Below are 72,089 nucleotides of genomic sequence, written 5' to 3' on the forward strand. Positions count from 1 at the left end.
ACCACCGACAGTGCAGCACTCCCTAATTACTGACCCTCCGACAGTGCAGCACTCCCTCCGTACTGGACCAACGACAGTGCAGCACTCCCTCCGTACTGGACCACTGACAGTGCAGCACTCCCTCAGTACTGAACCACCGACAGTGCAGCTCTCCCTCAGTACTGACTCTCCGACAGTGCAGCACTCCCTCAGTACAGAACCACCGACAGTGCAGCACTCCCTCAGTACTGAACCTCCGACAGTGCAGCACTCCTTCAGTACTGAACATCTGACAGTGCAGCACTCCCTCAGTACTGACCCTCCGAAGGTGCCACACTCCCTCAGTACTGAGCCTCCTACAGTGCAGCACTCGCTCAGTACCGAACCTCTGACAGTGCAGCACTCCCTCAGTACTGACCCTCCGACAGTGCAGCACTCCCTCAGTACTGACCCTGCGACAGTGCAGCACTCCTTCAGTACTGAACCTCCAACAGTGCAGCACTCCGTCAGTACTGAACCTCCAACAGTGCAGCACTCCCTCAGTACTGACCCTCCGACAGTGCAGCACTCCCTCAGTACTGACCCTCCGACAGTGCAGCACTCCCTCAGTACTGACCCTCCGACAGTGCAGCAATCCCTCAGTACTGAGACTCCGACAGTGCAGCACTCCCTCAGTACTGACCCTCCGACAGTGCAGCACTTCATCAGGACTGAACCTCCGACAGTGCAGCACTCCCTCAGTACTGAACCACCGACAGTGCAGCACTCCCTCAGTACTGACCCTCCGACAGTGCAGCACTCCCTCAGTACTGACCATCCAACAGTGCAGCACTCGCTCAGTACTGACCCTCCGACAGTGCAGCACTCCCTCAGTACTGAACCACCGACAGTGCAGCACTACCTCAGTACTGAACCTCCGACAGTGCAGCACTCCCTCAGTACTGACCCTCCGACAGTACAGCACTCCCTCAGTACTGAAGCTCCGACAGTGCAGCACTCCCTCAGTACGGACTCTCCGACAGTGCAGCACTCCCTCAGTACTGAACCACCGACAGTGCAGCACTCCCCCAGTACTGAACCACCGACAGTGCAGCACTCCCTCAGTACTGACCCTCCGACAGTGCAGCACTCCCTCAGTACTGACCCTCCGACAGTGCAGCACTCCCTCAGTACTGAACCTCTGACAGTGCAGCACTCCCTCAGAACTGAACCTCCGACAGTGCAGCACTCCCTCAGTACAGACCCTGCGACAGTGCAGCACTCCCTCAGTATTGAACCTGCAACAGTGCAGCACTCCCACAGTACTGACCCTCCGACAGTGCAGCACTCCCTCAGTACAGACCCTGCGACAGTGCAGCACTCCCTCAGTACTGATCCTGCAACAGTGCAGCACTCCCTCAGTACTGAACCTCTGACAGTGCAGCACTCCCTCCGTACTGAACCACCGACAGTGCAGCAGTCCATCAGGACTGAACCTCCGACAGTGCAGCACTCCCTCAGTACTGACCCTCCAACAGTGCAGCACTCCCTCAGTCCTGACCCTCCGACAGTGCAGCACTCCCTCAGTACTGACCCTCCGACAGTGCAGCACTCCCTCAGTACTGGACCACCGACAGTGCAGCACTCCCTCAGTACTGACCCTCCGACAGTGCTGCACTCACTCAGTACTGACCCTCCGACAGTGCAGCACTCCCTCAGTACTGACCCTCCGACAGTGCACCACTTCTTCCGTACTGGACCACCGACAGTGCAGCACTCCCTCCGTAGTGGACCACCAACAGTGCAGCACTCCCTCAGTAATGAACCACCGACATGGCAGCACTCCCTCAGTACTGAACCTCCGACAGTGCAGCACTCCCTCAGTACTGACCCTCCGACAGTGCAGCACTCCCCCAGTACTGAACCTCCGACAGTGCAGCACTCCTTCAGTACAGACCCTGCGACAGTGCAGCACTCCCTCAGTACTGACCCTCCGACAGTGCAGCACTCCTCCAGTACTGAACCACCGACAGTGCAGCCCTCCCTCAATACTGACCCTCCGACAGTGCAGCACTCCCTCAGTACTGACCCTCCGACAGTGCAGCACTCCCTCAGTACTGGACCACCGACAGTGCAGTACTCCCTGAGTACTGAATCATCGACAGTGCAGGACTCCCTCAGTACTGACCCTCCGACAGTGCAGCACTCCCTCAGTACTGGACCACCGACAGTGCAGCACTCCCTAATTACTGACCCTCCGACAGTGCAGCACTCCCTCCGTACTGGACCAACGACAGTGCAGCACTCCCTCCGTACTGGACCACTGACAGTGCAGCACTCCCTCAGTACTGAACCACCGACAGTGCAGCTCTCCCTCAGTACTGACTCTCCGACAGTGCAGCACTCCCTCAGTACAGAACCACCGACAGTGCAGCACTCCCTCAGTACTGAACCTCCGACAGTGCAGCACTCCTTCAGTACTGAACATCTGACAGTGCAGCACTCCCTCAGTACTGACCCTCCGAAGGTGCCACACTCCCTCAGTACTGAGCCTCCTACAGTGCAGCACTCGCTCAGTACCGAACCTCTGACAGTGCAGCACTCCCTCAGTACTGACCCTCCGACAGTGCAGCACTCCCTCAGTACTGACCCTGCGACAGTGCAGCACTCCTTCAGTACTGAACCTCCAACAGTGCAGCACTCCGTCAGTACTGAACCTCCAACAGTGCAGCACTCCCTCAGTACTGACCCTCCGACAGTGCAGCACTCCCTCAGTACTGACCCTCCGACAGTGCAGCACTCCCTCAGTACTGACCCTCCGACAGTGCAGCAATCCCTCAGTACTGAGACTCTGACAGTGCAGCACTCCCTCAGTACTGACCCTCCGACAGTGCAGCACTTCATCAGGACTGAACCTCCGACAGTGCAGCACTCCCTCAGTACTGAACCACCGACAGTGCAGCACTCCCTCAGTACTGACCCTCCGACAGTGCAGCACTCCCTCAGTACTGACCATCCAACAGTGCAGCACTCGCTCAGTACTGACCCTCCGACAGTGCAGCACTCCCTCAGTACTGAACCACCGACAGTGCAGCACTACCTCAGTACTGAACCTCCGACAGTGCAGCACTCCCTCAGTACTGACCCTCCGACAGTACAGCACTCCCTCAGTACTGAAGCTCCGACAGTGCAGCACTCCCTCAGTACGGTCTCTCCGACAGTGCAGCACTCCCTCAGTACTGAACCACCGACAGTGCAGCACTCCCCCAGTACTGAACCACCGACAGTGCAGCACTCCCTCAGTACTGACCCTCCGACAGTGCAGCACTCCCTCAGTACTGACCCTCCGACAGTGCAGCACTCCCTCAGTACTGAACCTCTGACAGTGCAGCACTCCCTCAGAACTGAACCTCCGACAGTGCAGCACTCCCTCAGTACAGACCCTGCGACAGTGCAGCACTCCCTCAGTATTGAACCTGCAACAGTGCAGCACTCCCACAGTACTGACCCTCCGACAGTGCAGCACTCCCTCAGTACAGACCCTGCGACAGTGCAGCACTCCCTCAGTACTGATCCTGCAACAGTGCAGCACTCCCTCAGTACTGAACCTCTGACAGTGCAGCACTCCCTCCGTACTGAACCACCGACAGTGCAGCAGTCCATCAGGACTGAACCTCCGACAGTGCAGCACTCCCTCAGTACTGACCCTCCAACAGTGCAGCACTCCCTCAGTCCTGACCCTCCGACAGTGCAGCACTCCCTCAGTACTGACCCTCCGACAGTGCAGCACTCCCTCAGTACTGGACCACCGACAGTGCAGCACTCCCTCAGTACTGGACCTCTGACAGTGCAGCACTCCCTCAGTACTGACCCTCCGACAGTACAGCACTCCCCCAGTACTGAACCACCAACTGTGCAGCACTCCCTCAGTACTGATCCGCCGACAGTGCAGCACTCCCTCAGTACTGACCCTCCGACAGTGCAGCACTCCCTCAGCACTGAGCCTTCAACAGTGCAGCACTCACTCAGTACTGAACCTCCGACAGTGCAGCACTCACTTAGTTCTGAACCACCGACAGTGCAGCACTCCCTAATTACTGACCCTCCGACAGTGCAGCACTCCTTCCGTACTGGACCACCGACAGTGCAGCACTCCCTCAGTACTGAACCACCGACAGTGCAGCACTCCCTCAGTGCTGAACCTCCGACAGTGCAGCACTCCCTCAGTACTGACTCTCCGACAGTGCAGCACTCCCTCAGTACAGAACCACCGACAGTGCAGCACTCCCTCAGTACTGAACCTCCGACAGTGCAGCACTCCTTCAGTACTGAACATCTGACAGTGCAGCACTCCCTCAGTACTGACCCTCCGAAGGTGCCACACTCCCTCAGTACTGAGCCTCCTACAGTGCAGCACTCCCTCAGTACTGACCCTGCGACAGTGCAGCACTCCCACAGTACTGACCCTGCGACAGTGCAGCACTCCTTCAGTACTGAACCTCCAACAGTGCAGCACTCCGTCAGTACTGAACCTCCAACAGTGCAGCACTCCCTCAGTACTGACCCTCCGACAGTGCAGCACTCCCTCAGTACTGACCCTCCGACAGTGCAGCACTCCCTCAGTACTGATCCTCCGACAGTGCAGCAATCCCTCAGTACTGAGACTCCGACAGTGCAGCACTCCCTCAGTACTGACCCTCCGACAGTGCAGCACTTCATCAGGACTGAACCTCCGACAGTGCAGCACTCCCTCAGTACTGAACCACCGACAGTGCAGCACTCCCTCAGTACTGACCCTCCGACAGTGCAGCACTCCCTCAGTACTGACCATGCAACAGTGCAGCACTCGCTCAGTACTGACCCTCCGACAGTGCAGCACTCCCTCAGTACTGAACCACCGACAGTGCAGCACTACCTCAGTACTGAACCTCCGACAGTGCAGCACTCCCTCAGTACTGACCCTCCGACAGTACAGCACTCCCTCAGTACTGAAGCTCCGACAGTGCAGCACTCCCTCAGTACGGACTCTCCGACAGTGCAGCACTCCCTCAGTACTGACCCTCCGACAGTGCAGCACTCCCTCAGTACTGAACCTCTGACAGTGCAGCACTCCCTCAGAACTGAACCTCCGACAGTGCAGCACTCCCTCAGTACAGACCCTGCGACAGTGCAGCACTCCCTCAGTATTGAACCTGCAACAGTGCAGCACTCCCACAGTACTGACCCTCCGAGAGTGCAGCTCTCCCTCAGTACAGACCCTGCGACAGTGCAGCACTCCCTCAGTACTGATCCTGCAACAGTGCAGCACTCCCTCAGTACTGAACCTCTGACAGTGCAGCACTCCCTCCGTACTGAACCACCGACAGTGCAGCAGTCCATCAGGACTGAACCTCCGACAGTGCAGCACTCCCTCAGTACTGACCCTCCAACAGTGCAGCACTCCCTCAGTCCTGACCCTCCGACAGTGCAGCACTCCCTCAGTACTGACCCTCCGACAGTGCAGCACTCCCTCAGTACTGGACCACCGACAGTGCAGCACTCCCTCAGTACTGGACCTCTGACAGTGCAGCACTCCCTCAGTACTGACCCTCCGACAGTGCAGCACTCCCCCAGTACTGAACCACCGACAGTGCAGCACTCCCTCAGTACTGATCCGCCGACAGTGCAGCACTCCCTCAGTACTGACCCTCCGACAGTGCAGCACTCCCTCAGCACTGAGCCTCCAACAGTGCAGCACTCACTCAGTACTGAACCTCCGACAGTGCAGCACTCACTTAGTTCTGAACCACCGACAGTGCAGCACTCCCTCAGTACTGACCCTCCTACAGTGCAGCACTCCCTCAGTACTGAGACTCCGACAGTGCAGCACACCCTCAGTACTGAACCACCGACAGTGCAGCACTCCCTCAGGACTGACCCTCCGACAGTGCAGCACTCCCTCAGTATGGGACCACGGACAGTGCAGCACTCCCTCAGTACTGGACCACCAACAGTGCAGCACTCCCTCAGTACTGACCCTCCGACAGTGCGGCACTCACTCAGTACTGACCCTCCGACAGTGCAGCACTCCCTCAGTACTGACCCTCCGACAGTGCACCACTCCCTCCGTACTGGACCACCGACAGTGCAGCACTCCCTCCGTAGTGGACCACCGACAGTGCAGCACTCCCTCAGTAATGAACCACTGACATGGCAGCACTCCCTCAGTACTGATCCTCCGACAGTGCAGCACTCCCTCAGTACTGACCCTCCGACAGTGCAGCACTCCTCCAGTACTGAACCACCGACAGTGCAGCCCTCCCTCAGTACTGATCCTCCGACAGTGCAGCACTCCCTCAGTACTGACCCTCCGACAGTGCAGCACTCCCTCAGCACTGAGCCTCCACCAGTGCAGCACTCACTCAGTACTGAACCTCTGACAGTGCAGCACTCCCTCAGGACTGACCCTCCGACAGTGCAGCACTCACTCAGTACTGAACCTCCGACAGTGCAGCACTACCTCAGTACTGACCCTCCGACAGTGCAGCACTCACTCAGTACTGACCCTCCGACAGTGCAGCACTCCCTCAGTACTGACCCTCCGACAGTGCTGCACTCACTCAGTACTGACCCTCCGACAGTGCAGCACTCCCTCAGTACTGACCCTCCGACAGTGCACCACTCCTTCCGTACTGGACCACCGACAGTGCAGCACTCCCTCCGTAGTGGACCACCGACAGTGCAGCACTCCCTCAGTAATGAACCACCGACATGGCAGCACTCCCTCAGTACTGAACCTCCGACAGTGCAGCACTCCCTCAGTACTGACCCTCCGACAGTGCAGCACTCCCCCAGTACTGAACCTCCGACAGTGCAGCACTCCTTCAGTACAGACCCTGCGACAGTGCAGCACTCCCTCAGTACTGACCCTCCGACAGTGCAGCACTCCTCCAGTACTGAACCACCGACAGTGCAGCCCTCCCTCAATACTGACCCTCCGACAGTGCAGCACTCCCTCAGTACTGACCCTCCGACAGTGCAGCACTCCCTCAGTACTGGACCACCGACAGTGCAGTACTCCCTGAGTACTGAATCATCGACAGTGCAGGACTCCCTCAGTACTGACCCTCCGACAGTGCAGCACTCCCTCAGTACTGGACCACCGACAGTGCAGCACTCCCTAATTACTGATCCTCCGACAGTGCAGCACTCCCTCCGTACTGGACCAACGACAGTGCAGCACTCCCTCCGTACTGGACCACTGACAGTGCAGCACTCCCTCAGTACTGAACCACCGACAGTGCAGCTCTCCCTCAGTACTGACTCTCCGACAGTGCAGCACTCCCTCAGTACAGAACCACCGACAGTGCAGCACTCCCTCAGTACTGAACCTCCGACAGTGCAGCACTCCTTCAGTACTGAACATCTGACAGTGCAGCACTCCCTCAGTACTGACCCTCCGAAGGTGCCACACTCCCTCAGTACTGAGCCTCCTACAGTGCAGCACTCGCTCAGTACCGAACCTCTGACAGTGCAGCACTCCCTCAGTACTGACCCTCCGACAGTGCAGCACTCCCTCAGTACTGACCCTGCGACAGTGCAGCACTCCTTCAGTACTGAACCTCCAACAGTGCAGCACTCCGTCAGTACTGAACCTCCAACAGTGCAGCACTCCCTCAGTACTGACCCTCCGACAGTGCAGCACTCCCTCAGTACTGACCCTCCGACAGTGCAGCACTCCCTCAGTACTGACCCTCCGACAGTGCAGCAATCCCTCAGTACTGAGACTCCGACAGTGCAGCACTCCCTCAGTACTGACCCTCCGACAGTGCAGCACTTCATCAGGACTGAACCTCCGACAGTGCAGCACTCCCTCAGTACTGAACCACCGACAGTGCAGCACTCCCTCAGTACTGACCCTCCGACAGTGCAGCACTCCCTCAGTACTGACCATCCAACAGTGCAGCACTCGCTCAGTACTGACCCTCCGACAGTGCAGCACTCCCTCAGTACTGAACCACCGACAGTGCAGCACTACCTCAGTACTGAACCTCCGACAGTGCAGCACTCCCTCAGTACTGACCCTCCGACAGTACAGCACTCCCTCAGTACTGAAGCTCCGACAGTGCAGCACTCCCTCAGTACGGACTCTCCGACAGTGCAGCACTCCCTCAGTACTGAACCACCGACAGTGCAGCACTCCCCCAGTACTGAACCACCGACAGTGCAGCACTCCCTCAGTACTGACCCTCCGACAGTGCAGCACTCCCTCAGTACTGACCCTCCGACAGTGCAGCACTCCCTCAGTACTGAACCTCTGACAGTGCAGCACTCCCTCAGAACTGAACCTCCGACAGTGCAGCACTCCCTCAGTACAGACCCTGCGACAGTGCAGCACTCCCTCAGTATTGAACCTGCAACAGTGCAGCACTCCCACAGTACTGACCCTCCGACAGTGCAGCACTCCCTCAGTACAGACCCTGCGACAGTGCAGCACTCCCTCAGTACTGATCCTGCAACAGTGCAGCACTCCCTCAGTACTGAACCTCTGACAGTGCAGCACTCCCTCCGTACTGAACCACCGACAGTGCAGCAGTCCATCAGGACTGAACCTCCGACAGTGCAGCACTCCCTCAGTACTGACCCTCCAACAGTGCAGCACTCCCTCAGTCCTGACCCTCCGACAGTGCAGCACTCCCTCAGTACTGACCCTCCGACAGTGCAGCACTCCCTCAGTACTGGACCACCGACAGTGCAGCACTCCCTCAGTACTGGACCTCTGACAGTGCAGCACTCCCTCAGTACTGACCCTCCGACAGTGCAGCACTCCCCCAGTACTGAACCACCAACAGTGCAGCACACCCTCAGTACTGATCCGCCGACAGTGCAGCACTCCCTCAGTACTGACCCTCCGACAGTGCAGCACTCCCTCAGCACTGAGCCTCCAACAGTGCAGCACTCACTCAGTACTGAACCTCCGACAGTGCAGCACTCACTTAGTTCTGAACCACCGACAGTGCAGCACTCCCTAATTACTGACCCTCCGACAGTGCAGCACTCCTTCCGTACTGGACCACCGACAGTGCAGCACTCCCTCAGTACTGAACCACCGACAGTGCAGCACTCCCTCAGTGCTGAACCTCCGACAGTGCAGCACTCCCTCAGTACTGACTCTCCGACAGTGCAGCACTCCCTCAGTACAGAACCACCGACAGTGCAGCACTCCCTCAGGACTGACCCTCCGACAGTGCAGCACTCCCTCAGTATGGGACCACGGACAGTGCAGCACTCCCTCAGTACTGGACCACCAACAGTGCAGCACTCCCTCAGTACTGACCCTCCGACAGTGCGGCACTCACTCAGTACTGACCCTCCGACAGTGCAGCACTCCCTCAGTACTGACCCTCCGACAGTGCACCACTCCCTCCGTACTGGACCACCGACAGTGCAGCACTCCCTCCGTAGTGGACCACCGACAGTGCAGCACTCCCTCAGTAATGAACCACTGACATGGCAGCACTCCCTCAGTACTGATCCTCCGACAGTGCAGCACTCCCTCAGTACTGACCCTCCGACAGTGCAGCACTCCTCCAGTACTGAACCACCGACAGTGCAGCCCTCCCTCAGTACTGATCCTCCGACAGTGCAGCACTCCCTCAGTACTGACCCTCCGACAGTGCAGCACTCCCTCAGCACTGAGCCTCCACCAGTGCAGCACTCACTCAGTACTGAACCTCTGACAGTGCAGCACTCCCTCAGGACTGACCCTCCGACAGTGCAGCACTCACTCAGTACTGAACCTCCGACAGTGCAGCACTACCTCAGTACTGACCCTCCGACAGTGCAGCACTCACTCAGTACTGACCCTCCGACAGTGCAGCACTCCCTCAGTACTGACCCTCCGACAGTGCTGCACTCACTCAGTACTGACCCTCCGACAGTGCAGCACTCCCTCAGTACTGACCCTCCGACAGTGCACCACTCCTTCCGTACTGGACCACCGACAGTGCAGCACTCCCTCCGTAGTGGACCACCGACAGTGCAGCACTCCCTCAGTAATGAACCACCGACATGGCAGCACTCCCTCAGTACTGAACCTCCGACAGTGCAGCACTCCCTCAGTACTGACCCTCCGACAGTGCAGCACTCCCCCAGTACTGAACCTCCGACAGTGCAGCACTCCTTCAGTACAGACCCTGCGACAGTGCAGCACTCCCTCAGTACTGACCCTCCGACAGTGCAGCACTCCTCCAGTACTGAACCACCGACAGTGCAGCCCTCCCTCAATACTGACCCTCCGACAGTGCAGCACTCCCTCAGTACTGACCCTCCGACAGTGCAGCACTCCCTCAGTACTGGACCACCGACAGTGCAGTACTCCCTGAGTACTGAATCATCGACAGTGCAGGACTCCCTCAGTACTGACCCTCCGACAGTGCAGCACTCCCTCAGTACTGGACCACCGACAGTGCAGCACTCCCTAATTACTGATCCTCCGACAGTGCAGCACTCCCTCCGTACTGGACCAACGACAGTGCAGCACTCCCTCCGTACTGGACCACTGACAGTGCAGCACTCCCTCAGTACTGAACCACCGACAGTGCAGCTCTCCCTCAGTACTGACTCTCCGACAGTGCAGCACTCCCTCAGTACAGAACCACCGACAGTGCAGCACTCCCTCAGTACTGAACCTCCGACAGTGCAGCACTCCTTCAGTACTGAACATCTGACAGTGCAGCACTCCCTCAGTACTGACCCTCCGAAGGTGCCACACTCCCTCAGTACTGAGCCTCCTACAGTGCAGCACTCGCTCAGTACCGAACCTCTGACAGTGCAGCACTCCCTCAGTACTGACCCTCCGACAGTGCAGCACTCCCTCAGTACTGACCCTGCGACAGTGCAGCACTCCTTCAGTACTGAACCTCCAACAGTGCAGCACTCCGTCAGTACTGAACCTCCAACAGTGCAGCACTCCCTCAGTACTGACCCTCCGACAGTGCAGCACTCCCTCAGTACTGACCCTCCGACAGTGCAGCACTCCCTCAGTACTGACCCTCCGACAGTGCAGCAATCCCTCAGTACTGAGACTCCGACAGTGCAGCACTCCCTCAGTACTGACCCTCCGACAGTGCAGCACTTCATCAGGACTGAACCTCCGACAGTGCAGCACTCCCTCAGTACTGAACCACCGACAGTGCAGCACTCCCTCAGTACTGACCCTCCGACAGTGCAGCACTCCCTCAGTACTGACCATCCAACAGTGCAGCACTCGCTCAGTACTGACCCTCCGACAGTGCAGCACTCCCTCAGTACTGAACCACCGACAGTGCAGCACTACCTCAGTACTGAACCTCCGACAGTGCAGCACTCCCTCAGTACTGACCCTCCGACAGTACAGCACTCCCTCAGTACTGAAGCTCCGACAGTGCAGCACTCCCTCAGTACGGACTCTCCGACAGTGCAGCACTCCCTCAGTACTGAACCACCGACAGTGCAGCACTCCCCCAGTACTGAACCACCGACAGTGCAGCACTCCCTCAGTACTGACCCTCCGACAGTGCAGCACTCCCTCAGTACTGACCCTCCGACAGTGCAGCACTCCCTCAGTACTGAACCTCTGACAGTGCAGCACTCCCTCAGAACTGAACCTCCGACAGTGCAGCACTCCCTCAGTACAGACCCTGCGACAGTGCAGCACTCCCTCAGTATTGAACCTGCAACAGTGCAGCACTCCCACAGTACTGACCCTCCGACAGTGCAGCACTCCCTCAGTACAGACCCTGCGACAGTGCAGCACTCCCTCAGTACTGATCCTGCAACAGTGCAGCACTCCCTCAGTACTGAACCTCTGACAGTGCAGCACTCCCTCCGTACTGAACCACCGACAGTGCAGCAGTCCATCAGGACTGAACCTCCGACAGTGCAGCACTCCCTCAGTACTGACCCTCCAACAGTGCAGCACTCCCTCAGTCCTGACCCTCCGACAGTGCAGCACTCCCTCAGTACTGACCCTCCGACAGTGCAGCACTCCCTCAGTACTGGACCACCGACAGTGCAGCACTCCCTCAGTACTGGACCTCTGACAGTGCAGCACTCCCTCAGTACTGACCCTCCGACAGTGCAGCACTCCCCCAGTACTGAACCACCAACAGTGCAGCACACCCTCAGTACTGATCCGCCGACAGTGCAGCACTCCCTCAGTTCTGACCCTCCGACAGTGCAGCACTCCCTCAGCACTGAGCCTCCAACAGTGCAGCACTCACTCAGTACTGAACCTCCGACAGTGCAGCACTCACTTAGTTCTGAACCACCGACAGTGCAGCACTCCCTAATTACTGACCCTCCGACAGTGCAGCACTCCTTCCGTACTGGACCACCGACAGTGCAGCACTCCCTCAGTACTGAACCACCGACAGTGCAGCACTCCCTCAGTGCTGAACCTCCGACAGTGCAGCACTCCCTCAGTACTGACTCTCCGACAGTGCAGCACTCCCTCAGTACAGAACCACCGACAGTGCAGCACTCCCTCAGTACTGAACCTCCGACAGTGCAGCACTCCTTCAGTACTGAACATCTGACAGTGCAGCACTCCCTCAGTACTGACCCTCCGAAGGTGCCACACTCCCTCAGTACTGAGCCTCCTACAGTGCAGCACTCGCTCAGTACCGAACCTCTGACAGTGCAGCACTCCCTCAGTACTGACCCTCCGACAGTGCAGCACTCCCTCAGTACTGACCCTGCGACAGTGCAGCACTCCTTCCGTACTGAACCTCCAACAGTGCAGCACTCCGTCAGTACTGAACCTCCAACAGTGCAGCACTCCCTCAGTACTGACCCTCCGACAGTGCAGCACTCCCTCAGTACTGACCCTCCAACAGTGCAGCACTCCCTCAGTACTGATCCTCCGACAGTGCAGCAATCCCTCAGTACTGAGACTCCGACAGTGCAGCACTCCCTCAGTACTGACCCTCCGACAGTGCAGCACTTCATCAGGACTGAACCTCCGACAGTGCAGCACTCCCTCAGTACTGAACCACCGACAGTGCAGCACTCCCTCAGTACTGACCCTCCGACAGTGCAGCACTCCCTCAGTACTGACCATCCAACAGTGCAGCACTCGCTCAGTACTGACCCTCCGACAGTGCAGCACTCCCTCAGTACTGAACCACCGACAGTGCAGCACTACCTCAGTACTGAACCTCCGACAGTGCAGCACTCCCTCAGTACTGACCCTCCGACAGTACAGCACTCCCTCAGTACTGAAGCTCCGACAGTGCAGCACTCCCTCAGTACGGACTCTCCGACAGTGCAGCACTCCCTCAGTACTGTCCCTCCGACAGTGCAGCACTCCCTCAGTACTGAACCTCTGACAGTGCAGCACTCCCTCAGAACTGAACCTCCGACAGTGCAGCACTCCCTCAGTACAGACCCTGCGACAGTGCAGCACTCCCTCAGTATTGAACCTGCAACAGTGCAGCACTCCCACAGTACTGACCCTCCGACAGTGCAGCACTCCCTCAGTACAGACCCTGCGACAGTGCAGCACTCCCTCAGTACTGATCCTGCAACAGTGCAGCACTCCCTCAGTACTGAACCTCTGACAGTGCAGCACTCCCTCCGTACTGAACCACCGACTTTGCAGCAGTCCATCAGGACTGAACCTCCGACAGTGCAGCACTCCCTCAGTACTGACCCTCCAACAGTGCAGCACTCCCTCAGTCCTGACCCTCCGACAGTGCAGCACTCCCTCAGTACTGACCCTCCGACAGTGCAGCACTCCCTCAGTACTGGACCACCGACAGTGCAGCACTCCCTCAGTACTGGACCTCTGACAGTGCAGCACTCCCTCAGTACTGACCCTCCGACAGTGCAGCACTCCCCCAGTACTGAACCACCGACAGTGCAGCACTCCCTCAGTACTGATCCGCCGACAGTGCAGCACTCCCTCAGTACTGACCCTCCGACAGTGCAGCACTCCCTCAGCACTGAGCCTCCAACAGTGCAGCACTCACTCAGTACTGAACCTCCGACAGTGCAGCACTCACTTAGTTCTGAACCACCGACAGTGCAGCACTCCCTCAGTACTGACCCTCCTACAGTGCAGCACTCCCTCAGTACTGAGACTCCGACAGTGCAGCACACCCTCAGTACTGAACCACCGACAGTGCAGCACTCCCTCAGGACTGACCCTCCGACAGTGCAGCACTCCCTCAGTATGGGACCACGGACAGTGCAGCACTCCCTCAGTACTGGACCACCAACAGTGCAGCACTCCCTCAGTACTGACCCTCCGACAGTGCGGCACTCACTCAGTACTGACCCTCCGACAGTGCAGCACTCCCTCAGTACTGACCCTCCGACAGTGCACCACTCCCTCCGTACTGGACCACCGACAGTGCAGCACTCCCTCCGTAGTGGACCACCGACAGTGCAGCACTCCCTCAGTAATGAACCACTGACATGGCAGCACTCCCTCAGTACTGATCCTCCGACAGTGCAGCACTCCCTCAGTACTGACCCTCCGACAGTGCAGCACTCCTCCAGTACTGAACCACCGACAGTGCAGCCCTCCCTCAGTACTGATCCTCCGACAGTGCAGCACTCCCTCAGTACTGACCCTCCGACAGTGCAGCACTCCCTCAGCACTGAGCCTCCACCAGTGCAGCACTCACTCAGTACTGAACCTCTGACAGTGCAGCACTCCCTCAGGACTGACCCTCCGACAGTGCAGCACTCACTCAGTACTGAACCTCCGACAGTGCAGCACTACCTCAGTACTGACCCTCCGACAGTGCAGCACTCACTCAGTACTGACCCTCCGACAGTGCAGCACTCCCTCAGTACTGAACCACCGACAGTGCAGCACTCACTCAGTACTGACCCTCCGACAGTGCAGCACTCCCTCAGTACTGACCCTCCGACAGTGCAGCACTCCCTCAGTACTGAACCTCCGACAGTGCAGCACTCCCTCAGTACGGGACAACGGACAGTGCAGCACTCACTCAGTACTGACCCTCCGACAGTGCAGCACTCCCTCAGTACTGAACCACCGACAGTGCAGCACTCCCTCAGTACTGACCCTCCGACAGTGCAGCACTCACTCAGTACTGACCCTCCGACAGTGCAGCACTCCCTCAGTACTGGACCACCGACAGTGCAGCACTCCCTCCGTACTGGACCACCGACAGTGCAGCACTCCCTCAGTACAGAACCTCTGACAGTGCAGCACTCCCTCAGTACTGAACCTCCAACAGTGCAGCACTCCCTCAGTACTGAACCACCGACAGTGCAACAGTCCATCATGACTGTACCTCCGACAGTGCAGCACTCCCTCAGTACTGACCATCCAACAGTGCAGCACTCCCTCAGTACTGACCCTCCGACAGTGCAGCACTCCCTCAGTACAGAACCACCGACAGTGCAGCACTACCTCAGTACTGAACCTCCGACAGTGCAGCACTCCCTCCGTACTGACCCTCCGACAGTACAGCACTCCCTCAGTACTGAAGCTCCGACAGTGCAGCACTCCCTCAGTACGGACTCTCCGACAGTGCAGCACTCCCTCAGTACTGAACCACCGACAGTGCAGCACTCCCCCAGTATTGAACCACCGACAGTGCAGCACTCCCTCAGTACTGACCCTCCGACAGTGCAGCACTCCCTCAGTACTGACCCTCCGACAGTGCAGCACCCCCTCAGTACTGAGCCTCCGACAGTGCAGCACTCCCTCAGTACTGACCCTCCGACAGTGCAACATTTCATCAGGACTGAACCTCCGACAGTGCAGCACTCCCTCAGTACTGAGCAAACGATAGTGCAGCACTCCATCAGGACTGAACCTCCGACAGTGCAGCACTCCATCAGGACTGAACCTCCGACAGTGCGGCACTCCCTCAGTACTGAACCTCCGACAGTGAAGCACTCCCTCAGTACTGAACCTCCGACAGTGCAGCGCTCCCTCAGTACTGACCCTCCGACAGTGCAGCACTCCCTCAGTACTGAACCTCCGACAGTGCAGCAATCCCTCAGTACAGATCCTGCAACAGTGCAGCACTCCCTCACTACTGAACCTGCAACAGTGCAGCACTCCCTCAATACTGAACCTCTGACAGTGCAGCACTCCCTCAGCACTGAACCTCTGACAGTGCAGCACTCACTCAGTACTGAACCACCGATAGTGGAGCACTCTCTCAGCACTGAACCTCCGACAGTGCAGCACTCCCTCAGTACTGACCCTCCGACAGTGCAGCACTCCCTCAGTACTGGACCTCCGACAGTGCAGCACTCCCTCAGTACTGACCCTCCGACAGTGCAGCACTCCCTCAGTACTAAAGCGGCGACAGTGCAGCACTCACTCAGTACTGAACCTCCGACAGTGCAGCACTCCCTCAGTACTGAACCTCTGACAGTGCAGCACTCACTCAGTACTGAACCTCCGACAGTGCAGCACTCCCTCAGTACTGAACCTCTGACAGTGCAGCACTCACTCAGTACTGAACCACCGACAGTGGAGCACTCTCTCAGTACTGAACCTCCGACAGTGCAGCACTCCCTCAGTACTGACCCTCCGACAGTGCAGCACTCCCTCAGTACTGAACCTCCGACAGTGCTGCACTCCCTAAGTACTGAACCTCCGACAATGCAGCACTCCCTCACTACTGACCCTCCGACAGTGCAGCACTCCCTCAGTACTGAAGCTCCGACAGTGCAGAACACCCTCAGTACTGACCCTCCGACAGTGCAGCACTCCCTCAGTACTGTCCCTCCGACAGTGCAGCACTCCCTCAGTACTGAACCTCTGACAGTGCAGCACTCCCTCAGTACTGAAACTCCGACAGTGCAGCACTCCCTCAGTACAGACCCTGCGACAGTGCAGCACTCCCTCAGTACTGAACCTCCAACAGTGCAGCACTCCCTCAGTACAGACCCTGCGACAGTGCAGCACTCCCTCAGTCCTGAACCTCCGACAGTGCAGCACTCCCTCAGTACTGAACCTCTGACAGTGCAGCACTCACTCAGTACTGAACCTCCGACAGTGCAGCACTCCCTCAGTACTGAACCTCTGACAGTGCAGCACTCACTCAGTACTGAGCCACCGACAGTGGAGCACTCTCTCAGTACTGACCCTCCGACAGTGCAGCACTTCCTCAGTACTGAACCTCCGACATTGCTGCACTCCCTAAGTACTGAACCTCCGACAATGCAGCACTCCCTCACTACTGACCCTCCGACAGTGCAGCACACCTTCAGTACTGAACCACCGACAGTGCAGCACTCCCTCAGGACTGACCCTCCGACAGTGCAGCACTCCCTCAGTAAGGGACCATGGACAGTGCAGCACTCCCTCAGTACTGGACTACCGACAGTGCAGCACTCCCTCAGTACTGACCCTCCGACAGTGCAGCACTCACTCAGTACTGAACCTCCGACAGTGCAGCACTCCCTCAGTACTGACCCTCCGACAGTGCACCACTCCTTCCGTACTGGACCACCGACAGTGCAGCACTCCCTCCGTAGTGGACCACCGACAGTGCAGCACTCCCTCAGTAATGAACCACCGACATGGCAGCACTCCCTTAGTACTGAACCTCCGACAGTGCAGCACTCCCTCAGTACTGACCCTCCGACAGTGCAGCACTCCCCCAGTACTGAACCACCGACAGTGCAGCACTCCCTCAGTACTGATCCTCCGACAGTGCAGCACTCCCTCAGTACGGACCCTCCGACACTGCAGCTCTCCCTCAGCACTGAGCCTCCAACAGTGCAGCACTCTCTCAGTACTGAACCTCCGACAGTGCAGCACTCCCTCAGGACTGACCCTCCGACAGTGCAGCACTCACTCAGTACTGAACCTCCGACAGTGCAGCACTACCTCAGTACTGACCCTCCGACAGTGCAGCACTCACTCAGTACTGACCCTCCGACAGTGCAGCACTCCCTCAGTACTGAACCACCGACAGTGCAGCACTCACTCAGTACTGACCCTCCGACAGTGCAGCACTCCCTCAGTGCTGAACCTCCGACAGTGCAGCACTCCCTCAGTACTGAACCTCCGACAGTGCAGCACTGCCTCAGTACGGGACAACGGACAGTGCAGCACTCACTCAGTACTGACCCTCCGACAGTGCAGCACTCCCTCAGTACTGAACCTCCGACAGTGCAGCACTCCCTCAGTACAGACCCTGCGACAGTGCAGCACTCCCTCAGTACAGACCCTGCGACAGTGCAGCACTCCCTCAGTACTGAACCTGCAACAGTGCAGCACTCCCTCAGTACGGAAGCTCCGACAGTGAAGAACACCCTCAGTACTGACCCTCCGACAGTGCAGCACTCCCTCAGTACTGACCCTCCGACAGTGCAGCACTCCCTCAGTACTGAACCTCCGACAGTGCAGCACTCCCTCAGTACAGACCCTGCGACAGTGCAGCACTCCCTCAGTACTGAACCTGCAACAGTGCAGCACTCCCTCAATACTGAACCACCGACAGTGCAGCAGTCCATCAGTACTGACCCTCCAACAGTGCAGCACTCCCTCAGTCCTGACCCTCCGACAGTGCAGCACTCCCTCAGTACTGACCCTCCGACAGTGCAGCACTCCCTCAGTACTGACCCTCCGACAGTGCAGCACTCCCTCAGTACTGGACCACCGACAGTGCAGCACTCACTCAGTACTGAACCTCCGACTGTGCAGCACTCCCTCAGTACTGAACCTCTGACAGTGCAGCACTCCCTCAGTACTGAACCTCTGACAGTGCAGCACTCACTCAGTACTGAACCACCGATAGCGGAGCACTCTCTCAGTACTGAACCTCCGACAGTGCAGCACTCCCTCAGTACTGACCCTCCGACAGTGCAGCACTCCCTCAGTACTGGACCTCCGACAGTGCAGCACTCCCTCAGTACTGACCCTCCGACAGTGCAGCACTCCCTCAGTACTAAAGCGCCGACAGTGCAGCACTCACTCAGTACTGAACCTCCGACAGTGCAGCACTCCCTCAGTACTGAACCTCTGACAGTGCAGCACTCACTCAGTACTGAACCTCCGACAGTGCAGCACTCCCTCAGTACTGAACCTCTGACAGTGCAGCAGTCCCTCAGTACTGACCCTCCGACAGTGCAGCACTCCCTCAGTACTAGACCACCGACAGTGCAGCAGTCACTCAGTACTGAACCTCCGACAGTGCAGCACTCCCTCAGTACTGAACCTCTGACAGTGCAGCACTCCCTCAGTACTGAACCTCTGACAGTGCAGCACTCACTCAGTACTGAAGCTCCGACAGTGCAGAACACCCTCAGTACTGACCCTCCGACAGTGCAGCACTCCCTCAGCACTGACCCTCCGACAGTGCAGCACTCCCTCAGTACTGAACCTCTGACAGTGCAGCACTCCCTCAGTACTGAACCTCCGACAGTGCAGCACTCCCTCAGTACAGACCCTGCGACAGTGCAGCACTCCCTCAGTACTGACCCTCCGACAGTGCAGCACTCCCTCAGTACTGGACCACCGACAGTGCAGCACTCTCTCAGTACTGAACCTCCGACAGTGCAGCACTCCCTCAGTACTGAACCTCTGACAGTGCAGCACTCCCTCAGTACTGAACCTCTGACAGTGCAGCACTCTCTCAGTACTGAACCTCCGACAGTGCAGCACTCCCTCAGTACTGACCCTCCGACAGTGCAGCACTCCCTCAGTACTGGACCACCGACAGTGGAGCGCTCTCTCAGTACTGAACCTCCGACAGTGCAGCACTCCCTCAGTACTGACCCTCCGACAGTGCAGCACTCCCTCAGTACTGAACCTCCGACAGTGCTGCACTCCCTAAGTACTGAACCTCCGACAATGCAGCACTCCCTCACTACTGACCCTCCGACAGTGCAGCACTCCCTCAGTACTGAAGCTCCGACAGTGCAGAACACCCTCAGTTCTGACCCTCCGACAGTGCAGCACTCCCTCAGTACTGACCCTCCGACAGTGCAGCACTCCCTCAGTACTGAACCTCTGACAGTGCAGCACTCCCTCAGTACTGAACCTCCGACAGTGCAGCACTCCCTCAGTACAGACCCTGCGACAGTGCAGCACTCCCTCAGTACTGAACCTCCAACAGTGCAGCACTCCCTCAGTACAGACCCTGCGACAGTGCAGCACTCCCTCAGTACCTAACCTCCGACAGTGCAGCACTCCCTCAGTACTGAACCTCTGACAGTGCAGCACTCACTCAGTACTGAACCTCCGACAGTGCAGCACTCCCTCAGTACTGAACCTCTGACAGTGCAGCACTCACTCAGTACTGAACCACCGACAGTGGAGCACACTCTCAGTACTGACCCTCCGACAGTGCAGCACTCCCTCAGTACTGAACCTCCGACATTGCTGCACTCCCTAAGTACTGAACCTCCGACAATGCAGCACTCCCTCACTACTGACCCTCCGACAGTGCAGCACACCCTCAGTACTGAACCACCGACAGTGCAGCACTCCCTCAGGACTGACCCTCCGACAGTGCAGCACTCCCTCAGTACGGGACCATGGACAGTGCAGCACTCCCTCAGTACTGGACCACCGACAGTGCAGCACTCCCTCAGTACTGACCCTCCGACAGTTCTGCACTCCCTCAGTACTGACCCTCCGACAGTGCACCACTCCTTCCGTACTGGACCACCGACAGTGCAGCACTCCCTCCGTAGTGGACCACCGACAGTGCAGCACTCCCTCAGTAATGAACCACCGACATGGCAGCACTCCCTCAGTACTGAACCTCCGACAGTGCAGCACTCCCTCAGTACTGACCCTCCGACAGTGCAGCACTCCCCCAGTACTGAACCACCGACAGTGCAGCACTCCCTCAGTACTGATCCTCCGACAGTGCAGCACTCCCTCAGTACTGACCCTCCGACAGTGCAGCACTCCCTCAGCACTGAGCCTCCAACAGTGCAGCACTCTCTCAGTACTGAACCTCCGACAGTGCAGCACTCCCTCAGGACTGACCCTCCGACAGTGCAGCACTCACTCAGTACTGAACCTCCGACAGTGCAGCACTCCCTCAGTACTGACCCTCCGACAGTGCAGCACTCACTCAGTACTGACCCTCCGACAGTGCAGCACTCCCTCAGTACTGAACCACCGACAGTGCAGCACTCACTCAGTACTGACCCTCCGACAGTGCAGCACTCCCTCAGTACTGAACCTCCGACAGTGCAGCACTCCCTCAGTACTGAACCTCCGACAGTGCAGCACTCCCTCAGTACTGAACCTCTGACAGTGCAGCACTCACTCAGTACTGAACCTCCGACAGTGCAGCACTCCCTCAGTACTGAACATCTGACAGTGCAGCACTCCCTCAGTACTGAACCTCTGACAGTGCAGCACTCACTCAGTACTGAACCTCCGACAGTGCAGCACTCCCTCAGTACTGAACCTCTGACAGTGCAGCACTCACTCAGTACTGAACCACCGACAGTGGAGCACACTCTCAGTACTGACCCTCCGACAGTGCAGCACTCCCTCAGTACTGAACCTCCGACATTGCTGCACTCCCTAAGTACTGAACCTCCGACAATGCAGCACTCCCTCACTACTGACCCTCCGACAGTGCAGCACACCCTCAGTACTGAACCACCGACAGTGCAGCACTCCCTCAGGACTGACCCTCCGACAGTGCAGCACTCCCTCAGTACGGGACCATGGACAGTGCAGCACTCCCTCAGTACTGGACCACCGACAGTGCAGCACTCCCTCAGTACTGACCCTCCGACAGTGCTGCACTCCCTCAGTACTGACCCTCCGACAGTGCACCACTCCTTCCGTACTGGACCACCGACAGTGCAGCACTCCCTCCGTAGTGGACCACCGACAGTGCAGCACTCCCTCAGTAATGAACCACCGACATGGCAGCACTCCCTCAGTACTGAACCTCCGACAGTGCAGCACTCCCTCAGTACTGACCCTCCGACAGTGCAGCACTCCCCCAGTACTGAACCACCGACAGTGCAGCACTCCCTCAGTACTGATCCTCCGACAGTGCAGCACTCCCTCAGTACTGACCCTCCGACAGTGCAGCACTCCCTCAGCACTGAGCCTCCAACAGTGCAGCACTCTCTCAGTACTGAACCTCCGACAGTGCAGCACTCCCTCAGGACTGACCCTCCGACAGTGCAGCACTCACTCAGTACTGAACCTCCGACAGTGCAGCACTCCCTCAGTACTGACCCTCCGACAGTGCAGCACTCACTCAGTACTGACCCTCCGACAGTGCAGCACTCCCTCAGTACTGAACCACCGACAGTGCAGCACTCACTCAGTACTGACCCTCCGACAGTGCAGCACTCCCTCAGTACTGAACCACCGACAGTGCAGCACTCACTCAGTACTGACCCTCCGACAGTGCAGCACTCCCTCCGTAGTGGACCACCGACAGTGCAGCACTCCCTCAGTAATGAACCACCGACATGGCAGCACTCCCTCAGTACTGAACCTCCGACAGTGCAGCACTCCCTCAGTACTGACCCTCCGACAGTGCAGCACTCCCCCAGTACTGAACCACCGACAGTGCAGCACTCCCTCAGTACTGATCCTCCGACAGTGCAGCACTCCCTCAGTACTGACCCTCCGACAGTGCAGCACTCCCTCAGCACTGAGCCTCCAACAGTGCAGCACTCTCTCAGTACTGAACCTCCGACAGTGCAGCACTCCCTCAGGACTGACCCTCCGACAGTGCAGCACTCACTCAGTACTGAACCTCCGACAGTGCAGCACTCCCTCAGTACTGACCCTCCGACAGTGCAGCACTCACTCAGTACTGACCCTCCGACAGTGCAGCACTCCCTCAGTACTGAACCACCGACAGTGCAGCACTCACTCAGTACTGACCCTCCGACAGTGCAGCACTCCCTCAGTACTGAACCTCCGACAGTGCAGCACTCCCTCAGTACTGAACCTCCGACAGTGCAGCACTCCCTCAGTACGGGACAACGGACAGTGCAGCACTCACTCAGTACTGACCCTCCGACAGTGCAGCACTCCCTCAGTACTGAACCTCCGACAGTGCAGCACTCCCTCAGTACAGACCCTGCGACAGTGCAGCACTCCCTCAGTACAGACCCTGCGACAGTGCAGCACTCCCTCAGTACTGAACCTGCAACAGTGCAGCACTCCCTCAGTACTGAACCTCCGACAGTGCAGCACTCCCTCAGTACAGACCCTGCGACAGTGCAGCACTCCCTCAGTACTGAACCTGCAACAGTGCAGCACTCCCTCAATACTGAACCACCGACAGTGCAGCAGTCCATCAGGACTGAACCTCCGACAGTGCAGCACTCCCTCAGTACTGACCCTCCAACAGTGCAGCACTCCCTCAATACTGACCCTCCGACAGTGCAGCACTCCCTCAGTACTGACCCTCCGACAGTGCAGCACTCCCTCAGTACTGGACCACCGACAGTGCAGCACTCCCTCAGTACTGGACCTCCGACAGTGCAGCACTCCCTCAGTACTGACCCTCCGACAGTGCAGCACTCCCTCAGTACTGGACCACCGACAGTGCAGTACTCCCTGAGTACTGAATCATCGACAGTGCAGGACTCCCTCAGTACTGACCCTCCGACAGTGCAGCACTCCCTCAGTACTGGACCACCGACAGTGCAGCACTCCCTAATTACTGACCCTCCGACAGTGCAGCACTCCCTCCGTACTGGACCAACGACAGTGCAGCACTCCCTCAGTACTGAACCACCGACAGTGCAGCACTCCCTCAGTGCTGAACCTCCGACAGTGCAGCACTCCCTCAGTACTGACTCTCCGACAGTGCAGCACTCCCTCAGTACAGAACCACCGACAGTGCAGCACTCCCTCAGTACTGAACCTCCGACAGTGCAGCACTCCTTCAGTACTGAACATCTGACAGTGCAGCACTCCCTCAGTACTGACCCTCCGAAGGTGCCACACTCCCTCAGTACTGAGCCTCCTACAGTGCAGCACTCGCTCAGTACCGAACCTCTGACAGTGCAGCACTCCCTCAGTACTGACCCTCCGACAGTGCAGCACTCCCTCAGTACTGACCCTGCAACAGTGCAGCACTCCTTCAGTACTGAACCTCCAACAGTGCAGCACTCCTTCAGTACTGAACCTCCAACAGTGCAGCACTCCGTCAGTACTGTACCTCCGACAGTGCAGCACTCCCTCAGTACTGACCCTCCAACCGTGCAGCACTCCCTCAGTACTGACCCTCCGACAGTGCAGCACTCCCTCAGTACTGAACCTCTGACAGTGCAGCACTCCCTCACTGCTGAACCAACGACAGTGCAGCACTCCCTCAGTACTGAAGCTCCGACAGTGCAGCACTCACTCAGTACTGACCCTCCGACAATGCAGCACTCCCTCAGTACAGAACCACCGACAGTGCAGCACTCCCTCAGTACGGACTCTCCGACAGTGCAGCACTCCCTCAGTACTGAACCACCGACAGTGCAGCACTCCCTCAGTACTGACCCTCCGACAGTGCAGCAATCCCTCAGTACTGAGACTCCGACAGTGCAGCACTCCCTCAGTACTGACCCTCCGACAGTGCAGCACTTCATCAGGACTGAACCTCCGACAGTGCAGCACTCCCTCAGTACTGAACCACCGACAGTGCAGCACTCCCTCAGTACTGACCCTCCGACAGTGCAGCACTCCCTCAGTACTGACCATCCAACAGTGCAGCACTCGCTCAGTACTGACCCTCCGACAGTGCAGCACTCCCTCAGTACTGACCATCCAACAGTGCAGCACTCGCTCAGTACTGACCCTCCGACAGTGCAGCACTCCCTCAGTACTGACCATCCAACAGTGCAGCACTCGCTCAGTACTGACCCTCCGACAGTGCAGCACTCCCTCAGTACTGAACCACCGACAGTGCAGCACTACCTCAGTACTGACCCTCCGACAGTACAGCACTCCCTCAGTACTGAAGCTCCGACAGTGCAGCACTCCCTCAGTACGGACTCTCCGACAGTGCAGCACTCCCTCAGTACTGAACCACCGACAGTGCAGCACTCCCCCAGTACTGAACCACCGACAGTGCAGCACTCCCTCAGTACTGACCCACCGACAGTGCAGCACTCCCTCAGTATTGAACCTGCAACAGTGCAGCACTCCCACAGTACTGACCCTCCGACAGTGCAGCACTCCCTCAGTACAGACCCTGCGACAGTGCAGCACTCCCTCAGTACTGATCCTGCAACAGTGCAGCACTCCCTCAGTACTGAACCTCTGACAGTGCAGCACTCCCTCCGTACTGAACCACCGACAGTGCAGCAGTCCATCAGGACTGAACCTCCGACAGTGCAGCACTCCCTCAGTACTGACCCTCCAACAGTGCAGCACTCCCTCAGTCCTGACCCTCCGACAGTGCAGCACTCCCTCAGTACTGACCCTCCGACAGTGCAGCACTCCCTCAGTACTGGACCACCGACAGTGCAGCACTCCCTCAGTACTGGACCTCTGACAGTGCAGCACTCCCTCAGTACTGACCCTCCGACAGTGCAGCACTCCCCCAGTACTGAACCACCGACAGTGCAGCACTCCCTCAGTACTGATCCGCCGACAGTGCAGCACTCCCTCAGTACTGACCCTCCGACAGTGCAGCACTCCCTCAGCACTGAGCCTCCAAAAGTGCAGCACTCACTCAGTACTGAACCTCCGACAGTGCAGCACTCACTTAGTTCTGAACCACCGACAGTGCAGCACTCCCTCAGTACTGACCCTCCTACAGTGCAGCACTCCCTCAGTACTGAGACTCCGACAGTGCAGCACACCCTCAGTACTGAACCACCGACAGTGCAGCACTCCCTCAGGACTGACCCTCCGACAGTGCAGCACTCCCTCATTACGGGACCACGGACAGTGCAGCACTCCCTCAGTACTGGACCACCAACAGTGCAGCACTCCCTCAGTACTGACCCTCCGACAGTGCGGCACTCACTCAGTACTGACCCTCCGACAGTGCAGCACTCCCTCAGTACTGACCCTCCGACAGTGCACCACTCCCTCCGTACTGGACCACCGACAGTGCAGCACTCCCTCCGTAGTGGACCACCGACAGTGCAGCACTCCCTCAGTAATGAACCACTAACATGGCAGCACTCCCTCAGTACTGATCCTCCGACAGTGCAGCACTCCCTCAGTACTGACCCTCCGACAGTGCAGCACTCCCCCAGTACTGAACCACCGACAGTGCAGCCCTCCCTCAGTACTGATCCTCCGACAGTGCAGCACTCCCTCAGTACTGACCCTCCGACAGTGCAGCACTCCCTCAGCACTGAGCCTCCAACAGTGCAGCACTCACTCAGTACTGAAGCTCCGACAGTGCAGCACTCCCTCAGGACTGACCCTCCGACAGTGCAGCACTCACTCAGTACTGAACCTCCGACAGTGCAGCACTACCTCAGTACTGACCCTCCGACAGTGCAGCACTCACTCAGTACTGACCCTCCGACAGTGCAGCACTCCCTCAGTACTGAACCACCGACAGTGCAGCACTCACTCAGTACTGACCCTCCGACAGTGCAGCACTCCCTCAGTACTGAACCTCCGACAGTGCAGCACTCCCTCAGTACTGAACCTCCGACAGTGCAGCACTCCCTCAGTACCGGACAACGGAGAGTGCAGCACTCACTCAGTACTGACCCTCCGACAGTGCAGCACTCCCTCAGTACTGAACCACCGACAGTGCAGCACTCCCTCAGTACTGACCCTCCGACAGTGCAGCACTCCCTCAGTACTGGACCACCGACAGTGCAGCACTCCCTCCGTACTGGACCACCGACAGTGCAGCACTCCTTCAGTACTGAACCTCTGACAGTGCAGCACTCCCTCAGTACAGAACCTCTGACAGTGCAGCACTCCCTCAGTACTGAACCACCGACAGTGCAACAGTCCATCATGAGTGTACCTCCGACAGTGCAGCACTCCCTCAGTACTGACCATCCAACAGTGCAGCACTCCCTCAGTACTGACCCTCCGACAGTGCAGCACTCCCTCAGTACTGAACCACCGACAGTGCAGCACTACCTCAGTACTGAACCTCCGACAGTGCAGCACTCCCTCAGTAATGACCCTCCGACAGTACAGCACTCCCTCAGTACTGAAGCTCCGACAGTGCAGCACTCCCTCAGTACGGACTCTCCGACAGTGCAGCACTCCCTCAGTACTGAACCACCGACAGTGCAGCACTCCCTCAGTATTGAACCACCGACAGTGCAGCACTCCCTCAGTACTGACCCTCCGACAGTGCAGCACTCCCTCAGTACCGACCCTCCGACAGTGCAGCACCCCCTCAGTACTGAGCCTCCAACAGTGCAGCACTCCCTCAGTACTGACCCTCCGACAGTGCAACATTTCATCAGGACTGAACCTCCGACAGTGCAGCACTCCCTCAGTACTGAGCAAACGATAGTGCAGCACTCCATCAGGACTGAACCTCCGACAGTGCAGCACTCCATCAGGACTGAACCTCCGACAGTGCGGCACTCCCTCAGTACTGAACCTCCGACAGTGAAGCACTCCCTCAGTACTGAACCTCCGACAGTGCAGCGCTCCCTCAGTACTGACCCTCCGACAGTGCAGCACTCCCTCAGTACTGAACCTCCGACAGTGCAGCACTCCCTCAGTACAGATCCTGCAACAGTGCAGCACTCCCTCAGTACTGAACCTGCAACAGTGCAGCACTCCCTCAATACTGAACCACCGACAGTGCAGCAGTCCATCAGGACTGAACCTCCGACAGTGCAGCACTCCCTCAGTACTGACCCTCCAACAGTGCAGCACTCCCTCAGTCCTGACCCTCCGACAGTGCAGCACTCCCTCAGTACTGACCCTCCGACAGTGCAGCACTCCCTCAGTACTGGACCACCGACAGTGCAGCACTCCCTCAGTACTGGACCTCCGACAGTGCAGCACTCCCTCAGTACTGACCCTCCGACAGTGCAGCACTCCCTCAGTACTGGACCACCGACAGTGCAGCACTCCCTGAGTACTGAATCATCGACAGTGCAGCACTCCCTCCGTACTGGACCACCGACAGTGCAGCACTCCCTCAGTACTGAACCACTGACAGTGCAGCACTCCCTGAGTGCTGAACCTCCGACAGTGCAGCACTCCCTCAGTACTGACTCTCCGACAGTGCAGCACTCCCTCAGTACAGAACCACCGACAGTGCAGCACTCCCTCAGTACTGAACCTCCGACAGTGCAGCACTCCTTCAGTACTGAACATCTGACAGTGCAGCACTCCCTCAGTACTGACCCTCCGAAGGTGCCACACTCCCTCAGTACTGACCCTCCTACAGTGCAGCACTCCCTCAGTACAGAACCTCTGACAGTGCAGCACTCCCTCAGTACTGACCCTCCGACAGTGCAGCACTCCCTCAGTACTGACCCTCCTACAGTGCAGCACTCCCTCAGTACAGAACCTCTGACAGTGCAGCACTCCCTCAGTACTGACCCTCCGACAGTGCAGCACTCCCTCAGTACTGAACCTGCAACAGTGCAGCACTCCCTCAATACTGAACCACCGACAGTGCAGCAGTCCATCAGGACTGAACCTCCGACAGTGCAGCACTCCCTCAGTACTGACCCTCCAACCGTGCAGCACTCCCTCAGTACTGACCCTCCGACAGTGCAGCATTCCCTCAGTACTGAACCTCCGACAGTGCAGCAGTCCCTCAGTACTGAACCACCGACATTGCAGCACTCCCTCACTGCTGAACCAACGACAGTGCAGCACTCCCTCAGTACAGAACCTCCGACAGTGCAGCACTCCCTCAGTACTGACCCTCAGACAGTGCAGCATTCCCTCAGTACTGAAGCTCCGACAGTGCAGCACTCCCTCAGTACGGACTCTCCGACAGTGCAGCACTCCCTCAGTACTGAACCACCGACAGTGCAGCACTCCCTCAGTACTGACCGTCCGACAGTGCAGCACTCCCTCAGTACTGAGACTCCGACAGTGCAGCACTCCCTCAGTACTGACCCTCCGACAGTGCAGCACTACATCAGGACTGAACCTCCGACAGTGCAGCACTCCATCAGGACTGAACCTCCGACAGTGCGGCACTCCCTCAGTACTGACCCTCCGACAGTGCAGCACTACATCAGGACTGAACCTCCGACAGTGCAGCACTCCCTCAGTACTGAACCACCGACAGTGCAACAGTCCATCATGACTGTACCTCCGACAGTGCAGCACTCCCTCAGTACTGACCATCCAACAGTGCAGCACTCCCTCAGTACTGAACCACCGACAGTGCAGCACTACCTCAGTACTGAACCTCCGACAGTGCAGCACTCCCTCAGTACTGACCCTCCGACAGTACAGCACTCCCTCAGTACTGAAGCTCCGACAGTGCAGCACTCCCTCAGTACGGACTCTCCGACAGTGCAGCACTCCCTCAGTACTGAACCACCGACAGTGCAGCACTCCCCCAGTACTGAACCACCGACAGTGCAGCACTCCCTCAGTACTGACCCTCCGACAGTGCAGCACTCCCTCAGTACTGACCCTCCGACAGTGCAGCACCCCCTCAGTACTGAGCCTCTGACAGTGCAGCACTCCCTCAGTACTGACCCTCCGACAGTGCAACATTTCATCAGGACTGAACCTCCGACAGTGCAGCACTCCCTCAGTACTGAGCAAACGACAGTGCCGCACTCCATCAGGACTGAACCTCCGACAGTGCAGCACTCCATCAGGACTGAACCTCCGACAGTGCGGCACTCCCTCAGTACTGAACCTCCGACTGTGAAGCACTCCCTCAGTACTGAACCTCCGACAGTGCAGCGCTCCCTCAGTACTGACCCTCCGACAGTGCAGCACTCCCTCAGTACTGAAGCTCCGACAGTGCAGAACACCCTCAGTACTGACCCTCCGACAGTGCAGCACTCCCTCAGTACTGACCCTCCGACAGTGCAGCACTCCCTCAGTACTGAACCTCTGACAGTGCAGCACTCCCTCAGTACTGAACCTCCGACAGTGCAGCACTCCCTCAGTACAGACCCTGCGACAGTGCAGCACTCCCTCAATACTGAACCACCGACAGTGCAGCAGTCCATCAGGACTGAACCTCCGACAGTGCAGCACTCCCTCAGTACTGACCCTCCAACAGTGCAGCACTCCCTCAGTCCTGACCCTCCGACAGTGCAGCACTCCCTCAGTACTGACCCTCCGACAGTGCAGCACTCCCTCAGTACTGGACCACAGACAGTGCAGCACTCCCTCAGTACTGGACCTCCGACAGTGCAGCACTCCCTCAGTACTGACCCTCCGACAGTGCAGCACTCCCTCAGTACTGGACCACCGACAGTGCAGCACTCCCTCAGTACTGAACCATCGACAGTGCAGCAGTCCCTCAGTACTGACCCTCCGACAGTGCAGCACTCCCTCAGTACTGGACCACCGACAGTGCAGCACTACCTCAGTACTGAACCTCCGACAGTGCAGCACTCCCTCAGTACTGAAGCTCCGACAGTGCAGCACTCCCTCAGTACGGACTCTCCGACAGTGCAGCACTCCCTCAGTACTGAACCACCGACAGTGCAGCACTCCCCCAGTACTGAACCACCGACAGTGCAGCACTCCCTCAGTACTGACCCTCCGACAGTGCAGCACTCCCTCAGTACTGACCCTCCGACAGTGCAGCACCCCCTCAGTACTGAGCCTCTGTCAGTGCAGCACTCCCTCAGTACTGACCCTCCGACAGTGCAACATTTCATCAGGACTGAACCTCTGACAGTGCAGCACTCCCTCAGTACTGAGCAAACGACAGTGCAGCACTCCATCAGGACTGAACCTCCGACAGTGCAGCACTCCATCAGGACTGAACCTCCGACAGTGCGGCACTCCCTCAGTACTGAACCTCCGACTGTGAAGCACTCCCTCAGTACTGAACCTCCGACAGTGAAGCGCTCCCTCAGTACTGAAGCTCCGACAGTGCAGAACACCCTCAGTACTGACCCTCCGACAGTGCAGCACTCCCTCAGTACTGACCCTCCGACAGTGCAGCACTCCCTCAGTGCTGGACCACCGACAGTGCAGCACTCCCTCAGTACTGGACCTCCGACAGTGCAGCACTCCCTCAGTACTGACCCTCCGACAGTGCAGCACTCCCTCAGTACTGGACCACCGACAGTGCAGCACTCCCTCAGTACTGAACCATCGACAGTGCAGCACTCCCTCAGTACTGACCCTCCGACAGTGCAGCACTCCCTCAGTACTGGACCACCGACAGTGCAGCACTCCCTCAGTACTGAACCTTCGACAGTGCAGCACTCCCTCAGTACTGACCCTCCGACAGTGCAGCACTCCCTCAGTACTGGACCACCGACAGTGCAGCACTCCCTCATTACTGACCCTCTGACAGTGCAGCACTCCCTCCGTACTGGACCAACGACAGTGCAGCACTCCCTCCGTACTGGACCACCGACAGTGCAGCACTCCCTCAGTACTGAACCACCGACAGTGCAGCACTCCCTCATTGCTGAACCTCCGACAGTGCAGCACTCCCTCAGTACTGACTATCCGACAGTGCAGCACTCCCTCAGTACAGAACCACCGACAGTGCAGCACTCCCTCAGTACTGAACCACCGACAGTGCAGCACTCCTTCAGTACTGAACATCTGACAGTGCAGCACTCCCTCAGTACTGACCCTCCTACAGTGCAGCACTCCCTCCGTACAGAACCTCTGACAGTGCAGCACTCCCTCAGTACTGACCCTCCGACAGTGCAGCACTCCCTCAGTGCTGACCCTGCGACAGTGCAGCACTCCCTCAGTACTGACCCTCCGACAGTGCAGCACTCCCTCAGTACTGAACCTCCGACAGTGCAGCAGTCCCTCAGTACTGAACCACCGAAAGTGCAGCACTCCCTCAGTACTGAACCTCTGACAGTGCAGCACTCCCTCACTGCTGAACCAACGACAGTGCAGCACTCCCTCAGTACTGAACCTCCGACAGTGCAGCACTCCCTCAGTACTGACCCTCAGACAGTGCAGCATTCCCTCAGTACTGAAGCTCCGACAGTGCAGCACTCCCTCAGTACTGAACCACCGACAGTGCAGCACTCCCTCAGTACTGACCCTCCGACAGTGCAGCAATCCCTCAGTCCTGAGATTCCGACAGTGCAGCTCTCCCTCAGTACTGACCGTCCGACAGTGCAGCACTCCCTCAGTACTGACCCTCAGACAGTGCAGCACTTCATCAGGACTGAACCTCCGACAGTGCAGCACTCCCTCAGTACTGACCTTCTGACAGTGCAGCACTCCCTCAGTACTGAACCTCCGACAGTGCAGCACTACCTCAGTACTGACCCTCCGACAGTGCAGCACTCACTCAGTACTGACCCTCCGACAGTGCAGCACTCCCTCAGTACTGAAGCACCGACAGTGCAGCACTCACTCAGTACTGACCCTCCAACAGTGCAGCACTCCCTCAGTACGGGACCACGGACAGTGCAGCACTCCCTCAGTACTGGACCACCGACAGTGCAGTACTCACTCAGTACTGACCCTCCGACAGCGCAGCACTCCCTCAGTACTGAAGCTCCGACAGTGCAGCACTCCCTCAGTACTGGACCACCGACAGTGCAGCACTCACTCAGTACAGACCCTTCGACAGTGCAGCACTCCCTCAATACTGGACCACCGACAGTGCAGCACTCACTCAGTACTGACCCTCCGACAGTGCAGCACTCACTCAGTACTGACCCTCAGACAGTGCAGCATTCCCTCAGTACTGAAGCTCCGACAGTGCAGCACTCCCTCAGTACGGACTCTCCGACAGTGCAGCACTCCCTCAGTACTGAACCACCGACAGTGCAGCACTCCCTCAGTACTGACCCTCCGACAGTGCAGCAATCCCTCAGTCCTGAGATTCCGACAGTGCAGCACTCCCTCAGTACTGACCGTCCGACAGTGCAGCACTCCCTCATTACTGAGACTCCGACAGTGCAGCACTCCCTCAGTACTGACCCTCCGACAGTGCAGCACTTCATCAGGACTGAACCTCCGACAGTGCAGCACTGCCTCAGTACTGACCTTCTGACAGTGCAGCACTCCCTCAGTACTGAACCTCCGACAGTGCAGCACTACCTCAGTGCTGACCCTCCGACAGTGCAGCACTCACTCAGTACTGACCCTCCGACAGTGCAGCACTCCCTCAGTACTGAACCACCGACAGTGCAGCACTCATTCAGTACCGACCCTCCAACAGTGCAGCACTCCCTCAGTACGGGACCACGGACAGTGCAGCACTCCCTCAGTACTGGACCACCGACAGTGCAGCACTCACTCAGTACTGACCCTCCGACAGTGCAGCACTCCCTCAGTACTGACCTTCCGACAGTGCACCACTCCCTCCGTACTGGACCACCGACAGTGCAGCACTCCCTCAGTAATGAACCACCGACATGGCAGCACTCCCTCAGTACTGAACCTCCGACAGTGCAGCACTCCCTCAGTACTGACCCTCCGACAGTGCAGCACTCCCTCAGTACTGAACCTCCAACAGTGCAGCACTCCCTCAGTACTGAACCACCGACAGTGCAGCACTCCCTCAGTACAGAGCCTCCGACAGTGCAGCAGTCCCTCAGTACTGAACCACCGACAGTGCAGCACTCCCTCAGTACTGACCATCCAACAGTGCAGCACTCCCTCAGTACTGACCCTCCGACAGTGCAGCACTCCCTCAGTACAGAGCCTCCGACAGTGCAGCAGTCCCTCAGTACTGAACCACCGACAGTGCAGCACTCCCTCAGTACTGAACCTCTGACAGTGCAGCACTCCCTCACTACTGAAACAACGACAGTGCAGCACTCCCTCAGTACTGAACCTCCGACAGTGCAGCACTCCCTCAGTACTGACCCTCCGACAGTACAGCACTCACTCAGTACTGAAGCTCCGACAGTGCAGCACTCCCTCAGTATGGACTCTCCGACAGTGCAGCACTCCCTCAGTACTGAACCACCGACAGTGCAGCACTCCCTCAGTACTGACCCTCCGACAGTGCAGCACTCACTCAGTACTGAGCCTCCGACAGTGCAGCACACCCTCAGTACTGACCCTCCGACAGTGCAGCACTTCATCAGGACTGAACCTCCGACAGTGCAGCACTCCCTCAGTACTGACCCTCCGACAGTGCAGCACTCACTCAGTACTGAACCTCCGACAGTTCAGCACTCCCTCAGTACTGACCTTCCGACAGTGCAGCACTCCCTCAGTACTGAACCTCCGACAGTGCAGCACTCCCTCACTACTGAAACAACGACAGTGCAGCACTCCCTGAGTACTGAACCTCCGACAGTGCAGCACTCCCTCAGTACTGACCCTCCGACAGTACAGCACTCACTCAGTACTGAAGCTCCGACAGTGCAGCACTCCCTCAGTATGGACTCTCCGACAGTGCAGCACTCCCTCAGTACTGAACCACCGACAGTGCAGCACTCCCTCAGTACTGACCCTCCGACAGTGCAGCACTCACTCAGTACTGAGCCTCCGACAGTGCAGCACACCCTCAGTACTGACCCTCCGACAGTGCAGCACTTCATCAGGACTGAACCTCCGACAGTGCAGCACTCCCTTAGTACTGACCCTCCGACAGTGCAGCACTCACTCAGTACTGAACCTCCGACAGTTCAGCACTCCCTCAGTACTGACCTTCCGACAGTGCAGCACTCCCTCAGTACTGAACCTCCGACAGTGCAGCACTCCCTCAGTACTGACCCTCCGACAGTGCAGCACTCCCTCAGTACTGAACCTCTGACAGTGCAGCACTCCCTCAGTACTGAACCACCGACAGTGCAGCACTCACTCAGTACTGACCCTCCGACAGTGCAGCACTCCCTCAGTATTGACCCTCCGACAGTGCAGCACTCCCTCAGTCCTGAAGCTCCGACAGTGCAGCACTCCCTCAGTACTGACCCTCCGACAGTACAGCACTCCCTCAGTACTGAAGCTCCGACAGTGCAGCACTCCCTCAGTACGGACTCTCCGACAGTGCAGCACTCCCTCAGTACTGAACCACCGACAGTGCAGCACTCCCCCAGTACTGAACCACCGACAGTGCAGCACTCCCTCAGTACTGACCTTCCGACAGTGCAGCACTCCCTCAGTACTGACCCTCCGACAGTGCAGCACCCCCTCAGTACTGAGCCTCTGACAGTGCAGCACTCCCTCAGTACTGACCCTCCGACAGTGCAACATTTCATCAGGACTGAACCTCCGACAGTGCAGCACTCCCTCAGTACTGAGCAAACGACAGTGCAGCACTCCATCAGGACTGAACCTCCGACAGTGCAGCACTCCATCAGGACTGAACCTCCGACAGTGCGGCACTCCCTCAGTACTGAACCTCCGACTGTGAAGCACTCCCTCAGTACTGAACCTCCGACAGTGCAGCGCTCCCTCAGTACTGACCCTCCGACAGTGCAGCACTCCCTCAGTACTGAAGCTCCGACAGTGCAGAACACCCTCAGTACTGACCCTCCGACAGTGCAGCACTCCCTCAGTACTGACCCTCCGACAGTGCAGCACTCCCTCAGTACTGAACCTCTGACAGTGCAGCACTCCTTCAGTACTGAACCTCCGACAGTGCAGCACTCCCTCAGTACAGACCCTGCGACAGTGCAGCACTCCCTCAATACTGAACCACCGACAGTGCAGCAGTCCATCAGGACTGAACCTCCGACAGTGCAGCACTCCCTCAGTACTGACCCTCCAACAGTGCAGCACTCCCTCAGTCCTGACCCTCCGACAGTGCAGCACTCCCTCAGTACTGACCCACCGACAGTGCAGCACTCCCTCAGTACTGGACCACCGACAGTGCAGCACTCCCTCAGTACTGGACCTCCGACAGTGCAGCACTCCCTCAGTACTGACCCTCCGACAGTGCAGCACTCCCTCAGTACTGGACCACCAAAAGTGCAGCACTCCCTCAGTACTGAACCATCGACAGTGCAGCACTCCCTCAGTACTGACCCTCCGACAGTGCAGCACTCCCTCAGTACTGGACCACTGACAGTGCAGCACTACCTCATTACTGACCCTCTGACAGTGCAGCACTCCCTCCGTACTGGACCAACGACAGTGCAGCACTCCCTCCGTACTGGACCACCGACAGTGCAGCACTCCCTCAGTACTGAACCACCGACAGTGCAGCACTCCCTCAGTGCTGAACCTCCGACAGTGCAGCACTCCCTCAGTACTGACTATCCAACAGTGCAGCACTCCCTCAGTACAGAACCACCGACAGTGCAGCACTCCCTCAGTACTGAACCTCCGACAGTGCAGCACTCCTTCAGTACTGAACATCTGACAGTGCAGCACTCCCTCACTGCTGAACCAACGACAGTGCAGCACCAACTCAGTAGTGACCCTCCGACAGTGCAGCACTCCCTCAGTACTGACCCTCCGAAGGTGCCACACTCCCTCAGTACTGACCCTCCTACAGTGCAGCACTCCCTCAGTACAGAACCTCTGACAGTGCAGCACTCCCTCAGTACTGACCCTCCGACAGTGCAGCACTCCCTCAGTACTGACCCTGCGACAGTGCAGCACTCCCTCAGTACTGAACCTCTGACAGTGCAGCACTCCCTCACTGCTGAACCAACGACAGTGCAGCACTCCCTCAGTACTGAACCTCCGACAGTGCAGCACTCCCTCAGTACTGACCCTCAGACAGTGCAGCATTCCCTCAGTACTGAAGCTCCGACAGTGCAGCACTCCCTCAGTACGGACTCTCCGACAGTGCAGCACTCCCTCAGTACTGAACCACCGACAGTGCAGCACTCCCTCAGTACTGAGATTCCGACAGTGCAGCACTCCCTCAGTACTGACCGTCCGACAGTGCAGCACTCCCTCAGTACTGAGACTCCGACAGTGCAGCACTCCCTCAGTACTGACCCTCCGACAGTGCAGCACTTCATCAGGACTGAACCTCCGACAGTGCAGCACTCCCTCAGTACTGACCTTCTGACAGTGCAGCACTCCCTCAGTACTGAACCTCCGACAGTGCAGCACCAACTCAGTACTGACCCTCCGACAGTGCAGCACTCACTCAGTACTGACCCTCCGACAGTGCAGCACTCCCTCAGTACTGAACCACCGACAGTGCAGCACTCACTCAGTACTGATCCTCCAACAGTGCAGCACTCCCTCAGTACGGGACCACGGACAGTGCAGCACTCCCTCAGTACTGGACCACCGACAGTGCAGCACTCACTCAGTACTGACCCTCCGACAGTGCAGCACTCCCTCAGTACTGAAGCTCCGACAGTGCAGCACTCCCTCAGTACTGGACCACCGACAGTGCAGCACTCACTCAGTACAGACCCTCCGACAGTGCAGCACTCCCTCAGTACTGGACCACCGACAGTGCAGCACTCACTCAGTACTGACCCTCCGACAGTGCAGCACTCACTCAGTACTGACCCTCAGACAGTGCAGCATTCCCTCAGTACTGAAGCTCCGACAGTGCAGCACTCCCTCAGTACGGACTCTCCGACAGTGCAGCACTCCCTCAGTACTGAACCACCGACAGTGCAGCACTCCCTCAGTACTGACCCTCCGACAGTGCAGCAATCCCTCAGTCCTGAGATTCCGACAGTGCAGCACTCCCTCAGTACTGACCGTCCGACAGTGCAGCACTCCCTCATTACTGAGACTCCGACAGTGCAGCCTCCCTCAGTACTGACCCTCCGACAGTGCAGCACTTCATCAGGACTGAACCTCATACAGTGCAGCACTCCCTCAGTACTGACCTTCTGACAGTGCAGCACTCCCTCAGTACTGAACCTCCGACAGTGCAGCACTACCTCAGTACTGACCCTCCGACAGTGCAGCACTCACTCAGTACTGACCCTCCGACAGTGCAGCACTCCCTCAGTACTGAACCACCGACAGTGCAGCACTCACTCAGTACTGACCCTCCAACAGTGCAGCACTCCCTCAGTACGGGACCACGGACAGTGCAGCACTCCCTCAGTACTGGACCACCGACAGTGCAGCACTCACTCAGTACTGACCCTCCGACAGTGCAGCACTCCCTCAGTACTGACCTTCCGACAGTGCAGCACTCCCTCAGTAATGAACCACCGACATGGCAGCACTCCCTCAGTACTGAACCTCCGACAGTGCAGCACTCCCTCAGTACTGACCCTCCGACAGTGCAGCACTCCCTCAGTACTGAACCTCCAACAGTGCAGCACTCCCTCAGTACTGAACCACCGACAGTGCAACAGTCAATCATGACTGTACCTCCGACAGTGCAGCACTCCCTCAGTACTGACCATCCAACAGTGCAGCACTCCCTCAGTACTGACCCTCCGACAGTGCAGCACTCCCTCAGTACAGAGCCTCCGACAGTGCAGCAGTCCCTCAGTACTGAACCACCGACAGTGCAGCACTCCCTCAGTACTGAACCTCTGACAGTGCAGCACTCCCTCACTACTGAAACAACGACAGTGCAGCACTCCCTCAGTACTGAACCTCCGACAGTGCAGCACTCCCTCAGTACTGACCCTCCGACAGTACAGCACTCACTCAGTACTGACCCTCCAACAGTGCAGCACTCCCTCAGTACGGGACCACGGACAGTGCAGCACTCCCTCAGTACTGGACCACCGACAGTGCAGTACTCACTCAGTACTGACCCTCCGACAGCGCAGCACTCCCTCAGTACTGAAGCTCCGACAGTGCAGCACTCCCTCAGTACTGGACCACCGACAGTGCAGCACTCACTCAGTACAGACCCTTCGACAGTGCAGCACTCCCTCAATACTGGACCACCGACAGTGCAGCACTCACTCAGTACTGACCCTCCGACAGTGCAGCACTCACTCAGTACTGACCCTCAGACAGTGCAGCATTCCCTCAGTACTGAAGCTCCGACAGTGCAGCACTCCCTCAGTACGGACTCTCCGACAGTGCAGCACTCCCTCAGTACTGAACCACCGACAGTGCAGCACTCCCTCAGTACTGACCCTCCGACAGTGCAGCAATCCCTCAGTCCTGAGATTCCGACAGTGCAGCACTCCCTCAGTACTGACCGTCCGACAGTGCAGCACTCCCTCATTACTGAGACTCCGACAGTGCAGCACTCCCTCAGTACTGACCCTCCGACAGTGCAGCACTTCATCAGGACTGAACCTCCGACAGTGCAGCACTGCCTCAGTACTGACCTTCTGACAGTGCAGCACTCCCTCAGTACTGAACCTCCGACAGTGCAGCACTACCTCAGTGCTGACCCTCCGACAGTGCAGCACTCACTCAGTACTGACCCTCCGACAGTGCAGCACTCCCTCAGTACTGAACCACCGACAGTGCAGCACTCATTCAGTACCGACCCTCCAACAGTGCAGCACTCCCTCAGTACGGGACCACGGACAGTGCAGCACTCCCTCAGTACTGGACCACCGACAGTGCAGCACTCACTCAGTACTGACCCTCCGACAGTGCAGCACTCCCTCAGTACTGACCTTCCGACAGTGCACCACTCCCTCCGTACTGGACCACCGACAGTGCAGCACTCCCTCAGTAATGAACCACCGACATGGCAGCACTCCCTCAGTACTGAACCTCCGACAGTGCAGCACTCCCTCAGTACTGACCCTCCGACAGTGCAGCACTCCCTCAGTACTGAACCTCCAACAGTGCAGCACTCCCTCAGTACTGAACCACCGACAGTGCAACAGTCAATCATGACTGTACCTCCGACAGTGCAGCACTCCCTCAGTACTGACCATCCAACAGTGCAGCACTCCCTCAGTACTGACCCTCCGACAGTGCAGCACTCCCTCAGTACAGAGCCTCCGACAGTGCAGCAGTCCCTCAGTACTGAACCACCGACAGTGCAGCACTCCCTCAGTACTGAACCTCTGACAGTGCAGCACTCCCTCACTACTGAAACAACGACAGTGCAGCACTCCCTCAGTACTGAACCTCCGACAGTGCAGCACTCCCTCAGTACTGACCCTCCGACAGTACAGCACTCACTCAGTACTGAAGCTCCGACAGTGCAGCACTCCCTCAGTATGGACTCTCCGACAGTGCAGCACTCCCTCAGTACTGAACCACCGACAGTGCAGCACTCCCTCAGTACTGACCCTCCGACAGTGCAGCACTCACTCAGTACTGAGCCTCCGACAGTGCAGCACACCCTCAGTACTGACCCTCCGACAGTGCAGCACTTCATCAGGACTGAACCTCCGACAGTGCAGCACTCCCTCAGTACTGACCCTCCGACAGTGCAGCACTCACTCAGTACTGAACCTCCGACAGTTCAGCACTCCCTCAGTACTGACCTTCCGACAGTGCAGCACTCCCTCAGTACTGAACCTCCGACAGTGCAGCACTCCCTCACTACTGAAACAACGACAGTGCAGCACTCCCTGAGTACTGAACCTCCGACAGTGCAGCACTCCCTCAGTACTGACCCTCCGACAGTACAGCACTCACTCAGTACTGAAGCTCCGACAGTGCAGCACTCCCTCAGTATGGACTCTCCGACAGTGCAGCACTCCCTCAGTACTGAACCACCGACAGTGCAGCACTCCCTCAGTACTGACCCTCCGACAGTGCAGCACTCACTCAGTACTGAGCCTCCGACAGTGCAGCACACCCTCAGTACTGACCCTCCGACAGTGCAGCACTTCATCAGGACTGAACCTCCGACAGTGCAGCACTCCCTTAGTACTGACCCTCCGACAGTGCAGCACTCACTCAGTACTGAACCTCCGACAGTTCAGCACTCCCTCAGTACTGACCTTCCGACAGTGCAGCACTCCCTCAGTACTGAACCTCCGACAGTGCAGCACTCCCTCAGTACTGACCCTCCGACAGTGCAGCACTCCCTCAGTACTGAACCTCTGACAGTGCAGCACTCCCTCAGTACTGAACCACCGACAGTGCAGCACTCACTCAGTACTGACCCTCCGACAGTGCAGCACTCCCTCAGTATTGACCCTCCGACAGTGCAGCACTCCCTCAGTCCTGAAGCTCCGACAGTGCAGCACTCCCTCAGTACTGACCCTCCGACAGTACAGCACTCCCTCAGTACTGAAGCTCCGACAGTGCAGCACTCCCTCAGTACGGACTCTCCGACAGTGCAGCACTCCCTCAGTACTGAACCACCGACAGTGCAGCACTCCCCCAGTACTGAACCACCGACAGTGCAGCACTCCCTCAGTACTGACCTTCCGACAGTGCAGCACTCCCTCAGTACTGACCCTCCGACAGTGCAGCACCCCCTCAGTACTGAGCCTCTGACAATGCAGCACTCCCTCAGTACTGACCCTCCGACAGTGCAACATTTCATCAGGACTGAACCTCCGACAGTGCAGCACTCCCTCAGTACTGAGCAAACGACAGTGCAGCACTCCATCAGGACTGAACCTCCGACAGTGCAGCACTCCATCAGGACTGAACCTCCGACAGTGCGGCACTCCCTCAGTACTGAACCTCCGACTGTGAAGCACTCCCTCAGTACTGAACCTCCGACAGTGCAGCGCTCCCTCAGTACTGACCCTCCGACAGTGCAGCACTCCCTCAGTACTGAAGCTCCGACAGTGCAGAACACCCTCAGTACTGACCCTCCGACAGTGCAGCACTCCCTCAGTACTGACCCTCCGACAGTGCAGCACTCCCTCAGTACTGAACCTCTGACAGTGCAGCACTCCCTCAGTACTGAACCTCCGACAGTGCAGCACTCCCTCAGTACAGACCCTGCGACAGTGCAGCACTCCCTCAATACTGAACCACCGACAGTGCAGCAGTCCATCAGGACTGAACCTCCGACAGTGCAGCACTCCCTCAGTACTGACCCTCCAACAGTGCAGCACTCCCTCAGTCCTGACCCTCCGACAGTGCAGCACTCCCTCAGTACTGACCCACCGACAGTGCAGCACTCCCTCAGTACTGGACCACCGACAGTGCAGCACTCCCTCAGTACTGGACCTCCGACAGTGCAGCACTCCCTCAGTACTGACCCTCCGACAGTGCAGCACTCCCTCAGTACTGGACCACCAAAAGTGCAGCACTCCCTCAGTACTGAACCATCGACAGTGCAGCACTCCCTCAGTACTGACCCTCCGACAGTGCAGCACTCCCTCAGTACTGGACCACTGACAGTGCAGCACTACCTCATTACTGACCCTCTGACAGTGCAGCACTCCCTCCGTACTGGACCAACGACAGTGCAGCACTCCCTCCGTACTGGACCACCGACAGTGCAGCACTCCCTCAGTACTGAACCACCGACAGTGCAGCACTCCCTCAGTGCTGAACCTCCGACAGTGCAGCACTCCCTCAGTGCTGACTATCCAACAGTGCAGCACTCCCTCAGTACAGAACCACCGACAGTGCAGCACTCCCTCAGTACTGAACCTCCGACAGTGCAGCACTCCTTCAGTACTGAACATCTGACAGTGCAGCACTCCCTCACTGCTGAACCAACGACAGTGCAGCACCAACTCAGTAGTGACCCTCCGACAGTGCAGCACTCCCTCAGTACTGACCCTCCGAAGGTGCCACACTCCCTCAGTACTGACCCTCCTACAGTGCAGCACTCCCTCAGTACAGAACCTCTGACAGTGCAGCACTCCCTCAGTACTGACCCTCCGACAGTGCAGCACTCCCTCAGTACTGACCCTGCGACAGTGCAGCACTCCCTCAGTACTGAACCTCTGACAGTGCAGCACTCCCTCACTGCTGAACCAACGACAGTGCAGCACTCCCTCAGTACTGAACCTCCGACAGTGCAGCACTCCCTCAGTACTGACCCTCAGACAGTGCAGCATTCCCTCAGTACTGAAGCTCCGACAGTGCAGCACTCCCTCAGTACGGACTCTCCGACAGTGCAGCACTCCCTCAGTACTGAACCACCGACAGTGCAGCACTCCCTCAGTACTGAGATTCCGACAGTGCAGCACTCCCTCAGTACTGACCGTCCGACAGTGCAGCACTCCCTCAGTACTGAGACTCCGACAGTGCAGCACTCCCTCAGTACTGACCCTCCGACAGTGCAGCACTTCATCAGGACTGAACCTCCGACAGTGCAGCACTCCCTCAGTACTGACCTTCTGACAGTGCAGCACTCCCTCAGTACTGAACCTCCGACAGTGCAGCACCAACTCAGTACTGACCCTCCGACAGTGCAGCACTCACTCAGTACTGACCCTCCGACAGTGCAGCACTCCCTCAGTACTGAACCACCGACAGTGCAGCACTCACTCAGTACTGATCCTCCAACAGTGCAGCACTCCCTCAGTACGGGACCACGGACAGTGCAGCACTCCCTCAGTACTGGACCACCGACAGTGCAGCACTCACTCAGTACTGACCCTCCGACAGTGCAGCACTCCCTCAGTACTGAAGCTCCGACAGTGCAGCACTCCCTCAGTACTGGACCACCGACAGTGCAGCACTCACTCAGTACAGACCCTCCGACAGTGCAGCACTCCCTCAGTACTGGACCACCGACAGTGCAGCACTCACTCAGTACTGACCCTCCGACAGTGCAGCACTCACTCAGTACTGACCCTCAGACAGTGCAGCATTCCCTCAGTACTGAAGTTCCGACAGTGCAGCACTCCCTCAGTACGGACTCTCCGACAGTGCAGCACTCCCTCAGTACTGAACCACCGACAGTGCAGCACTCCCTCAGTACTGACCCTCCGACAGTGCAGCAATCCCTCAGTCCTGAGATTCCGACAGTGCAGCACTCCCTCAGTACTGACCGTCCGACAGTGCAGCACTCCCTCATTACTGAGACTCCGACAGTGCAGCCTCCCTCAGTACTGACCCTCCGACAGTGCAGCACTTCATCAGGACTGAACCTCATACAGTGCAGCACTCCCTCAGTACTGACCTTCTGACAGTGCAGCACTCCCGCAGTACTGAACCTCCGACAGTGCAGCACTACCTCAGTACTGACCCTCCGACAGTGCAGCACTCACTCAGTACTGACCCTCCGACAGTGCAGCACTCCCTCAGTACTGAACCACCGACAGTGCAGCACTCACTCAGTACTGACCCTCCAACAGTGCAGCACTCCCTCAGTACGGGACCACGGACAGTGCAGCACTCCCTCAGTACTGGACCACCGACAGTGCAGCACTCACTCAGTACTGACCCTCCGACAGTGCAGCACTCCCTCAGTACTGACCTTCCGACAGTGCAGCACTCCCTCAGTAATGAACAACCGACATGGCAGCACTCCCTCAGTACTGAACCTCCGACAGTGCAGCACTCCCTCAGTACTGACCCTCCGACAGTGCAGCACTCCCTCAGTACTGAACCTCCAACAGTGCAGCACTCCCTCAGTACTGAACCACCGACAGTGCAACAGTCAATCATGACTGTACCTCCGACAGTGCAGCACTCCCTCAGTACTGACCATCCAACAGTGCAGCACTCCCTCAGTACTGACCCTCCGACAGTGCAGCACTCCCTCAGTACAGAGCCTCCGACAGTGCAGCAGTCCCTCAGTACTGAACCACCGACAGTGCAGCACTCCCTCAGTACTGAACCTCTGACAGTGCAGCACTCCCTCACTACTGAAACAACGACAGTGCAGCACTCCCTCAGTACTGAACCTCCGACAGTGCAGCACTCCCTCAGTACTGACCCTCCGACAGTACAGCACTCACTCAGTACTGAAGCTCCGACAGTGCAGCACTCCCTCAGTATGGACTCTCCGACAGTGCAGCACTCCCTCAGTACTGAACCACCGACAGTGCAGCACTCCCTCAGTACTGACCCTCCGACAGTGCAGCACTCACTCAGTACTGAGCCTCCGACAGTGCAGCACTCACTCAGTACTGACCCTCCGACAGTGCAGCACTCCCTCAGTATTGACCCTCCGACAGTGCAGCACTCCCTCAGTCCTGAAGCTCCGACAGTGCAGCACTCCCTCAGTACTGACCCTCCGACAGTGCAGCACTCCCTCCGTACTGAACCACCGACAGTGCAGCACTCCCTCAGTACTGAACCTCCGACAGTGCTGCACTCCCTCAGTACTGACCCACCGACAGTGCATCACTCCCTCAGTACTGAACCTCTGACAGTGCAGCACTCCCTCAGTACTGAACCTCCGACAGTGCAGCACTCCCTCTGTACTGACCCTCCGACAGTGCAGCACTCCCTCAGTACTGAACCACCGACAGTGCAGCACTCCCTCAGTACTGAACCTCCGACAGTGCTGCACTCCCTCAGTACTGACCCTCCGACAGTGCATCACTCCCTCAGTACTGAACCTCTGACAGTGCAGCACTCCCTCAGTACTGAACCTCTGACAGTGCAGCACTCGCTCTGTACTGACCCTCCGACAGTGCAGCACTCCCTCCGTACTGGACCACCAACAGTGCAGCACTCCCTCAGTACTGAACCACCGACAGTGCAGCACTCCCTCAGTACTGAACCTCCGACAGTGCTGCACTCCCTCAGTACTGAACCTCCGACAGTGCAGCACTCCCTCAGTACTGAACCTCCGACAGTGCAGCACTCCCTCAGGCCTGAACCTCTGACAGTGCAGCACTCCCTCAGTACTGAACCTCCGACAGTGCAGCACTCCCTCAGTACTGAACCACCGTCCGCGCAGCACTCCCTCAGTACTGTCCCTCTGGCAACAAGCAGATCAGGCATCTGCTCATCGTGGTGTATTTCGCCAGTCCAACGTCCTTTCTAATGCAGAACTATTCCTGATGTCTAACAGCACCCCCAAGCTGATCCTCACTTCCAGGCTCTCTATCATTTCCCCGCACACTTCCTCCGATCATGGCCGCACACACAGGCTCTGCACCCTCGCCCTTCCAGCCTTATCATTGCAGATCCCAATGAGCAAGGTCCACCTCGCCTGCTGGCGGAACTGGGAGGAGGCAGAGTCACTTCGCTCCCTCCTGGAGGAAAAGGATGAGGGTGAGGAAGAAGGCACCGTGCCAGTTGCTGCCACCAGTGCAGGCTGCAGTTGAGAGAGCGGCAGTCGCAGTGACTCAGCGTGATCCTCACATGTGGACACCCTTGGTAATAGTGGGCAGCAGGCACTCCGAGTGGAAGGGACACCAGCGTTGCCATCTTACCTGGTATGGCAATGCCATCTACTGTTTGTGCTGTCAAGGAGACAGAAGAGTAGCTTGTGGCTCTTTCTCCTCTCTCTTTTCCCCTGTGTCTTTTTTTCCCTGTGTCTCTTTACATCTCAGTCTAGTTTCCTGTGTCTTTTTCCTCTTGGTCTCTTATTCACGGTGTCTTTTCCCCTCTGTCTCTTTTTCCCCCCTGTGTTTTTTCCCCTGTGTCTCTTCCCCTGACTCTTTTCCCCTGCCCATTCCAAGTATTAATCCAATAAACCTTCTCTGTACTGCCTTCAACGCATTTACATCCTTCCTTAAATATGGAGACCAATACTGTACACAGTACTCCAGATGTGATCTCAGCAATGCCCTGTATTGCTGAAGCACAACCTCCCTACTTCTGTATTAATTTCGCCTCACAATAAACGATAATATTCTATTTGCTTTCCTAAATACGTGCTGTACCTGCTCACTAACCTTTTGTGATTCATGCACTCGGACACCCAGATCCCTCTGCGTCTCAGAGCTCTGCAATCTCTCACCATTTAGATAATATGCTTCTTTTTTGTTCTTTTTGCCAAAATGAACAAGTTCCCACCTTCCCACATTATACTCCATTTGCCAGATCTTTGCCCACTCACTTAACCGATCTGTATCCCTTTCTAGCCCCCGTATGTCCTCTTCACAAATTACTTTCCCACATATTTTTGCGTCATCAGCAAATTTAACAACCATACCTTCGGTCTGTTCATCTAAGTAATTTCTATAAATTGTAAAAAGTTGAGGCCCCAGCACAGATCCCCGTGGCACACCACTCGTTACATCTTGCCAACCAGAAAATGACCCATTTATGCCAACTGTGTTTCCCGTTAGCTCACCAATCTTCTATCCATGCCAATATGTTACCCCCTACATCATGAGCTTTTATTTTCTGCAATCACCTTTGCTGTGGCACCTTATCAAATGCCTTCTGGAAATCTAATACAATACATCCAGCGGGTCCCCTTTATCCACAGAACATGCAACTCCCTCAAAGAACTCCAGTAAATACATGTTGACTCTGCCTGATTACCTTGAATTTTTCTAAATGCCCTGCTATAACATCTTTAATAATAACTTCTAACATTTTCCCGAAGACAGATGTTAATCTAACTGGCCTGTAGTTTCCTGCTTTCTGTATCCCTCCTTTTTTGAATAAAGGTTATTCGTTATTTTCCAATCTAACAGAACCTTTCCCGAATCGAGGGAATTTTGGAAAATTAAAACTAACGCAACAACGATCTCACTAGCCACTTCTTTTAACAGCCTAGGATAAAGTCCATCAGGACCCAGGGTCTTGTCAGCCCTCAGCTCCAACAATTTGTTCAGTACTACTTTCCTGGTGATTGTAATTTTCTTGAGTTCCTCCCTCCCTTCCACTTCCTGACTTACAGCTAATACTGGGATGTTATTTGTCTCCTCAATCGTGAAGACTGATGCAAGATACCTGTTCAATTCATCTGCCATCTCCTTATTATCCATTATTAATTCCCCAGACTCACTTTCTATAGGACCGATGCTCACTTTGTTAACTCTTTTCTTTTTTAAGTATCTATAGAAACACAGTGGCGCAGTGGTTAGCACCGCAGCCTCTCAGCTCCAGCGACCCGGGTTCAATTCTGGGTTCTGCCTGTGTGGAGTTTGCAAGTTCTCCCTGTGTCTGCGTGGGTTTTCTCCGGGTGCTCCGGTTTCCTCCCACATGCCAAAGACTTGCAGGCTGATAGGTAAATTGGCCATTAGCAATTGCCCCTAGCATAGGTAGGTGGTAGGGAAATATAGGGACAGGTGGGGATGTGGTAGGAACATGGGATTAGTGTCGGATTAGTATAAATGGGTGGTTGATGGTCGGCACAGACTCGGTGGGCCGAAGGGCCTGTTTCAGTGCTGTATCTCTAAACTAAACTCTTGATATCTGTCTTTATATTTCTAGTTAGCTTTCTCTCGTACTCTAATTTTACCTTCCGTATCAATCTTTTCGTCATTCTTTGCTGTTTTTTATACTCTGTCCAATCTTCTGATCTGACTCCCATCTTTGCGCAATTCTCGGTTCAGTGAGGTGGCCAGCTCTTGGTTAGCGGGCACGTGTGGGAGGGAGAATGGAGAAAGAAAACCTGGAAGTGGGGATTCTGCTCGAAGCAGACCCCACTCCTCACTCCTCAGCCCCTAGCTCAATCACAGCCCCGTGTGCTTCCTCCTGTCCCAACGACCAATTCAGTCCCTGCACAGGTGACCCACAAAACCCAGAGGACTTCAGGCAAGAGCATCTGAGCAGCCGGAGCAGAGGGCATGAGCAAGCAGCCTCTAACTTTGCTGGAGCCACGGGGGATGCACGACATTGGAGTAAGAGGAAAATGCAGCAAGACCGAGACAATATCCAAGCTTCGGCTGATAGTAACATTCACACCATGCAAGTGCCAGGCAATGACTATCTCCAACAAGAGAGAATCTAACCATCTCCTCTTGACATTCAATAGCATTACTGTCATGATCCTGTTGTGTTTTTCTCCTCGGGAAATATTGCGGTACGCCTTTAATGTTGCAAAATGATCTGTACTGCTTTAAGGCAACAAGCTTCAGGGACTGCCGAGCTCCAACCATACAAATCGTGAAGAGATGAAATACAATGTTGCTGTTTGACTTTGAAGCTGGCTGGCAGAGACAGACAATTGACACAGCTGTGTGCTAGCACCTGAAGGGAGAAAGAAGAGCTCTCAGACCATTTAAACTGAACAGAAGTTAGTTTATTATTCTCTCTCAAAATTCAAAAAGGTCAAGCCAGATTGATTCCTCAAAATATAACAAATTATTGATCTGTGTTCATCGCTGGAAAGAAAAAGAATTTGATGCTTCAAATGCTGAACTGAACTGCTGAATCCCTACCTCTGAAAGGATCCTTTGCTCATCAGGCCTTGAAAGACTGCAAGTGAACTTTGAATTAGAGGACCGTTCATCAGAAAGTATAATCTGCAAAGACTTTAATTGTTATTTCATTTATTTTTGGGCAGCTAATTAAACAACAAAGTACAGTTAGTTTGAGTATACATGTGCGAATGCAGGAGTTAGATTGTTTAAATAAGTTATAATGTATTTAGATATTGATTTATCTTAGTAGTGTTTAAGATTTTAGTTTTTTTTTCATAAATAGTAAATTTGTTGATATCTAAAGATACCTGGTGTGGTTCGTCTCATTTGAGGGTTACTGGATTGTTTCAATTTGGCTGCTGCTCACTTTGATTTTGAAAGCTTAAAGATATGTATGTATGATGGGGCCTGTGGTGTGACGGGACTGAATTAACAGTGTGTTGTTCCCACCGCATCAGAATCATATATTTTGATTGGGGGCTTTGTCCTGAGCAGTCGTGCCATAATATTATGATCGCTAAATCCCCCACTATCAACATCCGAGGGGCTACCATTGACCAGAAACTGAACTGGAGCAGCCATATAAATACCATGGCTACAAGAGCAGGTCAGAGGCTGGGAATCCTGTGGCGAGTAACTCACAACCTGATTCCCCAAAGCCTGTCCACCATCAACAAGGCACAAGTCAGGAGTGTGATGGAATACTCTCCACTTGCCTGGATGGGTGCAGCTCCAACAACACTCAAGAAGCTCGACACCATCCAGGACAAAGCAGCCCACTTGATTGGCACCCCATCTACAAACATTCACTCCTTCCACCACCGACGCACAGTGGCAGCAGTGTGTACCATCTACAAGATGCACTGCAGCAACGCACCAAGGTTCCTATGGCAGCACCTTCCAAACCCGTGACCTCTACCCCCTAGACGGACAAGGGCAGCAAATGCATGGAAACGTCACCACCTGCAAGTTCCCCTCCAAGTCACACACCATCCTGACATGGAACTATATCACCGTTCCTTCACTGTCGCTGGGTCAAAATCCTGGAACTCCCTTCCTAACAGCACTGTGGATGTACCTACCCATACATGGACCACAAAGGTTCCCCACCACCTTCTCAAGGGCAATTAGGGATGGGCAATGAATGCTGGCCTGGCCAGCGATGCCCACATCCCAGGAATGAATAAAAAAAAAAGAATTCGTCAGTGTACCAGTGCATTCATTGGCTGTTTGACACGGTGTCACATTTCTGTTCAATGTTCACCAGCCATGAACTTTATTTCAACCTCCATTGGCTGACACTCTCCACTGTTGCTTGTTGCTAGCCAATTGACCATCAGCCTTGAGGACAATGGCATGAGCTGAGTCGAAACCCAGCAATGGGTGTCAGTGAGAGGGATGGATTGTTGACGGCGGGACTTGCTTTGCGCTGGGGGTCTCTGCGGGGGGACGGGGAGGTTGGTGAGGGTGGGGGGGGGGGAGGGGTGGGGTGCACGGAGATGCAGCGGCTTTCAAATTGGTTCGCCTGATGCTTGCAGTGCCTCAGATTTACTGAAGCGTGTCAGAATGTGTCTGCCTCAATGATAGAGGCCCTCAGTACTTCAGGCTCCTTCTCCTCCTCCTCCAATGACAGGGGGAGCAGTCATCACCTTCCTCCCCCTGCAGCTCCAGTCCTCCTCACTGCCCCCGTGCTGTGCAAGTTGCAGCCACTAACATTCCAAGCACAAGAGCAAAGTGCTGCACGTGCTGGAAATCGGAGCTGAAACATTAACATCATTCTCTCGCCACAGGTGCTGCCAGGAATGCTGAGCATTTCCTGCCATCATTCTGGACAGCCTTACCAGTGCATACTGAACATAACATAAGAGATAGGAGCAGGAGTAGGCCATTCGGCCCCTCTATTCAATAAGCTCATGGCTGATCTGCCCCAGACCTCAACCCGTCTTTCGTGCCAGCTCCTCGTAGCCCTCAACTCCCCGATCGTTCAAAAATCGATCGACCGCCTTTTTAAATACTTTCAGTGATCTAGCCTCCACATCTCTCTGGGTTAGAGAATTCCAGACATTCACTCCCCTCTGAGAGAAGAAATTCCTTTGCATCTCAGTTTTAAATGAGTCTCCCCCTATTCTGTAACTCTGTCCCCGAGTTCGAGATTCCTCCACTGGTGGAAACATCTTCTCAGCATCTATCCTGTCAAGCCCCCTCAGAGTCTTGTACCTTTCAACAAGATCACCCCTCATTCTTCTAAACTCTAATGAATAAAGGTCTAACCTGTTTAGCCATTCTTGATAAGTCAACCCCTTCATCCCAGGAATCAGCCGAGTGAATCTCTTTAAACTGCCCCCAATGCCAGTACATCCTTTCTTTACTGAAGGGTGCCCCCTCCCCTCCCCGATCTGTTCAGGCCCCTGAATCGCATCTTCGGTGCCCCGATGGCGATGGCAGATTGTGAGAGCTGAAGGAGAATTGAGGTAGCCAAGACCAGCTTTGTTAGAATGAAGGATGTGTTGACATCAAAGAAACTGACCCCGAATCTTCGGGCAAGAATGCTGAGTTGGTGACATTTTGTCATCTATGTTATATGCCTCGGAGACGTGGGCAACAAGCAGAGACTATTGATGAGCTGAATGCATTCATGATGTGGACATATCGGAGGATCTTATGAAGAAAGGTTGGGCAGGTTGGGTCTGTATCCATTGACGTTTAGAAGAATAAGAGGTGATCTTATTGAAACAGAGAAGATCTCTGAGGGGACTTGACGGGGCGGATGCTGAGAGGATGTTTCCACTTATGGGGGAGTCTGGAACTAGGGGACACAGTTTAAAAATAAGGGGTCGCCCGTTTTAAACAGAGATGAAGAGTTTTTTTTTTAATCAGTGTGTTGTGAGTCTATGGAACTCTCTTCCCCAGAGAGCGGTGGAGGGAGAGTCATTGAATATTGTTAAAACTAGAGGTGGATAAATTCACGACTAACAAGGGAGTCAAAGGATATCGGGGGTAGGCAGGAAAGTGGAGTTGAGGCCACAGTTAGATCAACCGATGTACTTATCGAATGGCAGAGCAGGCCCGAAGGGGCCGAATGGCCTACTCCTGCTCCAAATTCATATGTTCGTATGTTCTTGGCTCTGGTTGCAGGTGGGAATGTACAATGCAGGTGGGAAGTATACAGTAAATGGCAGAACCCTTAGGAGTATTGACAGGCAGAGAGATCTGGGCGTACAGGTCCACAGGTCACTGAAAGTGGCAACGCAGGTGGATAAGTTAGTCAAGAAGGCATACGGCATGCTTGCCTTCATCGGTCGGGGCATAGAGTATAAAAATTGGCAAGTCATGTTGCAGCTGTACAGAACCTTAGTTAGGCCACACTTAGAATATTGCGTGCCACACTACCAGAAGGACGTGGAGGCTTTGGAGAGGGTACAGAAGAGGTTTACCAGGATGTTGCCTGGTCTGGAGGGCATTAGCTATGAGGAGAGGTTGGAAAAGCTCGGATTGTTTTCACTGGAACGACGGAGGTGGAGGGGCGACATGATAGAGGTTTACAAAGTTATGAGCGGCATGGACAGAGTGGATAGTCAGAAACTTTTTCCCAGGGTGGACGAGTCAGTTACTGGGGGACATAGGTTTAAGGTGAGAGGGGCAAAGTTTAGAGGGGATGTGCGAGGCAAGTTCTTTACACTGAGGGTAGTGAGTGCCTGGAACTTGCTGCCAGGGGAGGTGGTGGAAGCAGATACGATAGTGACGTTTAAGAGGCATCTTGACAAATATATGAATAGGAAAGGAATAGAGGGATACGGACCCCGGAAGTGCAGAAGGTGTTAGTTTGGGCAGGCATCAAGATCGGCGCAGGCTTGGAGGGCCGAATGGCCTGTCCCTGTGCTGCACTGTTCTTTGTTCTTTATTGTACCTTTGCTGAGTGTTAGTGCGAGCGCTCCTCATGCCTGTCATCAGACACGTCCTTAGAGGGTGGCCCTCGTCTCCAAGAAGCCATCCACTGACTTTGTTAGAGGCACAGGATGAAGACATCATGGTTACATACCAGTTGAACATTGAGGGAGTGAAATCCCTGTCGATTGATTAATACTCCTGAATGATCCCTAATTGCCACATGCATGCATTCTCTGACTGCCTGCTCCTGTGGGGATCCAGCCACATCAGCAAACCCCAGGGCCCTCTCATCCTGCCTGGACTCAGTAGCAGTGACGTGCACGTTAAGTGGCAGTCCTAGCAAATACTGCCTCGGTCACCTGGGGGATTTCATTGCCGGCAGCACATTGTGAGGTTTGACAAACATCTCCTGCAGATTTCTGGAAGGAGCCAGAGGCAAAGCAATTCAGGGCTGTGGTGACTTTGACGGCCAATGACAATCCGTCTCGTCCACGCGGCAGACTTGGGAGCAAAGGTATCGCTCCTGGAATAAAAGGGGCGGTAGCAACATGGATACGGAATTGGCTGAGTGGCAGGCAACAAAGAGTAGTGGTCAATGGATGTTTTTTCGGGCTGGAGGAAGGTTTGTAGTGGAGTTCCCCAGGGATCAGTGTTGGGGCCCTTGCTCTTCCTGATATGTGTTAATAACCTAGACCTTGGTGTACAGGGTGCAATTTTAAAATTTGCAGATGATACGAAACTTGGAAGCATTGTGAACTGTGAGGAGGATAGTGTAGAACTCCAAAAGGACATAGACAAGTTGGTGGAATGGGCAGACAGGTGGCAGATAAAGTTCAATGCAGAGAACTATGAGCTGATTCATTTTGGTAGGAAGAACATGGAATGAAAACATAGAATAAAGGGTACAATTCTACAGGGGGTGAAGGAGCAGAGGGACCTGGGTGTATATGTAGATAAGTTATTGAAGGTGGCAGGACAGGTTGAGAGAGCAGTTAATAAAGCATACAGTATCCTGGGATTTATTAATAGGGGCATCGAGTACAAGAGCAAGGTGGTTATGTTCAACTTGTATAAGACACTAATTCATCCTCAGCTGGAATATTGCGTCCAGTTCTGGGCACCACACTTTGGGAAAGACATGAAGGTATTGGAGAGAGTACAGAAAAGATTCATGAGAATGGTTCCAGGGATGAGGAATTTCAGTTATGAAGATAGATTGGAGAAGTTAGGACTGTTTTTTTCTTGAAGAGAAGGCTGAGAGGTGATTTGATAGAGGTATTCAAAAGCATGAGGGGTCTGGACAGAGTAGATAGGGAGAAACTGTTCCCACTCGTGAAGGGATCAAGAAGGAGAGGGCACAGATTTAAAGTATTTGGCAAGAGAAGCAAAAGTGAGATGAGGAAAAACATTTTCACGCAGCGAGTGGTTAAGGTCTGGAATGAGCTGCCTGAGAACGTGGTGGAGGCAGGTTTAATTGAAGCATTCAAAAGGGAATGGAAGAATGTGCAGGGTTACAGGGAGAAGGCAGGGGGAATGGGAATGAGGGAATTGCTCATTCGGAGAGCTGGTGCGTCCACGATGGGCCGAATGGCCTCCTTCTGCCCTGTAATAATTCTCAGATTGCGCGATTCTGGTCATGTTCCAGGTGGCTGCAGGTGCCACAAACTATTTGACTGGAAAGTCTGGGCATCCTGAGTCTCTGGCGCTCAGTGATGTCAGGGAAGCTAAACCTCTGCTTGCATGCCCTGTGTTGGAGGTATTGCCACCTGCAAGCTGGAGCTCTGTGTGCCCATCTCCTCTGTCCTGTGGAGCAGCAACCAGTTGAGGAGAAGGCAGTGCTTGCTCCTTCTGGTTATTGGTGATGCTTCTGTTCCCCATCAGACGTCCAAGGTAGAGTGGATGGTATAAGCGGTTCCAATGCCGCTGACGAGGCTGTTAGCTGGGAAGAGCCTATTAATGGCTAAAAACTCCAAAATAGAAGAAGCAACCTCCAAAGGCTTGGAAATTACCTCCCAAGCAGTGAAAGCACACTCTCAGAACATACGAACATACGAATTAGGAGCAGGATTAGGCCACTCGGCCCTTCGAGCTTGCTCTGCCATTCAATAAGTTCATGGCTGAACTGATTCCTCCACATTTCCACCTACCCTCGATAACCTTCCACCCCCTTTGCTCATCTAGAACCTATCTGCCTTAAAAATATTCAAAGACTCTGCTTCCACCACCTTTTCAGGAAGAGAATTCCAAAGACTCACGACCCTCTGAGAGAAAAAGTTTCTCCTCATCTCTGTCTTAAATGGGTGACCCCTTATTTTTAAACAGTGACCCCTAGTTCTAGATTCTCCCACAAGGGGAAACATCCTTTCCACATTCACCCTGTCAAGACCCCACCGGATCTTATATGTTTCAATCAAGTCACCCCTTATTCTTCTACATTCCAGCGGATACAAGCCTAGCTTGTCCAACGCAAGACAGCCCACCCATTCCAGGCAAACCTTCTCTGTATTGCCTCCAACTCATTTACATCCTTCCTACTATAAGGAGACCAGTACTGTAGACAGTATTCTAGATGTCCACAGGTCCTGTGAGCAGAAACAGCAGTCAGCTCTCAGTAATTAATGCCTGTTTTAAACTGTCAGTCTCTGAACTCTCTTAATCTCCATTGCATTATTCCCTCCCTGGCAAGCTCCAGGAAGCCTGGGAAACTCGGACGGACGCTGAGAATAAAAGGTGGAATTCAGTGTTAAAATGCCGCTTAGTTGCCTTTTAATGCATGTAAACGTCAGACCAGCTTGTTCCACGGGGAATCCCCACTGCTAGTGACTGCACTCAACTTGGGGCGGCACAGTGGCGCAGTGGTTAGCACCGCAGCCTCACAGCTCCAGCAACCCGGGAATAGAAATTCAGTGGAGAATGGAATCTCCATGGGGAATAGAAACTCAGTGGTGAGTGGAATCTCCATGGGGAATAGAAACTCAGTGGGGAATGGAACCTCCAATGGGGAATAGAAACTCAGTGGGGAATGGAACCTCCAATGGGGAATAGAAACTCAGTGGGGAATGGAACCTCCAATGGGGAATAGAAACTCAGTGGGGAATGGAACCTCCAATGGGGAATAGAAACTCAGTGGGGAATGGAACCTCCAATGGGGAATAGAAACTCAGTGGGGAATGGAAGCTCCATGGGCAATAGAAACTCAGTGGGGAATGGAACCTCCATGGGGAATAGAAACTCAGTGGGGAATGGAACCTCCAATGGGGAATAGAAACTCAGTGGGGAATGGAATCTCCATGGGGAATAGAAACTCAGTGGGGAATGGAACCTCCAATGGGGAATAGAAACTCAGTGGGGAATGGAACCTCCAATGGGGAATAGAAACTCAGTGGGGAATGGAACCTCCATGGGGAATAGAAACTCAGTGGGGAATGGAAACTCTGGGGAATGTAAACTCTGTGGGGAATAGAAACACAATAGGAATGAAGCCTCAGTGGAGATTAGAAACTAAATTTGAAAATGTAAAGTCAATGGGAATGGAACCTCAGTGGGGAATGGACACTCAACACAGAATGGACTCCATAGGGAATAGGAACTCATTCGGGAATGGAAACCGCATGGAAAATGGAAACTGAATGGGTCATTGAAATTTAGTGGTGAATGGAAACTAAATGGGGAACAGAAACTCAATAGAGAATGGAAACTCAGTGGGAGTGGAAACTCAAAGGAGAATGGATCGGCAGTGGGGAGTTGAAACTCCATGGGAAATAGAAACTCGATGGAGAAAGAAACTCAGTGGGAGTGGAAATTCAATGGAGAGTGGAAACTCAGTGAAGAATGAAAAATCAGTGAGGAATGAATTAAGAAAAATAGAATGGGAATGGAGTTTTAATGGAGAATAAAGGAAAAGATATAATAACTAAATTGTGGAATAGCACTCTCCCATTCCCTCCCCATACCATTTAGTATGCCATCTACTCTTTATCCACTTTATCCTTTAATATGGCAGCCAGTCTAATCTCATTCTATGCCTTTTTATACCCATCTAGCTCAATTCCAACCTCATACTCATCCCATAACTTATAATATCCCACTCCCCAGCTCACCTCATAACCTTTAATCTTCCATTATCCTTCTCTCTCCTCTATCCATTAATATCCCACCCATTCTAATGCCATTTACTCATTGTAACCTGTAATAGTACAGCAAATCTGATGTCACTCTCCATGAGATCCCATCCAGGTTAATTCCACTTTTGTGCAGATTCACTGTAATTTTTTTTATACCATCAAGTCTAACTCCACTCTCCTGCCCACTCCCCATTCTTTTCAATTGCTCACATTGTCTAATCCAACATGGCACTGCCCTTGTTTACCATATCCTTTAAAACCCATCCAAGCTAATTCCACATCACCCCCCCACCCCCCCCCCAACCCCATACACTTTAAAATGTTAGCTAATCTAATTCTAGTCTCCTGCTTTCTGTCCATACCCGTGAATGTTGAAAAGAAAGCAGACTTGCATTTATACAGTGCCTTTCAGGCCTCAGAACAACCCAATATGCTTCACAGCCAATGCAGTGCTTTCAGGAGAGTAGTCACTGTTGTGATGTGGGAAGCAGGAGAACATTTGTGCTCTCACAAACAATAAAAGATTATGACCAGGTAATCTTAACTTTTAGTGATGCTGAATGAGGGATAGATATTGGTTGGGGTACTGGGAAAAGCTCCCCTGGTCTAATTCCACTCGCCCAATCCCTCTCCATATATGCTTTAATATCCCAACTAAACAGACCCACTCCTGATCTCCCCATATCCTTAAATGTTCCATTCTCCTGTTCACACCCAAATGCTTTAATATCCCACCAATTCTAATCCTGCTCACTCCCTGCACCCTTTAATATCAAAGCCAATCTAATCCCACACTTCTGAAAATTCCACACACCATTTTTATTCTCCCACCTAGGGGGCACAGCTTTACCCAGGGGGTGGTGGGAATGTGGTTCTTGTTACCACAGGGAGTGGTCGAGGGAAATAGTATCGATGCATCAGAGGGAAAGATAGATAAACACATATATATTAATGACTTGGATGTGAATATAAGGGGCATGATTATTAAGTTTGCAGATGACAACAAAATTGGTGGTAGAGTGGACAGTGAAGAATGCTGTCTAAGGTTACAACAGGATATAGATCAACTGGGAAAGTGGGCAAGGGATTGGCAAATGGAATTTAACGCAGACAAGTGCGAAGTGATGCATTTTGGGAAGTTAAACCAGGGCAGGACATATACAGTGAATGGCAGGGCCCTGGGGAGTGTTGTTGAGCAGAGAGACCTTGGGGTGCAAGTACATAGTTCCCTGAAAGTGGCAACACAGGTAGACAGGGTGGTGAAGAAGGCGTATGGCATGCTTGCCTTCATCGGCCGAGGCATTGAGTACAAGAGTTGGGACGTCATGTTACAGTTGTACATAACGTTGGTTCGGCCGCATTTGGAGTACTGTGTGCAGTTCTGGTCACTCCACTACAGGAAAGATGTGATTAAGCTAGAGAGAGTGCAGAAAAGATTCACAAGGATGTTGCCTGGTTTGGAGGGCTTGAGTTATAAAGAGCAATTGGATAGGCTGGGTCTGTTTTCCCTGGAGCGAAGGAGGCTGAGAGGGGACATGATAGAGGTATATAAAATTATGAGAGGCATCGATAGGGTAGATAGCCAGAGTCTGTTTTCCATGGTAGGGGTGACTAAAACTAGAGGGCATGGATTTAAGGTGAGAGGGAGGAGGTTTAAAGGGGATCCAAGGGGTAAATGTTTCACGCAAAGAATAGTGGGTATCTGGATTGAGCTGCCTGAGGAGGTGATGGAGGCAGGAACAGTAGCAACATTTAAGAGGCATCTGGACAGGTACTTGAATGAGCAAGGCATAGAGGGATATGGAATTAATGCAGGCAGGTGGGATTAGTATAGAGAGGCATTATGGTCGGCATGGACGCGGTGGGCCGAAGGGCCTGTTTCTATGCTGTATGACTCTACGACTCTATGACATGGAGGAGAAAGGAACTGAAGGATATGTTCACGGGTCAGAAAGAAAAAGGTGGGAGCAGATTTATGTGGGACATAAACCAGCACAGTCTATCAGGCTGAATGACCGGTTTCTGTGCTAAAATATACTTTATAATCTCATTCCACTCTCTTGCTCACTCCCCATGCATTCCAATATACCACCCAGTCTAATCTCACACCTCACCCACTTTAATACCTCAGACACTGTCTACTGTCACTCTCCGGTCACTCGAAATTCCCCTGAATATCCCACCCAGTCTATTCCCATTCTCCTGATCGTGCTTGTACCCTTCAATATTCCACCCAGTCAGATGCCACTCTCCTTTATTATCCCACCAAGTCGAATCTCACTTGCTTTATCATTCATCATCCCCTTGAATATCCAATCCAGTCGAATCCCACTGTCCTGCTGATCTTTTACAGGAAACAACCTCATTCTCTTTCAGAAATATTCCCAGTCTTTACATCAATATCTGTCTGCAGATGAGACTTTCTCATGTCCTAATCATCTTACGTGAAATGGGGTATCTCCAACCACTCTTCGAATTCTTCTTGTGCTTTCCTCCCTCTCGTTACCATGGCACCAACCCACTGGAAAAGATTCCTCACCACACCCCCTTCCCATAACGCTTTGTAATCTTGAGGATCTCAAACAGGGCATCCCAAGAACATCTGATCCCCACTGACAAATCCCCAGCCTCTCAGATCACTGGTCATAGTCATGGTATCTTATCCATGTTAACATCCCAGTAAAACTGCACGACATCTTTCACATTGATTCAACACTTTGTCTACAATGGCGACTCCAACATTCTTAACTGTGGTCAGCCGTTGGTCTTTGCTTTAGAAGTTCTCGTTCTAAAATGTTCATTCTGTGCTCAAACCCTACCATGCCCTCCTCACCATCTCTCTATCTTCGTAATCTCCTCCAACCCTCTCTATCTTTCTAACCTACTCCAGCCCCGACAACCCTCCCTGTCTCTGTAACCTCCTGCAGCCCCGACAACCCTTTCTGTCTCTGTAGCCTCCTGCAGCCCCCACAACCCGCCCGATCTCTCTAACGTCTTCCAGCCCCGACAAACCTTCCTGTCTCTGTAATCTCCACCAGATCCTACAATCCTTCCTGTCTCTGTAGCCTCCTCCAGCACCTACAACCCACCCTATCTATGTAACCTCCTCGAGCTCCTGCAACCCTCCCTATCTCTGACCCACTCTATCCCCATGGCCCTATATCAATACTAAACTAATCGCATTGACCCACTCTATCCCCATAGCCCTATATCAATCCTAAACTAATCACACTGACCCACTCTATCCCCATAGCCCTATATCAATCCTAAACTAATCACACTGACCCACTCTATCCCCATAGCCCTATATCAATCCTAAACTATTCACACTGACCCGCTCTATCCCCATAGCCCTATATCAATCCTAAACTAATCACACTGACCCACTCTATCCCCATAGCCCTATATCAATCCTAAACTAATCACACTGACCCACTCTATCCCCATAGCCCTATATCAATCCTAAACTAATCACACTGACCCACTCTATCCCCATAGCCCTATATCAATCCTAAACTATTCACACTGACCCACTCTATCCCCATAGCCCTATATCAATCCTAAAATAATCACACTGACCCACTCTATCCCCATAGCCCTATATCAATCCTAAACTATTCACACTGACCCGCTCTATCCCCATAGCCCTATATCAATCCTAAACTAATCACACTGACCCACTCTATCCCCATAGCCCTATATCAATCCTAAACTAATCACACTGACCCACTCTATCCCCATAGCCCTATATCAATCCTAAACTAATCACACTGACCCACTCTATCCCCATAGCACTATATCAATCCTAAACTAATCACACTGACCCGCTCTATCCCCATAGCCCTATATCAATGCTAAACTAATCACACTGACCCACTCTATCCCCATAGCCCTATATCAATGCTAAAATAATCACACTGACCCACTCTATCCCCATAGCCCTATATCAATCCTAAACTAATCGCACTGACCCACTCTATCCCCATAGCCCTATATCAATGCTAAAATAATCACACTGACCCACTCTATCCCCATAGCCCTATATCAATCCTAAACTAATCACACTGACCCACTCTATCCCCATAGCCCTACATCAATCCTAAACTAATCACACTGACCCACTCTATCCCCATAGCCCTATATCAATCCTAAACTAATCACACTGACCCACTCTATCCCCATAGCCCTACATCAATCCTAAACTAATCGCACTGACCCACTCTATCCCCATAGCCCTATATCAATGCTAAACTAATCACACTGACCCACTCTATCCCCATAGCCCTACATCAATCCTAAACTAATCACACTGACCCACTCTATCCCCATAGCCCTATATCAATCCTAAAATAATCACACTGACCCACTCTATCCCCATAGCCCTATATCAATGCTAAACTAATCACACTGACCCACTCTATCCCCATAGCCCTATATCAATCCTAAACTAATCGCACTGACCCACTCTATCCCCATAGCCTTATATCAATCCTAAACTAATCACACTGACCCACTCTATCCCCATAGCCCTATATCAATGCTAAACTAATCACACTGACCCACTCTATCCCCATAGCCCTATATCAATCCTAAACTAATCACACTGACCCACTCTATCCCCATAGCCCTATATCAATGCTAAACTAATCACACTGACCCACTCTATCCCCATAGCCCTATATCAATGCTAAACTAATCACACTGACCCACTCTATCCCCATAGCCCTATATCAATCCTAAACTAATCACACTGACCCACTCTATCCCCATAGCCCTATATCAATCCTAAACTAATCACACTGACCCACTCTATCCCCATAGCCCTATATCAATCCTAAACTAATCACACTGACCCACTCTATCCCGATAGCCCTATATCAATCCTAAACTAATCACACTGACCCACTCTATCCCCATAGCCCTATATCAATCCTCAACTAATCACACTGACCCACTCTATCCCCATAGCCCTATATCAATCCTAAACTAATCACACTGACCCACTCTATCCCGATAGCCCTATATCAATCCTAAACTAATCACACTGACCCACTCTATCCCCATAGCCCTATATCAATCCTAAACTAATCACACTGACCCACTCTATCCCCATAGCCCTATATCAATCCTAAACTAATCACACTGACCCACTCTATCCCCATAGCCCTATATCAATCCTAAACTAATCACACTGACCCACTCTATCCCCATAGCCCTATATCAATCCTAAACTAATCACACTGACCCACTCTATCCCCATAGCCCTATATCAATCCTAAACTAATCACACTGACCCACTCTATCCCCATAGCCCTATATCAATCCTAAACTAATCACACTGACCCACTCTATCCCCATAGCCCTATATCAATGCTAAACTAATCACACTGACCCACTCTATCCCCATAGCCCTATATCAATCCTAAACTAATCACACTGACCCACTCTATCCCCATAGCCCTATATCAATCCTAAACTAATCACACTGATCCACTCTATCCCCATAGCCCTATATCAATCCTCAACTAATCACACTGACCCACTCTATCCCCATAGCCCTATATCAATCCTAAACTATTCACACTGACCCACTCTATCCCCATAGCCCTCTATCAATCCTAAACTAATCACACTGACCCACTCTATCCCCATAGCCCTATATCAATCCTAAACTAATCACACTGACCCACTCTATCCCCATAGCCCTATATCAATCCTAAACTAATCACACTGACCCACTCTATCCCCATAGCCCTATATCAATCCTAAACTATTCACACTGACCCACTCTATCCCCACGGCCCGATATCAATCCTAAACTAATCGCACTGACCCACTCTATCCCCATAGCCCTATATCAATCCTAAACTATTCACACTGACCCACTCTATCCCCATAGCCCTATATCAATCCTAAACTATTCACACTGACCCACTCTATCCCCATAGCACTATATCAATCCTAAACTAATGGCACTGACCCACTCTATCCCCATAGCCCTATATCAATGCTAAACTAATGGCACTGACCCACTCTATCCCCATAGCCCAGTACCAATCCCCAACTAATCCCACAGCCCCAAACTCTGCCCATACCTCTGTATCAATGATGAATATTTTGTGATGAGCAACCTCCCCACCTCCTCAAAGCCTGTCCACCATCTACAAGGCACAAGTCAGGAGTGTGATGGAATACTCTCCACTTGCCTGGATGGGTGCAGCTCCAACAACACTCAAGAAGCTCAACACCATCGAGGACAAAGAAGCTTACTTGATTGGCACCCCATCCACAAACATTCACAACCTAAACCACCGAGGCACAGTGGCACAGTGTGTGCCAGTGTAGCAACTCACCGAGGCTCCTTCGACAGCACTTTCCAAATGCACGACCTCTTCCAACCAGAAGGACAAGGACAGCAGATGCATGGAAACACCACCACCTGCAAGTTCCCCTCCAAGCCACACACAATCCTGACTTGGAACGATATCACCGTTCCTTCACTGTCGCTGGGTCAAAATCCTGGAACTCCCTTCCTAACAGCACTGTGGGTGTACCTACCCCACATGGACTGCAGCAGTTCAAGAAGGCAGCTCACCACCACCTTCTCAAGAGCAATTAGGAATGGGCAACAAATTTAGGATTTGCCAGCGACACCTACATCCCATGAAAGTCTAAAAAAAATCAAACTAATCCGCTGCCCATCTCCCTCCCCATTGCCCTGATTCAATGCCAAAATAATCCCAGTGTTCCACTCTGTCCCCATAGCCCTGTATCAATCCCAAACTAATCCCACTGTCCGGCTCTCTCCCTATCGCCCTATATCAATCCCAAACTAACCCCAGTGCCCCACTCTCGCCCCATAGCCCTGTATCAATCCCCAACTAATCCCAATTCTCCTCTCTCTCCCCATAGCCCTGTTTCAATCCCAACCTAATCCCACCACCCCGCTCTCTCCCCATAGCCCTATATCAATCCCAACCTAATCCCACTGCCCTGCTCTCTCCCCATAGCCCTATATCAATCCCAACCTAATCCCACTACCCCGCTCTCTCCCCATAGCCCTGTATCAATCCCCAACTAATCCCACTTCTCCGCTCTCTCCCCATAGCCCTGTATCAATCCCAACCTAATCCCACTACCCCGCTCTCTCCCCATAGCCCTGTATCAATCCCAACCTAATCCCACCACCCCGCTCTCTCCCCATAGCCCTGTATCAATCCCAAACTAATCCTTCTGCCCCACTCTCTCCCCATAGCCCTGTATCAATCCCAAACTAATCCTTCTGCTCCACTCTTTCACCATAGCCCTATATCAATCCCAACCTTATCCCACTGCCCCGCTCTCTCCCCATAGACCTATATCAATCCCAAACTAATCCCACTGACCTGCTCTTTTGCCATATCCCTGTATCAATCCTCAGCTAATCCCACTGCCCTGCTCTTTCGCCATATCCCTGTATCAATCCCAAACTAATCCCACTTCTCCGCTCTCTCCCCATAACCCTGTATCAATCCCAAACTAATCCCACTGTCCCACTCTCTCCCATTGCCCCATATCAGCTTCTTGGGCCCTAAGCTCCAGAATTCCCTCCCTAAAGCTCTCCACCTCCCTCTCTCTCTCTGTCTCCTCGTTTAAGTTGCTCCTTGTAACCTGGCCCTTGACCAAGCTTTTGAACACCTGTTCTCATATCTCCAAATGTTGGAAGTATAAATGCAAGATGTTCTTGTGTTTTACTTCTCTCGATTAAAAGGCAGGGATTCTCTCTGCCTTGTTTTTGTACAGTTGCTATGGAAAGAGGGATGTAGTGGTGGTTTGTGGTGTTCCCAAGTGGTGGGACACAGGTTGGAGGTGTGCATCAAATGTATGGGTCACATCCTAAACCTAGTGTAGCCTGGATTAAAGAAAAGTGTATCCGGACTCTACGTGATAAATTACTAGGAGAGATTAGTCAAGCTAAGGTTGTATTCCCTGGAATTCAGAAGGGTGAGGGACGATTTGATCAAAGTTTTCAAGCTATAAAGGCTAGCTAGAGAGAAACTATTAACGCTGGGGGAGAATCTAGGATAAGGGAACACAGCATAAAAGTTCGGGGCCGAACGGTCATGATTGAAGCTCAGAAGAAGCACTTCTGTGCACAAGAAACAACAGTTGATGTTAGGTCAATTGTTAATTCTAAATCTGTGAGTGTTAGATCTATCAAAGGTATGAAGAGATGTGGGGGAAAGGTGGGTACATGGAGTTAGGTCAGAGATCAGCCGTGATCGCAATGAGCAGAACAGATTTCAATGGGCTAATCCTCTCCCTCTGTTCCTCGGACCATCAGTGTGAATGTGGTTAGATTTGGTGTTAAGCTGTTTGCCTGCACCGTGGCACTCAATGGGTTAACAGAATCTGTTGATCTCCTTGCCTGTGTGAAAAACAAGTTAGGTGATCCGAGCTGGTAAACAGAACCTCAGCTGGCAACCGAGGTGACATCTTCAGGCAGGCTAATGAGAGTTGAGTCACTGGGGAGCAAGCGCACTGCTTGCAAAACAAAGGGTTTGATGAGAGAAGATGGCCTGAGATATAGTACAGTAAAAAAGATTCACTAAAATGCCATTAAATTTGCTTTATTCTTCTTTCATTTGATGGGAGTTTACTGACCAGCAGTCGTCCGAAGACTGCGGCCGGCTGTGCAACCTCCTTGAGTGGGTGGTTGTACAGATGGGTGCCTTTCTGGGCCACTTTGGAGGATGCTTTTTGGGCTATCCACAGGCTGCAGGTTGCTTGCAGGCCCAGATTGAGGCTTTAGTGGGCAGGATCCACTTCTGTGAGGGACTACCAGTGTTTACGGCTATCCTGAAGCTATGTCTTGCTGCCTTTTCCACATGCCAACTGACAAAACAGCCTGATTTATTCAATTCAGTAATAATTCACACCAAGATGAGATTTGAACCCTTCGGCTCTGGGTTACCAGAGCTGTAGAGTCATTGTTGACCACTGGGCTTGATGTGTCCAGATGATTACTGATGAACTCGCCACTTTACAGAACCAGGGAGAATTAGGGACTGGAGTGAAGCTAATTCCACTGTCACACTCTCACCCCATAGCAATTCCAAAGTAATTCCACTGCCCAGTTCTCACCCCATAGCCCTGTATCAATCCCAAACTAATCCCACTGCCCAGTTCTCTCCCCATAGCCCTGTATCAATCCCAAACTAATCCCACTGCCCAGTTCTCTCCCCATAGCCCTGTATCAATCCCAAACTAATCCCACTGCCCAGTTCTCTCCCCATAGCCCTGTATCAATCCCAAACTAATCCCACTGCCCTGCTCTCTCCCCATAGCCCTGTATCAATCCCAAACTAATCCCACTGCCCAGTTCTCTCCCCATAGCCCTGAATCAATCCCAAACTAATCCCACTGCCCAGTTCTCTCCCCATAGCCCTGTATCAATCCCAAACTAATCCCACTGCCCAGTTCTCTCCCCATAGCCCTGTATCAATCCCAAACTAATCCCACTGCCCAGTTCTCTCCCCATAGCCCTGTATCAATCCCAAACTAATCCCACTGCCTTGCTCTCTCCCCATAGCCCTGAATCAATCCCAAACTAATCCCACTGCCTTGCTCTCTCCTCATAGCCCTGAATCAATCCCAAACTAATCCCACTGCCTTGCTCTCTCCTCATAGCCCAGTATAACAAAAAAATTAATCACAGTCCCCTCTTAATCTGCATTAATCCCAAACTAAACATGAGGAAAAATGTCTTCATGCAGCGAGTGGTTAAGATCTGAAATGCACTGCTTGAGAGTATGGTGGAGGTAGGTTCAATTGAGGCAATCAAAAGGGAATTAGACCCTTATCAAAAAAGGAAGAATGTGCAGTGTTATGGGGAGGAGGTGGTGGGAATGGCACTAGGTCAATTGCTCATTCAGAGAGGCGGTGCAAACATGATGGACCAAATGGCCTCCTTCTGCGCTCTAACAATTCTGTGATTCTGTGATTGCTTTCACTGCATAGACTCTATCAATATAAAACAGAACCCAGTGTCCTGCTATTTCTCCATTGCCCTATATCAATGTAAAATTAAACTCAGTGTCCAAGCTCTCCCCATAGCCCTGAATCAATCCCAAACTAATCCCACTGACCGCACTCTCTCCATAGCCCTGTATCAATCCCAAACTCATCCAACTGCCCCACTCTCTCCCCATAGCCCTGTATCATTCCCAAACTCATCCAACTGCCCCACTCTCTCCCCATTGCCCTGTATCAATCCCAATCTAATCCCACTGCCTTGCTCTCTCCTCATAGCCGGTAACAATCCCAAACTAACCCCAATGTCCTGCTCTCTCCCCATCACCCAGTATTAATCCCCAAACTAATCCCACTGCCCCACTGTCTACCCACAGCCCTGTACCAATCCCAAACTAATCCCACTGCCTTGCACTCTCCCCATCGCCCTGTATCAATCTCAAACTCATCCAACTGTCCCAGTCTCTCTCTATAGCCCTGTTCCAATCCCAAACTCATCCAACTGTCCCACTTTTTCCATAGCCCTGTATCAATCCCAAACTAATCCCACTGCCCTGCTCTCTCCCTATCGCCCCACACCAATCTCAAACTAATCCCACTGCCCAGCTCTCTCCACATAAATTTGTATCAAACCCAAACTAATCCCACTGTCCTGCTCTCTTCCCATAGCCCTGTATCAATCCCAAACTAATCCCACTGCCCTGCTTTCTCCCCATAGCCTTGTATCAATCCCAAACCACTCCCACTAACCTGCTCTCTCCCCATAGCCTTGCAACAACCCAAAACTAAACCCAATGGCTTGTTCTTTCCCAATAGCTCTGGACAATCTGAAACTAATAGTCTGCACCGCTCTCTCCTCTTTTCCCTACTTCAATCCCAAGCTTATTTCTCCGCTCTCTCCCCATAGCTCTCTTTCAATCCCAAACTAACCTAATTTCCTCAATTCTTCGCAATAAGCCTGTATCAATCCCAAATTGAATCCAATCACTGCCCAGCCACTGACCTCATCGCAACAAATGATTCCTCGGATGAGAAGATTGTCCTATGAGAAGAGATTGGGTTTGACTCGGCAGATATTCCCTGGAATTAGAAGAATGGGAGGTGATCTCATTGCAACGTTTAAATGTTTGGAAAGATTGTCAGGGTTGATAATATGAGGATGTCCTGAAAGAGGGGTCAAAGTCGAGAATAAGAGGTCAGAAATTATGGACGGAGATGAGGAGCAATTTCTTCACTTAAAGAGTTGCAAAACTTTGTAATTCTCCACCACAGTGGGTTGTGGATGCACAGACATTGAGTATATTCAAGACTCAGATTGAAAGATTATTGGACATTGAGGGAATCAAGATCTAGTACAGGAAAGTGGAATTCATGCAGAAGAAGAGCCATTGAATGGCTCAGCAGGCTTGAAGGTTTGAAAGGCCTACTCCTGCTCGGAGTTTTGATGCTATTTTGTTCGTCGAAGAACACTGATAAATTCAACACATTCAAAAGAGAAAACAGTGCAACAGGAATAAATATACAGAGAAAAAAAGATCAAAACAGTCACTATACAACAGGAATACATATACACATGCAACAGATTCAGGACAGCAACTGTAAAAAAAAACTGAGTCAGGAAGGTAACCGTAATACAGGAATATGGATACAAACTGAAAAGAGTCAGTTCAGTAACTGCCCAGCAGGAATACATACACAAACTGAACGGAGTCAGGACAGTAACTGTACAGCAGGAATACATATACAAACTGAACGGAGTCAGTTCAGTAACTGCCCAGCAGGAATACATATACAAACTGAACGGAGTCAGGACAGTAACTGTACAGCTGGAACGCATATACAAACTGAACGGAGTCAGGACAGTAACTGTACAGCTGGAACGCATATACAAACTGAACAGAGTCAGGACAGTAACTGTACAGCTGGAACGCATATACAAACTGAACGGAGTCAGGACAGTAACTGTACAGCAGGAATACATATACAAACTGAACGGAGTCAGGACAGTAACTGTACAGCTGGAACGCATATACAAACTGAACGGAGTCAGGACAGTAATTGTACAGCAGGAATGCATATACAAACTGAACAGTCAGGACAGTAACTGTACAGCTGGAACGCATATACAAACTGAACGGAGTCAGGACAGTAATTGTACAGCAGGAATGCATATACAAACTGAACGGAGTCAGGACAGTAACTGTACAGCAGGAATACATATACAAACTGAATGGAGTCAGGACAGTAACTGTACAGCTGGAACGCATATACAAACTGAACGGAGTCAGGACAGTAATTGTACAACATGAATACATATACAAACTGAACGGAGTCAGGACAGTAACTGTACAGCAGGAATGCATATACAAACTGAACAGAGTCAGGACAGTAACTGTACAGCTGGAACGCATATACAAACTGAACGGAGTCAGGACAGTAATTGTACAACATGAATACATATACAAACTGAATGGAGTCAGGACAGTAACTGTACAGCAGGAACGCATATACAAACTGAACGGAGTCAGGACAGTAATTGTACAACATGAATACATATACAAACTGAATGGAGTCAGGACAGTAACTGTACAGCAGGAATACATTTACAAACTGAACGGAGTCAGTTCAGTAACTGTACAGCAGGAATGCATATACAAACTGAACGGAGTCAGGACAGTAACTGTACAGCAGGAATGCATATACAAACTGAACGGAGTCAGGACAGTAACTGTACAGCAGGAATACATATACAAACTGAACGGAGTCAGGACAATAACTGTACAGCAGGAACGCATATACAAACTGAACGGAGTCAGGACAGTAACTGTACAGCAGGAATACATATACAAACTGAACGGAGTCAGGACAGTAACTGTACAGCTGGAATACATATACAAACTGAACGGAGTCAGGACAGTAACTGCCCAGCAGGAATGCATATACAAACTGAACGGAGTCAGGACAGTAACTGTACAGCAGGAATGCATATACAAACTGAACGGAGTCAGGACAGTAACTGCCCAGCAGGAACGCATATACAAACTGAACGGAGTCAGGACAGTAACTGTACAGCAGGAACGCATATACAAACTGAACGGAGTCAGGACAGTAACTGTACAGCAGGAATACATATACAAACTGAACGGAGTCAGGACAGTAACTGTACAGCAGGAATACATATACAAACTGAACGGAGTCAGGACAGTAACTGTACAGCTGGAACGCATATACAAACTGAACGGAGTCAGGACAGTAATTGTACAGCAGGAATGCATATACAAACTGAACAGTCAGGACAGTAACTGTACAGCTGGAACGCATATACAAACTGAACGGAGTCAGGACAGTAATTGTACAGCAGGAATGCATATACAAACTGAACGGAGTCAGGACAGTAACTGTACAGCAGGAATACATATACAAACTGAATGGAGTCAGGACAGTAACTGTACAGCTGGAACGCATATACAAACTGAACGGAGTCAGGACAGTAATTGTACAACATGAATACATATACAAACTGAACGGAGTCAGGACAGTAACTGTACAGCAGGAATGCATATACAAACTGAACAGAGTCAGGACAGTAACTGTACAGCTGGAACGCATATACAAACTGAACGGAGTCAGGACAGTAATTGTACAACATGAATACATATACAAACTGAATGGAGTCAGGACAGTAACTGTACAGCAGGAACGCATATACAAACTGAACGGAGTCAGGACAGTAATTGTACAACATGAATACATATACAAACTGAATGGAGTCAGGACAGTAACTGTACAGCAGGAATACATTTACAAACTGAACGGAGTCAGTTCAGTAACTGTACAGCAGGAATGCATATACAAACTGAACGGAGTCAGGACAGTAACTGTACAGCAGGAATGCATATACAAACTGAACGGAGTCAGGACAGTAACTGTACAGCAGGAATACATATACAAACTGAACGGAGTCAGGACAATAACTGTACAGCAGGAACGCATATACAAACTGAACGGAGTCAGGACAGTAACTGTACAGCAGGAATACATATACAAACTGAACGGAGTCAGGACAGTAACTGTACAGCTGGAATACATATACAAACTGAACGGAGTCAGGACAGTAACTGCCCAGCAGGAATGCATATACAAACTGAACGGAGTCAGGACAGTAACTGTACAGCAGGAATGCATATACAAACTGAACGGAGTCAGGACAGTAACTGCCCAGCAGGAACGCATATACAAACTGAACGGAGTCAGGACAGTAACTGTACAGCAGGAACGCATATACAAACTGAACGGAGTCAGGACAGTAACTGTACAGCAGGAATACATATACAAACTGAACGGAGTCAGGACAGTAACTGCCCAGCAGGAACGCATATACAAACTGAACGGAGTCAGGACAGTAACTGTACAGCAGGAATACATATACAAACTGAACGGAGTCAGGACAGTAACTGTACAGCAGGAATGCATATACAAACTGAACGGAGTCAGGACAGTAACTGTACAGCAGGAATACATATACAAACTGAACGGAGTCAGGACAGTAACTGTACAGCAGGAATGCATATACAAGCTGAATTGTGTCAGGACAGTAATTGTACAACATGAATACATATACAAACTAATCTGCATCTGGATAATGAAAGTACAGCATGAATCCATACACAACTTAGGTGAGCTAGGATAGTAACTATATAGCAGAAATACATATACACTTTATGTGAGTCAGGACAGTAACTGTACAGCAGGAATACGTACCCAAATTGAATAGTGTCAGCGCAGTAACTGTGCAGCAGGAATACATATACAAGCTGAACTGAATCAGGATATTAACTGCACAGCAGGAATATGTATACAAGCTGAAATGAGTCAGGATAGTAACTGGACAGCAGGAATACATATACAAATTATGTGAGTCAGGGTAGTAACTGTATTTCAGGAATACATATAGAAATAAAACTTAATCAGGACAGTAACTACACAGCAGGACTACACAGACAAATGGAAGGGAGTCAGGATAATATCCGTAGAGCAGGAATACATATAAAAACTGTATGGAGTCAGGAGAGTAACTGCACAGCAGGAATACAAACAGAAACTTAACAATGTCAACATAGTAACTGTATCACAGGAATACATGCA

The sequence above is a fragment of the Heterodontus francisci genome, chromosome 28, assembly GCF_036365525.1.
Source record: "Heterodontus francisci isolate sHetFra1 chromosome 28, sHetFra1.hap1, whole genome shotgun sequence".
NCBI classification, from domain to species: domain Eukaryota; kingdom Metazoa; phylum Chordata; class Chondrichthyes; order Heterodontiformes; family Heterodontidae; genus Heterodontus; species Heterodontus francisci.